This window comes from Cetorhinus maximus, chromosome 13, assembly GCF_964194155.1.
Source record: "Cetorhinus maximus chromosome 13, sCetMax3.hap1.1, whole genome shotgun sequence".
NCBI classification, from domain to species: Eukaryota; Metazoa; Chordata; class Chondrichthyes; order Lamniformes; family Cetorhinidae; genus Cetorhinus; species Cetorhinus maximus.
Genome location: NC_135891.1, coordinates 103,437,776 through 103,509,864, shown reverse-complemented (window position 1 = coordinate 103,509,864; position 72,089 = coordinate 103,437,776). Strand labels below are relative to the sequence as shown.

The following is a 72,089-nucleotide window of genomic DNA, read 5'->3' as shown; positions in this document are numbered from 1 at the left end:
ATTTCTTGATATCACGTGGTGTGACTCGAACTGGCTGAAGACTAGTATCTGTGATACTGGGGTCCTCTGGAGGAGGCCGAGATAGATCATCCACTTGGCACTTCTGGTTGAAGATTGTAGCAAATGCCTTATCTTTTGTACTGATGTTCTAGGCTCCCCAGTCATTGAGGATGGGGATATTTGTAGAGCTTCCTCCTCCAGTGAGTTGGGCTTTGTCTCCACAAGGACTGTGGATGGTCATTCCTACTGATACTGTCATGGACAAGTGCATCTGCAGCAGCTTGGGGAGAGTGAGGTCAAGTATGTTTTTCCCTCCTATTGCTTTCCTCACCACCTGCCACAGACCCAATCGAGCAGCTGTGTCCTTTATGTCCCAGTCAGTAGTGGTGCTACCGAGCCACTCTTGGTGATGGACATTGAAGTCCCCCACCCAGAGTACATTCTGTGACTTTGCCACCCTCAGTACCTCCTCAAGTGATGTTCAACATGGAGGAGTACTGATTCATCAGCTGTGGTGGTGGGGAGGGTTGCAGTACGTGGTAATCTGCAGGAAGTTTCCTTGCCCATGTTTGACCTGATGCCATGAGACTTCATGGGGTCTGGAGTCAATGTTGAGGAGTCCCAGGGCAAATCCTTCCCGACTGTATACCACTGTGCTGTAGACCACCTCTTCTGGGTCTGTCCCACCAGCAGGACCATCAGTGATAGCGATGGTGGTGTCTAGGACATGATCTGTAAGGTATGGTTCTGTGAGTATGACCATGTCAGGCTGTTGCTTGACTAGTCTGTGAGACAGCTCTCCCAATTTTGCCACACGCCAGATGTTAGTAAGGAGGCCTCTGCAGGGTCAAAAGGGCTGAGTTTGCTTTTGTCATTTCCGGTGCCTAGCTCGATGCCTCTTGGTCCTTTGAGACTTTTTAGTGGTTTGATACAACTGAGTGGTTTGCTAGGCCATTTCAGAGGGCGTTTAAGAGTCAACCACATTGCTGAGGCTCTGGAGTCACATGTAGACCAGACCAGGTGAGGATGGCAGATTTCCTTCCCTAAAGAACGCTAGTGAACCAGATGTGTTTTTATGATAAACAACAATGGTTTCATGATCATCATTAGACTTTTAATTCCAGATTTTTAATTGAATTAAAATTTCACCATCTCTGAATTCTTATTCTTAGGCAGTCCCTTGGGGTCAAGTATGACTTGCTTCCACACTAAAAATGATTCTCATGTGACTGGAGAATCCAATGCGCAACCTACAGTCTCTGTCACAGGTGGAGTAGACAGTAGTAGGGGGAACGGGTGGGTGGGGTACCTGGGTTGCCAAGTTCTCCTTTCAGTGTCAATGCTTGGCTGCAGCTAGCCTTTGACCATGAGACTCGAGGTGTTCTTCTCCTTCCCAGATGCTTTCCCTTCACTTCGGGTGGTCTTTGGTCAGGGATTCCCAGATATTGGTGGGGACCTTGCACTGTTTCAAGGAGGTTTTGAGGGTGTCCTTGAAGCCTTTCCTCTGCCATCCTGGGGCTCACTTGCAGTGTCAAAGCTCCGAGTAGTGTGTTTGTTTCAGGAATCTCGTGTCAGGCATGTGGACGATGTGGCCGCCCAGCAGAGCTGATTGAGCGCAGTCAATGCTTCGATGTTGGGGATTTTAGCCTGAGTGAGAACACTGATGTTGGTGTGCCTATCCTGCCAATGGATTTGCGGGATCTTGCGGACTTAGCTCTGGTGCTACTTTTCCAGAGTTTTGATGTGCCTGCTGTACATAGTCCATGTCTCTGAGCCATATAGGAGGGCGGGCATCACTACTCTGTAGACCATGATCTTGGTGCCGGGTTTGAGGTCCTGATCTTCAAACACTGTTCCTCAGTCGGCCGAAGGCAGCGCTGGCACACTGAAGGTGATGTTGACCTCGTCATTGATGTCCGCCCTTGTTGACAATAGGCTTCCAAGGTAGGGAAAGTGGTCCACGTTGTCCAAGGTCTCGTCGTGGATTTTGATAACCCAGGGGGCAGTGCAGTGTGGAGGGGGCAGGCTGGTAGAGAACCTTTGTCCAACAGATCTTTAGTGTAAGGCCTAAGCTCTCGTACGCCTCGGTGAAGGTGTTGACAATGGCTTGGAGCTCGGCCTCGGAGTGTGTGCAGATGCAAGCATTGTCTGCATACTGTAGTTCAAGGACAGAGGATGCAGCGACCTTGGATCTAGCCTGCATGGGGCAGAGGGTGAACATGTTCCTGCTTGTTTTGTAGTTTAGCTCCACTCCAACGGGGAGATTGCTGAGGGTGAGATGGAGCATTGCGGCAAGGAAGATTGAGAAGAGCGTCGGTGTGATGACACAGCCTTGCCTGACCCTGGTTCGAACATGGATTGGGTCTGTGGTGGATCCGTTGGTCAGGATTACTAGTCCAGTGACAATACCACTATGCCGCCTCCCCTTGACCACTTGCTCACTTACATGGGGGAGGACTTGATGCTGACCTTGGGACAAGGAACAGCCAGAAGCATTGGAAATGGTGAGGCTAGCACAGGCCACAGATGGGTGTCTGCCTTCATTACTTCCTTCTCTCTTTCCTCTTACCTTTCAGGTGTGGCACCTCAGTGCTGTATATAGCTAGCAGTCATCCAATGGTTGGTTAGCTGCTATCTCCATAGTAACACTTGTGCCTTCTCCTCTTCTCCAAGTTCTCCTTCTCCTTCGGAAAGTGAATGAAATGTTTTGGAGGGGTTAACCTTTCTAAAGAAGCACCATCCCTTGATCCATCTCTTCCGAACACTTGTTTAGAGATCAGCACCTCAGTTGGGATTGGTAATGCAGGACAGGGGGATACCCAAGGGGATTGACAATCAGGAGCAAGGGGCAATGGAAAGGGAAGCTCAGAAAATATGTTTCTGTTTTGCAAGCCCAGGTACACATTCTGCCAAAGCGAATTGTGGTGCAGATCTCAGAGGCCCAGGCTACTAAAGGAGTCTCCATGGCATGTACTAGAAGTTGTTGGGGACATTGAACTGCCTGCCTGGGAGTTACCACAACATGTTTGAGATCATGGTAGACTACCATTTTAGCATGTGCCCCATCCTATGCAGTGGCTTCTATAGCCTCAGCCAACCATAGAGCATTGGTCACCTCTGTGGACACTGTAGCCAGGACCTGTGCACAGGAGTCTAGCTTTCTGATGGAACCTCAGGCTGGTGCCATTCAATCTCGAGCCTCCTCAGTATCTGCTGGCTTCAAAATGCTGGTTGAGCACATTGATGTGTGTTTCCAAAGGGTCTCTGATCTCCTACAATCTGCTCTGCCACAAACCACCCTGAGGGAGATCCAGAAGGTCTATGAGTGTGGCAGTGGCTCAATGGGAGTGAGACATGCTGCCCTCTCTCAGGATGACAGCAGGCCTGCTTCCACTCCGCCCACTCAACCAGAGTTCACAATGTTGCATGAAATTCAGCGAGCTAGATAGCCCCAGCACCAGCCAGAGATGCACCCCCAGCTAGTCTGTCTAGACCTGAGCTTCTAGAGGTCGATGGCCATTCACATTTCAAGGGCTCTGACCTGAACATCAAGTACTTTCCCCAAGCCTTTTTTCTTTTCCTAGGGGATGTGGGCATCACTGGCTAGGCCAGCAATTATTGCCCATCCCTAATTGCCCTTAAGAAGGTGGTAGTGAGCTGCTTTCTTGAACCACTGCAGTCCATGTGGTATAGGTACACCCACAGTGCTGTTAGGGAGGGAGTTCCAGGATTTTCACCAAGCAATGGTGAGGGAATGGAGATATATTTCCAGGTCAGGATGGTGTATGGCTTGGAGGGGAACTGACAGGTGGTGATGTTCCTATGCATCAGCTGCCCTTGTCCTACTAGATGGTAGAGGTCACGGGTTTGTAAGGTGCTGTCTAAGGAGCCTTGGTGAGTTGCTGCAGTGCATCTTGTAGATGGTACACACTGCTACTACTGTGTGTCAATGGTGGAGGGAGTGGATATTGAAAGTGGTGGATGAGATGCCAATCAAGCGGGCTGCTTTGTTCTGGATGGTGCCAAGCTTCATGAGTATTGTTGCATTCATCCAGGCAAGTGGAGAGTATTCTATCAGACTCCTAACCTGTGCCTTGTAGATGGTGGACATGATTTGGGGAATCAGGAGGTGAGTTATTTTGCACAGAATTCCCAGCCTCTGACCTGCTCTTGTAGCCACAGTATTTATAGAGCTAGTCCAGTTCAGTTTCTGCTCAATGGTAACCCCCAGGATGTTGATAATGGGGAATTTAGAGATGGTTTTGTTATTGAATGTCATGGGGAGATGGTTGAATTCTCTCTTACTGGAGACGGCATTGCACAAATGTTACTTGTAACTTCTTAGTCCAAGCCTGAGTATTGTCCAAGTCCTTCAGGCATGGGCTGCTTCAGTATCTGGGTTGCGAATGGTGCTGAGCATTGTGTAATTTTCAGCGAACATCCCCACTTCTGACCTTATGATGGAGGGAAGGTTATTGATGAAGCAGTTGAAGATGGTTGGGCCTAGGACACTACCCTGAGGAACTCCTGCAGTGATGTCCTGAAGCTGAGATGATTGATCTCCGACAACCACAACCATCTTCCTTTGTGCTAGGTATGTCTCCAACCAGTAAAGAGTTTTCCCCCGATTCCCATTGGCTTCACTTTTGCTATGGTCTTTGATGCCACACTCGGTCAAATGTGGCCTTGATGTCAAGGGCAATCACTCGCACCTTGGGGGTTTAGCTCTTTTGTCCATGTTTGGGCTAAAATAAAAACAAAATACAACAGATGCTGCAGATCTGAAACAAACACAGAAAATGCTGGAAAAACTCAGTAGTCCTGACAGCATCTGTGTAGAGTCTCTCCACAGATGCTGTTGAGCCTGCTGAGTTTTTCCAGCATTTTCTGCGTTTGTTTTGGATTAAGGCTGTAGTGAGGTCAGGAGCTGAGTGGACCGGGTGGAACCCAAACCTAGCATCAGTGAGCAGGTTATTGCTAGGTGTCGCTTGATAGTATTATGATGACCCCATCCACCACTTTGCTGATGATCAAGAGTGGACTGATGGGATGGTAACTGGCCGGGTTGGATTTGTCCTGTTTTTTGTGGACAGGGCATACCTGGGCAATTTTCCACATTGCTGGGTAGATGTCAGTGTTGTAGCTGTACTGGAACAGCTTGGCTAGGGGCGCGGCAAGTTCTGGAGCACAAGTCTTCAGTACTATTGCTGGAATGTTGTCAGGGCCTGTAGTCTTTGCAGTATCCAGTGTCTTCAGCCACTTCTTGATATCACATGGAACAAATTGAATTGGTGAAGACTGGCATTTGTGATGCTGGGGACCTTATGAGGAGACCAAGATGGATCATCCACTTGGAACTTATGGCTGAAGATTGTTGCAAATCCTTCAGCCTTGTCTTTTGCACTGATGTGCTGGGCTCCCCCATCATTGAGGATGGGGTTGTTTGTGGAGCTCAGGACTGCAGAGCTGAGATCTGATCCATTGGTTGTGGGATTGCTTAGCTCTGTCACATGCTGCTTTCACTGTTCGGCATGCAAGTGGCCCTGTGTTGTAGCTTCACCAGGTTGACACCTCATTTTTCGGTATGCCTGATGCTGCTCCTGGCACGCCCTCCTGCACTCTTCATTGAACCTGGGCTGATCCCCTGGCTTGGTGGTAATGGTAGAGTGGGGGCTATGCCGGGCCATGAGGTTACAGATTGTGGTTGTGTACAATTCTGCTGCTGCTGATGGGCCACAGCACCTCATGGATGCCCAATTGTGAGTTGCTAGATCTGTTCAAAATCTATCCCATTTAACACGGTGGTAGTGCCACATGGCACAAGGTCAGCACTTCATAGAATGAGTAGACTAGGTAAAAGAGAGTTAACATGGATTGATGTTGAAGGAAAGCATGGGGGAAAGTGAAGGATGTTTGGCTATTTTACTGGAAATGCTGGTACATGAGCTTCTGCCTAATAGTCCTAACTGCTCACAGCTGCAGGTCTTGTTGCAGTTTCTCCTGCCTCCTTTTCTTCCCAGGAACTGCTGCTGGCTCAATGTCTTGCTTCTGTTGCGAGGTGATGTTATAGAGGACGCAGCAGACAGCCATGATTCAGGAGATGCAATGTGGTCGGTATTGAAGGATACACCCGGTTTCAGGTGGGGTTCATGAGTGCTGGATGGCATCATCGTCCATGTCAATAGGTCTTTACTGCCAAGGATTACTGTGCGGTCCTATCCCTCAGTGTTCCTACTGTTTTAATCACTAAATAAAACACTGGGGCCCTATTTGCTTCACAGGATCTAGATTTGCATAAGATTATTAACTGATTGCTGTAGCCGCCTAAACATAAAATCCTGGGAAAATGGCCCTTAGCAGCACTGTTGGCAGAATTGTGGCAGTGAATCCTTCACTGTGATTTTCAGGGTGTTACCACCTTGTTTCCACTGAACGTAGTCCTCAAACTTCACCTCAGGGGTACTTAATGAAGGGAAGAACATCCAATAATAAACCCAAAACACCTCTGAAAACAAGACACTCGGGACCTGCTCAAGAAAATTTTTGTGCATCCTTGGAATTACTGATAGAAACAGAAGGTGCATTCTTAAAATGTATAACAAATTAACAGCAATACATATGAGTCAAAAAAACATGAAAAAATGAGGAACCAGCAGCAATAATTGTACGAGATGTACAGAGGTGTAAAAAAAATCCTAAAGAAATAAAATGATCAGTGACCCCTGCAAACACTCACCTATTAATGCACTTAATGTTCTGCTATTTCCAGGATTTTGTCACATTTGCAAGCTTCAGAACAGAATGGGAAGAAGTCCACAACACTTCTTCCCATTCTGTTCTGAAGCTTGCAAATGTGACAAAATCCTGGAAATAGCAGAACATTAAGTGCAGTCTTGACTGAAGTGCCATTCTGAGAAATGTAGTTTCAGTAAAGTAGAACAAAACAGCCAGAAGTTCTGTATTTTCTGCAAATCTGTCAACACCAGTTGCCACAAGCAGTTGGCAATGATGCAGTGTGCTTCACTGATTCCAGGAATTGCTCTCCTTTTGTGGAAAACCGTAATGGAAAAGAGAAAGGAATGGGACTGAAATTACAATTGCAATACTATGCGATGGAGATGTGAATAATTCAGGCACTTTACACACCTTGATTTAATTTTGTCAGCCCATGAAGTAACGCTCTTGAGATACCTCCAGGGATGGTTTTGGTTCCATATATGTTCATTAAACACTTGTCTTCCTTTTACTCAACACACTTGAGGAAATTGTATCTTGAAAAATAAACATTCTCTTAAAGCAGCAACAAATATTTGCTGATCAAAATACTCAGACTTCCCAAGGTACTTGGCTAATTGGGAGACAAATCTTACTTTAACCTCTTTCCACCCATACCCTTTCTCATACAGTGACTGTATTTGATCAAAGAAGCAGTCACTTAGACTGTCTAATCCGTGGGCTGTCGGACACTCAATGATCCTATTTACTGTACTTGGCTACATGGTTTAAAATTAGCTCAATCTGGGTTTCCTTAAACAGTGATTCAGTTCATTTGCTTAGGAGGGTCAAGATCTGGTGAATTGAACTGAATGACTGCTTTTATAAAGTGAGGAGTTTATTTGGAATCAGGATACACCAAAAATAGACTGAATTCTGACCTTAGGGCTCCACAATAAACTGACTCAGGTGCTAAGTTCTGCAATAAATACTGACAGCTAAAAACACAGTAGACTGGAGAGACTAACTTATTGTTCATTAACATGGGCAACGCTTAAGGACCCTGTGTCTTCTGGCTGTCTTGGCCAAAAAGCAGCACAACTGGAACAGCTGGCCCACTTGTTATCGTAACACGGAGAGTAGGCTGATGTCATTTTCAGGGCCAAGGGCAGAACGCACACCTAATGGATTTTATTTATTTAAGGTTTATTTAAGGTATAACTCCAAAAGAGATATTGTCAAATATCCCCGATAACTTAACTGGTCCACACTTGACCACAGTTTAAAAAACCATTTGGATCCCTTGGTTTTATTTACTGTTCAAAACAAGAAGAGGAAGAAGGCAGTGAGGTGGTCTGGCATGTCGGAACATGTCATGTGGCATCATGGAATGATAAGACAGTTCCAAACCTGAGATCTTTAATGCGTTCAGATCTCAGCCCTCACCAGTGACACAGGGAATGAACATAGGCCATAGGCACTTCTTCAGAGAGACGGAGGAAGAGCAGTGGGGGGAAGAGTTGCTTCAGGCAGCTTTTTGTGTGGCTCTTTTCAACACCGTATTGGCAAAGCCTGTCCACCTTGTCAAATACAGACTGTGCATAGTATGGGGAAAACTACTTGGAAAAGCGTACACACATTAATACGAACATAGGAATTTGGAGCAGGAGTAAGCCAATCGGCCCCTCGAGCCTTCTCCGTCATTCAATAAGATCATGGCTGATGTCTCAATGCCACTTTCTTGGCTACCGCTTATCCATTTGTCTGCCTTGTTAGTCAAGAATCTATCTATCTCTGCCTTAAAAATATTCAATGGCCCTGCCTCTACTGCTGTCTGGGAAAGAGAGTTCCACAGATACACGAGGCCTCTGAGAGAAAAAAATTCTCCTCATCTCCGTCTTAAATGGGAGACCCCTTATTATTAAACTGTGTCCCCCTAGTTCTAGTCTCTCCCACAAGGGGAAACATCCTCTCAGCATCCACTCTATCAAGACCCCTCAGGGCCTTATATGTTTCAATATGATCACCTCTCATTTTTCTACACTCCAACGGATACAGGCTCAGCCTGGTGACCCTTTCCTCAGAAGATAACCCCACCTCATCCCAGGAATCAGTTGAGTGAACCTTCTCTGAACTGCTTCTAATGTAATTATGCCCTTTCTTAAATAAAGAGACCAAAACTGTACATTGTACTCTAGATGTGGTCTCACCAATGCTCTCTACAACTGTAGCAAAACATTCCTCCTTTTATATTCCATTCCCCTTGCAATAAACAAGAACATTCCATTTGCCTTATAATCACTTACTGTACCTGCAGAGTAGCCTTTTGGGATTCATGCACCAGGATACCCGGAGCCTTCTGCACCTCGGAGCTCTGCAATCTCTTTCCATTTAGATAATACATTCCTTTGCTATTCTTCCAACCAAAGTGGACAAGTTCACAGTTTCCCACATTACACTCCATCTGCCAAATTTTTGTTTACTCACTTAGCCGAGCCATATCCCTTCACAGACTCCTTATGTCCTCTTCCCAACTTACTCTCCTCCCTGTCTTTGCGTCATCAGCAAATTTAGCAACCGTACATTTGGTCCCTTCATCCAAGACATTGATATAGATTGTAAATAGTTGAGGTCCCAGCACTGATCCTTGTGGCACTCCACTCATTACACTGGCCAACCCAAAACTGACCCATTTATGCCTACTCTCTGTTTGCTGTTAGCTATCCAATCCTCTATCCATATTAATATTTTACCCCCTACAGCATGAGCTCTTATTTTGTGTAATAACTTTTGATGTGGCACCTTGTCAAATCTTTCCTGGAAATCTAAGTACAGAACATCCAGATGTTCCCTGTTATCCACGTTGCTTGTTACTTCCTTAAAGAAATCTAATAAAAGAAAGCACGAGTCCCATCATTGCTAGATATAAATACATTGTAGTAGCTGGCAGCCAAAAGGTGGAGCTCCCTCGTGTGACTCATAAATAAATGGATTAATTCTGTGGTGTGCTGGAGTATTACATACAGCCCAAGAAGATCTCGGAATTCATTTTAAAAATTTCTGTGAAGGAAGAGCGTGCTGGATGTGGCTCTACAACAACAACAACTTGCATCTATACAGCTCCTTTAACATAATAAAGGTGTTTTACAGAAACATTATAGAACAAATTTTGACACCAAGCCACGTGAGGAGATAGTAGGCCAGATGACAAAGGGAAAAGTTTATGGAGCGTTTTAAAGGAGGAAGGACAGGTAGAGAAGTGGAGAGGTATAGGGTCGGAATTTCCGAGCTCGAGGCCAAGGCAGCTGAAGGCAAAGTTGCCAATGGTGTAGTGATTAATATCAAGAATGCTCAGAATTGGCGGAACACAGAGATTTGAGGGAGCTTGTAGGGCACAGGACATTGTTCATTAGCTCGCCCTTCTGCCCATTCATCAGCTTGGGCCCCTGGATAATGATTAGGGTGGAGGCCCTGCCTGATATTTTCCCTCTCCAGCCCATGGATATTAAACTGATTGCAGCACGGCTGCTACTTCCCTGGTTGAGATTAGCCAACTAAACAGGCACAGGAGATACAAACCTGGAACTCAGTTGGTCTCCTATTGCTCATCTCCACATTGGCCAATGCATTTACCCATTGAACCACTAGCAATCTCTTAACGTTCTGGGTTTGAGTTCAAACTGGTTAACTTCAGCTGTAGAATTAAGTCACGGGGAAGCGGAAGGGAGTTGTAATTAGATTCCGAGGAGACGAACTGAGAACAAAATCAATCCTTCTCGCGTATACCTGGTCAACACTCAAGCATGGTTAATTGGGCAAGACATATGCCCGAACAGCAAAGTATCTGTGGAACTGTACCCCAAGATGGATCAGCGACTTCTGGGCAGGAAAGGAGAACTGAAGAGAGTGGGGGGGGTGGGGGGAAGCACAACACGGAATGGTGTGCAATCAGTGGTGCATACATAACTTATCATTAATTGAAGGCAGCGCAACAGAGTTCTTGCTAGTTTTATTAAAAACAAATTAAAGTCTGTGGAGGGAAGACAATTTATATTTATACAGCAATGTAAAGTGTTGTTGTAGGGGACCAAATAGAACAGCAAAAACATCTTGAGGCACTCTGAGTCACCATGAGTTGTCATCCTTTCTGATGCAAATATTGTAAATAGAATTCTGCCCTCTATTGGAAGAATATTTGTGAAAAGTTAACTAAAATTAAAAAATGATAATCTCAATTGAAAAACACAATGTACAGGGCACATCCAAATAAACTAAACTATAACCTATTAAATAATACATATTAATATAAAGTAGCACTAAATTGTTCAAGGATGTGGTTATGTAATAAGAATCTAGTTTAAAGAAAACTTTACTGAGGGTTTAGGATGGGAGTTTGGTTCCTGTCATTCTAATGCAGAGCTTCCGATCTCCGAAAGATGAAAGACAAACCTGAAGGACAAATCTATACATATTACCGAAGCATACCGCTGCTTTAATATAAAAGCAAAATACTGCGGATGCTGGAGATCTGAAACAAAAACAAAAAAAGCTGGAAAAACTCAGCAGGCCTGACAGCATCTGTGGAGAAGAATACAGTTAACATTTCGAGTCCGTATGACTCTTCATCAGAACTATTTTTCCTTAGTTCTGATGAAGAGTCATACGGACTCGAAACATTAACTGTATTCCTCTCCGCAGATGCTGTCAGACCCGCTGAGTTTTTCCAGCTATTTTGGTTTTATACCTCTGCTTTACTGACTAGTTCAAAGTGATGCAGTTCAAGGCTTAAAACTTAGTCATTGCCCACCGTCTTGACAATGGAATAATATGTGAAGTGGGGTAATGGGAATAAGATATATACCCAACAGCAAAAAGAAATCCAGTTCAAAATTTGTTTGTGATGAGTGCCTTGCCCCTTGTCTATTCATTTGGGTAACTAACCAACAGGGAAATGAGGTGGGAAGGCCTGGACTGCACTTGTTCTGTGCCTGTAGTCTCTGCATCTCAGGAACAGTTCTGGAAAGGCACGGGGAGTGGAGACCAATGTCAAGGGCCTCTGCCCTGTTCTTTCAAACCTTTGCACCCAGGAAACAGGTGATCCCAGCAAAGGTACCATCTACTGATAAAAAGCGTTGTTGGGCTCTCCTGATTGCTTAGTGGCACTGAGACACACATAGCAAGAAGCTTTCACTTTGGTGCTTGGCCTGTGTTAAACTCATTTGGAACATTGGGAACAATTCAATGGAAATAAGTACTGGCAGAGATAGAAAATGGGTTGCCAACTCTCTCTCACCTGTTTTATACTGTCACATAAAGTCAAGATCTGTAATGGCCCTGGCCCAGACAAATGAAAGAAAAATTCAACTAAATCACCATTTCTGTTCTCTGTCTAATGACTGCCTCAAGTTTGTAGATATCGGTTAAAGACAGGATCAGGATCAACTGTGATGCCCCCACCACTATGTCAAAATAGCAATGTTAAAGTTCACATGAGCAGAATAGCCGCTCTGACAGGAAAGTTTTTGGCACCTGGGAATACACTCGAGTATGAGTTGCCATATTTGGAGGAGGAGAGGTTAAAAAAAAGACTGAAACCAAACAGGGTTGCAATTGATCTAAGACTGGCTTGATCTATTCTGGGGAAATCTGTGGCCCATGCAGGGCACTCCCAGCACACGTGGGAGCGCAGTGGGAGGGTCGGGGATTAGGTTGGGACATGAAGAAACCAATAGCCAGTCTTCCTCAGCAGCTTGGATCTCATTTGAAGCCCAGCTTTTGCCCACCTCAAGCAAAAACATTGGCATTAGAAGGAGCGTGGCTGGGTGAGGGGAGCCTCAGGTTAGGAGTTGCCTCATTCCCAGCTTGGCGGAATATTGGCCTTTGACTTGTCTCGAACTTCTGAAGATTCATAAAGGGAACAAAGGGACACAGTTGGGATGTTTCTGGAGGTAACCTTTGTAACCGTCTCTAGGGCAGCCCATCACTGCTTGTTTTTTGGCCAGATCCCCATCTGACCTGAGATGTGGTGCCATTGGCCTACTTGAAGAAGGTGACCTCTTCCTGACCCCACATACTTTGTGGGGACAGCACTGAAAGTCATAAATAGGCACTAAGGGGCCAGGGCCTGTAGATTTTTTAGTCCCAGTCAACCTCTGGTAAAGGTGCAAAATGATTGCTAATGCTCACAATTTGCACTTTGTCTGTATGTGTGATAGTGGGGGTGGGGGAGATAAATTACAGACATTCAGCTCCAGTTTGGTCCAATTTGCAAGATTTTCTTTTTGTGTGGAACTGAAAGAAATGTAGAGATTTAAATTATTTGTTAATGGCTGAGATAACAACACATTTACAATTGGTAATCACTTTAAATGCTACAGATAGGAGACATAAACATTCAGCGAAGGCACAGTGTTTAGCTTAATATTAACACTGGAAAGTTGATCAATCCCAGTGCTATTAACAACAGAAACACTCAGCAAGCCAGGCTACATGTGTAAAGAGAGAAACTGTGGGATATAATGTTCTAATTTTGAACAAATTTGATTTGGACTCAGGAATTGGAAATAAAAGCTTTTACAGATAATCCCTAATTGAGGAAAGCTGTGACAACAATAACTGTGAAATGGTGCATTTTGGTTGGAAGAATAAGGAGATCACATACACTTGGAAAATAAGAATATAAGTGGGGTGGAAGAGCAAAGGGATCTAGGGGTACTGTTACGATCCCCGTAGAGACCAATAACTTTTAAAAAAAGAGCTGAATTTCTTAGCAACTGATAGAAGTAAACCAAGGGACAAGATTTCACATTTTAAGACTTTTACTGTAACAGACTAAAATCAACATAGATCAAATATTACTTAACAGGCAACTTATACATCAAAGTAAAGAAAATGTACTTTCGCATAAACTAACTAGCAATTGAAATACATCTTACAACCCTTTTCGCTGTGCACTGCCTTTCTGTCAGACGTGTAGCATTACAAGAAATTCAAAGTTACTCCCAGGTCTCCAGCAGACTCATCCTGCCACACTAGGTCGAAACTTCCGTGTCCTTTGAAAATTGTTCCACTCAGCCTGAATCTTCCAGATCCAATCTTCACCAGCAAGGCTCACCTCAACATCTTTTTGTTTGTTAAATCACCATAAATCCCATCTGTTATGTCCCCTTCTCTTCGCTTCTCCACAGAGCAGTAGTTGTTTTATCTCACTCTCTCTCTCTCTCTCTCTGTCTCAAAAAGCAGCTGCCCCAGATGTGAAAATTGTCACTTGGTCTTTCAATAGGCTTCTCTTTGAGTTCTGCCGAAGGGCCATGGAGGCTCGAAACGTTGACTGATTTCTTCTCCGCCGATGCTGCCAGACTTGCTGAGTTTTTCCAGGTAATTCTGTTTTTGTTTTGTTTTGGATTTCCAGCATCCGCAGTAGCTTTTAGCTTTTAGCTTTTTGTTTTTTTCTCTTTGAGTTTCTTTGTCTACAGTAATTAGATCACATTGAGCCTGTCTCTGACCAGAGGTGTTTGGTATGACCTTGCCATCCCCCTTCCGGAACATTGTTTCACCTTAAGATAAAAGAGACATTTTAAAGCATAACCACCTTGTAAAGTCCAGCTTTTGTAACAGTACAGATACACAAATCATTGAAAGCAAAAGCGCAGGTTAATAAGGCCACCACAATAAGCAAAGCGCTGGGTGTTTTATCCCATGGGTTTTTTTTTCCCAGAGGAATAGAAATGAAAAATAAAGAAGTGATGTGATACTTGTATTGAAGCTTGGTTAGCCCACACTTAAGATTACAGTAACCCCATCCTCCACCTTTCTCTCCGGGATATCTGTGTTCCTCTAATTCTGGCTTCTAGTGTATTCCCATCATAATTGCTCCAACAATGGTGGCTGTGCCTTCAGTTGCCTAGGCCTCAAGTGCTGGAATTTCTTTCCTACACATCTCTACCTCTCTACCTTGCTTATCTCATATAAGATACTCCTTAAGACCCTTTGACTAAGCTATTGGTCATCTGACCTAACATCTCCTTATATTGACTCAGTGTCATACTTTGTTTTATAATGCTCCTGTGAAGTAACTTGGAATGTTTCATTACATTAAAAGCGTTATATAAATACAAGTGGTTGTTGTACACAGCTCTGGTCTCCATAACAGTGGTGTCTCAGTTGGTAGCACTTTTGCCTCTGAGTCAGAAGATTGTTGGTTCAAGTCTGACCCCAGGACTTGAGCACAAATATTAAGGCTGACGCTTTGGGCTGAATTTTACCGGTTGAGTCAGGCTCCTGATGCAGGGTATAAAAGCTGGTCTGGAGCCCACATTTATCAGCAGTGGGGACTTGGCAATTTTACCACAGGAGGCCTTGCAATTGGCTCCATGTGCACCTACCATCCAATTAAAAATAGCACTTCTGATGCTGCCAGCCTCATCACAGGACCAGCAGCTCTGAAGCCTCAGCAGCGCCACTGGGAGAGGTGGTCGCTGCTGAGGTATGTCAGAGACCTCATCAATTAGGCAGGCAAGTGAAAATAAACTTAAAGCCTCATGGGGTCGAGGGTGGGAGGGGAAACCCCTCCAGAGAGGTTGTTAGGGCTGTGGGTGCTGCCTTACCTGCCCGCAGCCCCTCCTTCAAAACACTGCACCCCTCCTGGAAATCTGCTGGTAGCCTCCTTAAACTGCAGCACATTGCTCCACCAAAATGTCTACTGCAACGTAAAATGGCCCCTAATTGGACCTTTAATTATGTAAATTGATTGCCCACCTCCTTTGAGTGGGTCGCCTCTCTGCATCCAGTAAAACGCCCCAATGGCAGGACTGCATCAGAGAGAGCCGATCCAACTTGGCTCCCCACAATTTTACTGACTCCTGCACCTCCCACTCTGTCTTCTGGGGGCCGGTAATATTCTGACCGTCAGTGTAGTACTGAGGGAGTTGCTGCATTGTCAGAAGTGCTGTCTTTCAGATGGGACATTAAACCAAGGCCTTGCCTGCCCTCTCAGGTGGACATAAAAGATCCCATGGTACAATTCCAAAGGAGAGCAGAGGAATTATCCCCACTGTTGAGGCAAATGTTTATCCCTCAAACAAGATCACAAAAATAGATAATTTAGTCTTTATCACATTGCTGTCTGTGGGATCTTGTTGGGTGTAAATTGGCTGCTACATTTCCTACACTGTAACAGTGACTACACTTCAAAAGTACTTCATTGGTTGTAAAGTGCTTCGGGAAGTCTGGTGGTTGTGAAAGGCACTGTATAAATGTAAGTCTTGCTTTGTATAACTAAGAAAGGATATAAAGGCACTGAAGAAGGTACAAAAAAAAGATTTTCATGGTACTTGGTAAGTTTTCCTTCCATTTTTGTCTACGAGGGAATTTTCACAGGGGGTGAACAATGAGTGCAGCCAATGGTTGCGTTAATTTTAAAAAATCAACAGATTTTCCTTAATGAGTCTTTAGAGGGCATGGCGATTACGATTTGTGAGTTGAGAGATTATATCTAGTAGGAAAGATTGAACTGACTGGGGCTCTTTTTCTAGAAAAGAGAAGGCTAAATGATGATCTGATAGACTCTTTAAGATTATTAAATGGTTTGATAGGGTAGACGTTAAGGAACATATTTCCACTTGTGCTGTAGAGCAAAACCAGGGGGCCATAATTATAATATAGTCACTGCTAAGTAGGGAATTTGGGAGAAACATCTTTACCCAGAGAGTTGTGAGAATGTGAAGCTAGCTACCAGAAAGATTGGTTGAGTAAAACAGCGTAGATGCAGTTAAAGGGAAGCTAGATAAACAAATGAGAAAATAAGGAATAGAGCATTATGCTAATAAGGTTAGATAAAGAGGGGGTGGGTGGAATTTTATGTGCAGCATAAACACTGGCATGGACTAGTCAGACCTGTTTCTCTGCTTTGCAATCAATGTAATTCTACATAAAGAGTTAACACTTCAGGTTGATGACCTTTCATCAGAATAATGGTAGCGTGTGCTGCTGCTTCTTCAAGTGAATATTGTGGTCCCTTCTCACCCTGCTCTCACTTACAGTAGTAAACTTACAGCACACCATCACTACTTTGGCCATATTCTGTATTGGCTCAGGGCATGAACTTGCAAATCGCATTTATATTCAGTTATTTAGGTTATATATGTTGTAGCTGTCAGGTTGGTCCATGTTGCTTGATCAACTCCCTGATCTGCCAAGGGGTTTTATTGTAGTGAACCTCCCACCTGGTATACAGATTGTGCAGAGGCAGGATCAGCCAATATAGTGCAATATATTGCTCCATCTCCCAGCAGCAAGCAAACAAGCCTTATCTCCCTTTAGAAGGGCATGTTTTAATGCTCAGTTGGCTCAGGATTTATAAATGATGGCACTTACAAGCATTGATTTGTATAAACTAGTTAGTGGTCATATACTACTTGCAATAAAGGAATAAAAACCTTTTTTGAGGGATGTATGCCATGGCATTCCTAGCCTGCTCAAATTCACAAAGGCTCCATCGACAGCACCTTCCAAACCCACGACCACTACCATCTAGAAGGACAAGGGCAGCAGATAGGTGGGAACACCACCACCTGGAAGTTCCCCTCCAAGTCACTCACCATCCTTGGAAATACATCGCCGTTCCTTCACTGTCGCTGGGTCAAAATCCTGGAACCCCTTTCCTAACAGCATGGTGGGTGTACCTACACCACATGGACTGCAGCGGTTCAAGAAGACAGCTCACCACCATCTTCTCAAGGGCAACTAGGGATGGGCAATAAATGCTGGCCCAGACAGCAAAGTCTACATCCCAGAATGAATTTTTAAAAAAGCCACATGGGTATTATCAATTATTTCCTAAACTCAAGGCAACAGCATGAGTTGTCAAAGACCTGGTGCCTTTTACACATTGGTCAGTGCCAAAGCTGATGTGCTGTTAGATATACCCAAAATGGGGCACTTGTCACCTATTTTGTGATGACAGTGGATGAAATAGCTGCTCACATCCATGATGCTCCTTGTTAGGCCCAATGGCGTAGAAATCCTAGTATTACTTCTGACTGCCATGGGGAGGTTAATCCTGACTGAACACTGTCCTTTCAGTCAGGGTGTGACACAGGTCAGTAACTATCCCCCAGGACAGCCTCAGCACGTTGGGTTGCTCTGTTATATACAATAGCTGCTTTTTAGCCAATACACCTAGCATTTGTTGCTGTGGGCATTGGTGACTCTTCTGTGAAGCCATTGTGATTGGTAATAGTGATCCAGCTGTAAAGGATCTTCAACACATTCACTTTATAAAACTGTAATTCTGACTTCAGGTCAAGAGCGATTGGGGGCATTAGAGAATTTATTGCGCTTGATGAAGTACTTGCCATTAAGGCCTATTCATTGGCAATATTGAACAGGCCATTAAAAAAAGGCAGAAAATTGGTCTCTTTTTTACATTCTTTATAAATTTCATTAGTTTTGTTTCTCTTCTGCTTCTTCCCCTTCTTGCTGAATATAAAATATGTTTCTCGGTGAATCAGTATAATTTACCTCCATTGCAAAATGGAAACATTGGACTATTTGTTTGAACTCATTTTAATTGACCTTCCTCTCCCCATTTGGATCCTCATGTTTGACACAACATTCTTCACCTGAGATGATTATGTCGCAGAATGATCATGTGATTATGTCGCAGTGTTATCACATTGATTGTGTATGAGGCCATATGACACATGGCTCTTCTAGCTGAATCCATCTCCATAGTGATCCAGATGATGTCAAAATGCATTGTATGTGAAACGCTTAGAGTGCTTTCTGTTAGATGTGATGAAGCACCATATAAACGCGAGTCTTTTCACTTATTAAATAAGGTGCCTTTTATTAAACACTGAAGAAAAGAATCGCACAGAAAACAAATAAAATTAAGCTGTGCAAAGGAAAAATACTGGTTTAACCGAAGGACATATTCTGGGCTTATCTCTGCTCTTTGTACCTGCATTAACACATGTGACAGACAGACATTCTGCTGAATTAGTTGTTTATTTTATACCTTCCATATGACATATTCTTCATTCTGTTCTTCTGATCACAGCATATTGCTGTTTCCATAAATATCCTGTGTAAAGAGTAAAATATGCTACCAACAGTTTCAGGGGTAAGGGTTAAAATAACTGTTGAGCTGGAGCTTTGAAGATGATCTGCCAAAATATATTTATTTTCATGACCGAACAGATTGTATTCCTAAAGGGAACAAAGCTCTATTTAAGCCTGATTGATGTTCATATTTTAGGTCCACTGGTCTAACACAATTACTCTCATAGATATGACAGATTTGGCATTTACATCCTATATCATTTACTTAAGACTAAACTATTTCTTTCCCAAGGAAGCTTGTCAATTGTAGCAGAGGACTATAAATTAGCAGTATACTTTATGTTGGGATCATGAAAATTACATTATATTACTGAGTTTCATTTTTTTACTATTTAGTAAAAACTGGAACCTAATTACATGTTTTCTTTTTTATCTGGCAAACGAATGTTTTGGATTTGTGTATGCGTGGATTATTGTGACCACTCCTGCAGTCATTTTAAAACAATGTGCAAAGTCCTGGGTGTGTAATTCCCAATCCTATGTCTTCAGATCTGGTCTAGACACTAAATTAAAATAAAGTTTTATTATAATAGTCCTCCCTGACAATAGACAGTTTAAATTTTCATGACACAGTTCCCAAAATGAATACAGCAACAGTGTATTTTAAATTATTTATTCCCTCAATATCTTTTCATTATCTCCTTCCCTAGTACCACATACAAGAACACGGAGACATGGCTGCAAGGGGATCAGGACTGGTAGCTAAATATCCAAGGATATACGTCCTATCGAAAAGATAGGCAGGTTGGCAGAGGGGGTGGGGTTGCCTTGTTAGTAAGAAATGAAATTAAGTCAATAGCAAGAAATGACATAGGGTCAGATGATGTAGAATCTGTGTGGGTAGAGTTGAGGAACCGCAAAGGTAAAAAAACCACAATGGGAGTTATGTACAGGCCTCCAAACAGTAGTTAGGATGTGGGGCACAAGATACACCAGGAGATAGAAAAGGTGTGTAAGAAAGGCAAGGTTACAGTGATCATGGGGGATTTCAATATGCAGGTAGACTGGAAAAATCAGGTTGGTAGTGGATCCCAAGAAAAGGAATTTATGGAATGTCTACGAGATGGCTTTTTGGAGCAGCTTGTGGTGGAGCCCACTAGGGAACAGGCAATTCTAGATTTAGTGATGTGTAATGAGGCAGATTTGATAAGGGAGCTTAAGGTGAAGGAACCCTGAGGAGGAAGTGACCATAATATGATAGAGTTTACCCTGCAATTTGAGAGGAAAAAGCTGGAATCAGATGTAACGGTATTACAGTTGAATAAAGGCAACTACAGAGGCATGAGGGAGGAGCTGGCCAGAATTGACTGGGAGATGAGCCTAGCAGGAAAGACAGTGGAACAGCAATGGCAGGAGTTTCTGGGAGTAATTTGGGAGACACAGCAAAAATTCATCCCTAGGAAGAAGAAGCATACTAAAGGGAGGACGAGGCAACCATGGCTGACAAGGGAAGTCAGGGACAGCATAAAAGCTAAACAGAAAGCATACAATGCGGCGAAGAGCAGTGGGAAACCAGGGGATTGGGAAGCCTACAAAGACCAACAGAGGACAATTAAAAAAGAAATAAGGAGGGAGAAGATTAAATATGAAGGTAAACCAGCCAGTAATATAAAAGAAGATTGCAAGAAATTTTTTTAGATATATAAAGGGTAAGAGAGAGGCAAAAGTGGACATTGGGCCACTGGAAAATGATGCTGGAGAAGTAATAGTGGGGAACAAAGAAATGGCGGAGGAACTGAATAGGTACTTTGCATCAGTCTTCACGGTGGAAGACACAAGTAACATCCTCAAAGTTCAAGAGAGTCGGGGGGGCAGAGGTGAGTATGGTGGCCATTACCAAGGAGAAGGTGCTAGGAAAACTGAAAGGTCTGAAGGTGGATAAATCACCTGGACCAGATGGATTACACCCCAGAGTTCTGAAGGAGATAGCTGAAGAGATAGTGGAGGCGTTAGTGGTGATCTTTCAGGAATCACTGGAGTCAGGGAAGGTCCCAGAGGACTGGAAAATCACTAATGTAACCCCCCTGTTTAAGAAGGGAGTGAGGCAAAAGACGGGAAATTACAGGCCGATTAGCCTGACCTCGGTCGTTGGTAAGATTTTAGGGTCCATTATTAAGGATGAGATTTCAGAATACTTGGAAGTGCATGGTAAAATAGGGCAAAGTCAGCATGGTTTCATCAAGGGGAGGTCATGCCTGACAAATCTGTTAGAATTCTTTGAGGAGCTAACGAGTAGGTTAGACAAAGGAGAGCCAATGGATGTCATCTACTTGAACTTCCAGAAGGCCTTTGACAAGGTGCCACACAGGAGGCTGCTCAGTAAGATAAGAGCCCACGGTGTTAGAGGCAAGGTACTAGCATGGATAGAAGATTGGCTGTCTGGCAGGAGGCAGAGAGTGGTTTAAGGGGGTCCTTCTCAGGATGGCGGCCGGTGACTAGTGGAGTTCCGCAAGGGTCAGTGTTGGGATCACAACTTTTCACTTTATACATTAATGATCTAGATGAAGGAACTGAGGGCATCCTGGCTAAGTTTGCAGATGATACAAGGATAGGTGGAGGGACAGGTAATATTGATGAGGCGGGGAGACTGCAGAAGGATTTGGACAGGTTAGGAGAATGGGCAAAGAAGTGGCAGATGGAATACAACGTGGGGAAGTGTGAGGTCATGCACTTTGGTAGGAAGAATAGAGGCATAGACCATTTTCTAAATGGGGAGAGAATTCAGAAATCTGGAGTGCAAAGGGACTTGGGAGTCCTAGACCAGGATTCTCCTAAAGTTAACTTGCAGGTTGAGTCGGTAGTTAGGAAGGCAAATGCAATGTTGGCATTTATTTCGAGAGGACTAGAATATAAAAGCAGGGATGTGCTGCTGAGGCTTTATAAGGCTCTGGTCAGACCACATTTAGAATATTGTGAGCAATTTTGGGCCCCGTATCTCAGGAAGGATGTTCTGGCCCTGGAAAAGGTCCAGAGGAGGTTCACAAGAACGATCCCAGGAATGAAAGGCTTAACACATGGGGAACATTTGAGGACTCTGGGTCTATACTCGATGGAGTTTAGAAGGATGAGGGGGGATCTGATTGAAATGTACAGAATACTGAAAGGCCTGGATAGAGTGGACATGGGGAAGATGTTTCCATCAGTAGGAAAGACTAGGACCCGAGGGCACAGCCTCAGAGTAAAGCGAAGACCTTTTAGAACAGAGATGAGGAGAAACTTCTTTAGCCAGAGAGTGGTGAATCTATGGAATTCATTGCCACAGAAGACTGTGGAGGCCAGGTCATTGAGTGTATTTAAGACCGAGATAGGTTCTTGATTGGTAAGGGGATCAAAGGTTACGGGGAAAAGGCGGGAGAATGGGGTTGAGAAACTTATAAGCCATGATTGAATGGCGGAGCAGACTCGATGGGCCGAATGGCCTAATTTCTGCTCCTATGTCTTATGGTCTAACATTGTCCAGGAGCACTGGCTGTCCTCTGGTATTCTGCCTTTTCTTCAAGCATTAGACACTAATGCCCAGATTTTCTGATTGACTTTTAATGCTGACAGTAGCCCATTTATTTTAACCTGCTAAAGTTATTCAGATAGCAAATTCTAGTGAGTTAGCAGGTTAATCTACCATGGGGCCATCGCAACTGTGCCTAACCCTTTCCTCACTTGACACCTACAAACACAAAAGATTTTCAGCAGGGAATCAATGCATAATAATCATGAATGGGAACATTGGTTGAATTGCTTTCTGTAGCCAGGAGACACTGAGACCAATTAGACCAAAAGCAGTACCACCAGTGCAGTGAGATAGCTAACTCCACAAAGACCACAACAAAAACAGAAACAGAAATACCTGGTAAAACTCAGCAGGTCTGGCAGCATCGGCGGAGAAGAGCACAGTTGACGTTTCGAGTCCTCATGTTGAAGGGTCATGAGGACTCGAAACGTCAACTGTACTCTTCTCCGCCGATGCTGCCAGACCTGCTGAGTTTTTCCAGGTATTTCTGTTTCTGTTTTTGTTTTGGATTTCCAGCATCCGCAGTTTTTTGTTTTTATCCACATAGACCACAACTGAGCTCGGCCCTTTTATGATCATAATGGCTCAGAGCTGAGGATGATTTACCCACTAAAAGTCATCACAGGAGCCTGAGCTGAAGAGCAATCTATTTGCTATTATTTGCGGAGCAATGTCTATGAGTTAAGAACTTACAGCGACTGGAGTAAAGTTTATAATTTTTGTGAACCTTCCCTGATTAGCTATTCTAATTCTGATGATGGACTACAGATGAAATAAAAGGCCATCAATAATTGTCCCTTGTTCATATGGCCAGGCGTGGAGTGGTTTGCACAGTGTTCAATTGTATTCACAGTTGCTCAGATAATGAAGCTGCCCATGGCCGCACGCAGTAAAACCTGGGCAACATCCAACTGATAAGTGGCAAGTAACATTTGTGCCGCACAAGTGCATGGCATCATCCATCTCCAGTAAGAGAGAACCTAGCCTTCTGTCTTTGTCATTCAGTGTCATTGCCAGTATCAAATCCCCCCCCCACCAATAACAACTTAGATTTATATAGCACCTTTAACATAGTAAAATGTCCCAAAATGTTTCACCGTAGTATCAAACAAAATCTGACACCCGAGCTACATAAGGAGATGTTGGGACAGGTGAGGTAATTTTTATAGGGCCTCCTAATGGAGGAAAAAGCTGTAGGGATGAAGATGTTTAGGGAGCGAATTCCAGAACTTACATCCTTGGCAGCTGAAGGCATGGTTTCCAATGGTGAAGGAAAGAAAATTGGAGATGGACAAGAGGCCAGAACTCAAGAGTACAGAAATCAACTGTAGGGCTGGCGGCAATTACAGAAATAGGGAAGGATAAGGCCGTGGAGTGATTGTCTTTCCTGAGGGAGAGATGAGCAACATTTGTTTGTGCTCGAGTAGTTTCAAGGTTACACAGCTAGGGCAGAATGTTGAGGTCTGCGGATGGACGCGGTCAGTGGCATCGGGAGTGGCCAGGAAACGGCTCACTGCCCGCGATCAGCCCCCAACCGTGATTTCCCACTGGCGGGCCAATGAAGGCCTGCCCAGTATGAAACACGGCTCTTCACTGTTTGGGAAGGGCCGAGCGGGGGCCTATTGGCCGTTGGGTCAAACGGTGACCCGGCGGCCGCTTTAAAAACAGCCCAGGCAGCCCCAGGAAGGCTGCCATGGAAGGAGGTTCTGTTCTGTTCTGCCTCGTTTTTATGGAGTCGAGTGCGGCTGGAGATGCCAGGCGGGAGGGCAGATCGGGTGGGCACTCGGTCCCCCCGCTTTTCGGACGAATGCCTCGAGGTCCTGCTGGAGGAGGTGGCTGCCAGGAGGGACACCCTTGTCCCCATAGGTGGGAAGAGGAGGCCACCGCACCTCACCAAGAGGGCATGGAAGGAGGTGGCAGTGCTGGTGAGCAGCCACGATTGTGCAACCATTCTAGTGTAGTCTCATCATTGATGGGAGCCTCAAAGCTGGAGGCCTCATTGATCATTGAAAGACAATGGCACCATGATGCAGATCTCCATTGTCTCGCCAGGGTGCCTGGCATACACAGTCACGGAGTGGTGACTTTAACTAATGACATGTCCTTGTTCTCCCTTTTAGATCCGCCAGCAGGTGTCCCACCTGCAGACCCCGAAGGGTCACCCCTGACGCCAGAGGACCACCGGGGGGTCACTACCAGCTCCACCACACCCACTCTCTGAAACAGGCGCCAGTGCAAATACCCGCACCTCAGTGGGCATTAGATTGGCGGCTTGAATGTTGGTGCACATTGGTGAGGGCACTTCACACTCAGTTCAGAAACGGGGGAGGCAGAGAGTGCCCAGGGCACTGGCAGTCGAAGGACTGCTAGGGACCAGGACAATGCTCAGTCAAAGGCAGATGATGAGCCTCTGGAGATGTCCATTAGGTGGCAGATGCTGGATGTCCAGCGAGATGTGCGGAAGGATCTGGCAGAGATCCATGAGGGTCTGCGCGCCATGGTCTCCATTGTGGAGGAGTCACGCCAAGCACACTGCCTCCTCCATTGAGAGACTGGCAACTCTCATGGAGAGGCAGCTCCAAGGACAGAATCAGGGGTTCCTGTTGTTGTGCTCAGACCTGCGCACCCTCACAGGTGGTCAGTGCCAGTGTGGGAGATGGATGAGGCACCCAGTATCCCAACAAGGTGCCTGTCCATCCATGGTGAGCAGGGAGGTTCAGAACGACCTCACATTGGCGCACAAGCTGCTTGTCGTCTCTGCAGAGTCTGGATGATGGCAGCAGCTCCTTCGCTCCTCTGCCAGTGACCATCGCATCTGATGAGACTGCGATGACTGGGGAGATGCCAGCCGTGGCACTGGCCGCTCCCTCTCAGGCGGGGCCAGCACAGGCTCCACGGGCCAGAGGATAACTGCCAAGGCCACAAGACAGCAGAGTTAGAAGGCTGCCGCCAATGCCGGTGCCAGCGAGGGGGGTGCACCAAAACATAGCACCCGCAAACATAAGTTTAAGGCACCATGAGCAAAAGGGGGACAGTTCACGGGTGAGTTTCTGTTCATTTATGTTTGGTTTATATGTATGCTGGTGTGAATATCAACACCAGTAAATGTAATGTCATAAAGATTTCAATGTGACGATAACATTAAGTTTGCTTTGGTTCTGATGGCCTGAGTATGCTTCACCTTTTTTCTTTCTGGTGCAGGGTACGCCAGTGTGTAATGCTGGACGTGAGTGGCTGGAGACTTTATTGCACAGGCATTGAGTGGACTTTGGGTGCAAATGAAAGGGTCATTTCAGAATCCGGGATGGAGGCGGCAGCTCTGGCATGAGATGGAAGCTGATCTTTGGTAGCCTAGCTGAAGGAGTGTTGGATCAAGGCGTCCCCGGTGTCCCTGCCTCCCTGGAGGTTACCGAGGTCTGGTTCCACACCCTCAGTGTTCTCCTCACCGTGCTCCTCTTCTGACTCACTACTGGACTCATCATCTGTGGCCTGTGCAGCTGCGTCAAGACCCTCTTCCGCCAGTGGGTCCCCCCTTGCCAGTGCCAGATTGTGGAGAGGGCTGCATGTGACCACCATCAGTGACACCCGCTCTGGGGGGTATTGTAGTGCGCCCCCTGAATGGTCCAGGCATTGGAAGTGCATTTGAGAAGACATATGGTCCTTTCTATCACTGCCCTTGTGAAGGCATGACTCGTATTGTAATGCTTCTCTCCCTCTGTTCTTGGGTGCCGGAGAGGCGTCATGAGCCACCTCTTCAACAGATAGCCCTTGTCACCCAGCAGCCATCCATCCAGTCGGGCTGGAGCACTGAAGAGCCTCGGCACCTGGGAGTGTCCCAGGAATATAAGCATCGTGGGAGCTGCCTGGGTACCTTGCACAGACTTGTAGAATCAGCATCCTGTGGTCACACAATATCTGCACGTTCATGGAGTGGAAGCCCTTCCTGTTGATGAAGGCACCGGGCTCACCTGCTGGCGCCTTGATGGCCACATGTGTACAGTCTATAGCACCCTGGACACGGGGGAACCCAGCAATCACTACGAAGCCTCTGGCTCACTCAGCCTGGCTGGCCTCGTCCATATGGTAAAGAATAAAGGTCAGTACCCGCCTGAACAGAGCTTCTGTCACCAGCTTGACACAACTGTGGACAGCTGATTGGGAGACTCCACACAGATCCCCCACTGACCCCTGGAAAGAGCTGGAGGCATAGAAGTTGAGGGCCACTGTGACCTTCAGGGCCACTGGCATGGGGTGTCCACCCACACAGTCGGAGCTGATCTCAGGCCCAATCATCTGACAGATGGAGGTCACTGTCTCCCTTGAGAGGCAGAGCCTCCTTCGGCATTGCATCTCAGACATATTGAGGTAGCTGCATCGCCGCCTGTAAACCCTGGCAGCAGGGTGGTGGCCCCTTCAGCCTTGGACTTCCTGTTGGCCCTGCACCCCTTGTGCCTGCGCCTCTCCACCCACAGATCACTGCCTAGGAAGCTGCACTGGGACACCTGGCCTCCTCTCCCTTCTGCTCCTCTCTTCCCCCTTAGTGTAAGTGCCACCAGCCCATTACCGGGGTAACGGAAGGCTGCCTGATACCTGGAAGGGTCCACAGGATCTGAATCCTCTGTGGGGCCTTGGAGGCACCAAGGAAACCTAAGATGAAGCCTGGAAACATTAACAATGAAGTCCCGAACAGAGATGAAGCTACCAAGTACAAATAAGTCACAGCAGCAAACTATGTACCAAACTCCCATTATTCACACTGGCAATGCTGCTTACCCCTTTTATCCTGCCCGTGGGTGAGGTTTTTGAAATTGTCGGCTGGCCGACTGCCCGTTTTGCCTGTGCGACGAGCGCAAAATCGCACAGGCAATGAAAAATCTGGCTTTTTAATGGCCTTAAGTGTTCTCTTAACTAATGATGGGCACGGCTCCGGCACCTGCTCAGGCCCACCGACTGAAACACCACGCAAGGTTGCGATGGCATCGGGACGCTCACCCGACATCATCGCGCACTATTTTGTGCCCGATTGGGTTGGGCGCATGATGTAAAATTCTTCCCCTAGTGTTAAATGGATCCAGGCCAAATTGTGAAGTACAAAACAAGACTTATGTTTCTCCTTGACAGTAGGTTTATTCACAGGATGCAGCATTACAGATCTCTGCTTCCTGTCTACTAACCCAGTGTCCCAGTTGACTCTCTTTATACGTGCTCTCAGTCCTGAATCAAACAATGCCCATCACCTGTAAATCTTTAACAACACAATCAAACCATTAACACCTGGAGATGGAAGTTCAGGACTCTCCTCCTTCTTTAGGGGAACCAATACCAGAGGCAGGAAGTTAGAGTTCTGCTGTACTCTAGTGCACTGCTGATAATTGACCTGCCTCCTTGGTTCATATTAGCGGGGGTGGCCTAGTCGCTAAGAGCAAGGTACTTCTTTTTTGGCAGTGTCTTCATGGCTAGGCTACCTTTGGCTGGACAAACAGCAGAAATCTTACCAAGTGTTTAGTGCTGGGAAGAAACTCACTTTTAGCTGGTTCAACTCTACTTTACCTCTGTGCACATTTGTGGAGCTTCACTAAGCTTTGAATTTTAGCAACCTGGCCACACCTCTTTAGATTTAGATTAAATGTAATGTGTCAAACATTCCATATTGAGCAGACAGAATCTATGGAATTGCACACAGTTTACCACACAAAAATAGGCTACGCAACCCAACTGGACTGTGTCGACGTTTACGCCTCCTCCCAGCTGACCTCATCTAATCCTATATGTATATTCCCCTATTCCTTTCTCCCTCATGTATTTATCTTGCTTTCCTTCAAGATTTCTATACTATTCATCTCAACTATTCCATATGATGGCAAGCTCCACATTCTAACCACTCTCTGGGTAACAAAGTTTCTCCTGAACTTCTTATTGGATTTATTATTGACTACCTTATATCCTGAAGATGCTGAAGTTTGAGCATTTTTTGGATGTCAGATATCCCACTGACCAAAAAAAACACCTTCAGCACTTATATCATTCTTATTGATCTAAACATTTTTATTTTCTTTCGAAGCAGAAGCCTACTTGTGCTTATGCACAAGTGTAGCTTGGAGCTGAGGTCCATGGAAGCAAAATTCAGTCTCTAATAGACTGCAAGCTCCAAATGCCAGTTTCCCAATCCCAGTTTAAAAATTAAAATCAAATAGAATGCTGGAAAAACTCAGCAGGTCTGGCAGCATCTGTGGAGAGAGGAACAGAGTTAACGTTTTGAGTCCGTATGACTCTTCTTCAGAAGAAGCATCATCCAGGCTCAAAACATTAACTCTGATTCTCTCTCCACTGCCTGACCTGCTGAGTTTTTCCCGGCACTTTTTGTTCTGGTTTCAGATTTCCAGCATCTGCAGTATTTTGCTTTCATCTTAAAAATTAAAGTTTGGTCGGGGAGCAGCATAGAGGAAATCAGGCCAAACTTACTTTTTCTGATCAATATAAGAGAGCCCACAACATCGATAAGATAAAGAATGACATACCCAGGGGAGTGGTGCGCCAAAACAAGTTGACCGATGAGCAGCAACACAGAAACTAACAAAATTCTGAACTTGCTTCATAACTTTAGACAGATTCCGTTACTCAAATTTTGGAATGTGGAATATTAAGCAGTTTTAAGAATGTAGTGACCTGATTGATTAGTTGGTTGGCGTACAGAGCAGTCCTGTGTTTGTTCAGAGTACAATGGTTACAGTGTGGAATCACAGAGGCCCTGCGCTGAAATATATGGGATCTTAAAGCTAATTAAAGCACTAACTATTGCCTCATGCTTTAATCACTCCTCTATTCCCCCATTCCCATGTGAAACCAATGCACACTGCACATTTTATTCCGCCCCTTACATCAGTAACTCAGGAAGGCTCTTGGAGGATTGAAGTTTAAAGATGTTAAAAGTGTTAGGTGCCTTCAATTCGTGACATTTCTTTCCGAAGAACGTGTGCCAAATAAAAATACTTAAATTGGTGATATTTAAAATTTCTACTGTAAACTGACATCTCTAAGGGTCATTGGTCTTTTTCTATCAAAATCTTCAAAACAGCTTTGGCCTGTTCATTCTGTATAATGAGGCAGAGAATCATTGAATGATTAGAGCACAGGAAGAGGCTATTCATCCCATCGTTTCTGTGCCAGCTCTCTGCAAGAGAAACTCACCTAGGCGCACTCTCCCACCTTTTCCCCATAGCCCTGCAAATATTTTCTTTCCAAGTAATTGTCAAGTTCTCTTTTCAAAATTGCAATTGGATCTGCCTCCACCACACTCTCAGGCAATGCATTCCAGATCTTAACCACTCGCTGCATGAAAAAAGCTTTTCCTCATGTTGTTGCCATCGCTTTTATTTCGCCAATCAAATAAATTGGTGCCATATGGTGCTCAACCCTTCCTCCAATGCGAATAGTTTCTCCCTATTCTCAAAGAGGCCTCATGATTTCGAACATCTCTATCAAATCTCTGCTCAATCTTCTCCAAGGAGAACAACCCAGTTTTTCCAATCTTTCCACTTAGCTGAAGTCCTTCATTCCTGGAACCATTCCTGTGAATCTTTTCTGCACCTTCTTCCAATGCCTTCTCCTCCTTCCTAATCCTTCCAGAACCTGGCCCAGTACTTCAACTGAGGCGGCACCAATGTTTTATACACGCTTATCATTACTTTGAAAAGCAAATACTGTGGATGCTGGAAATCTGATAAATAAAAACAGAAAATGCTGAAACCACTCAGCAGGTTTTGGCAACACCTGTGGAGAGAAACAGGGTTAACGTTTCAGGCCTGTGACCTTTCATCAGACCTGGGAAATGTTAGAAATGTAATAGTTTTTGAGCAAGAGCTGGGTGGGACAAGGACAAAAGGAAGATCTATGATGGAGTGAAAGACAGAGCAGAGAATGAATGACAGATGAGTTCGTCTTCCAGGGCCAAAGGGAATGAAGATAGGGCAAGAAAAGAAACAAAAAAAAAACAAAAGATGTGCCTATAGAGTAAATGGACTGCTGACTAAAAGCAAAAAATAAGAGAAAAACCTAAACGTACAAAGTAAAGGAAACAAAATGGGCACCAAGATTATGGTCTGAAATTGTTGAATTCAATGTTGAGCCCAGAAGGCTGTAAAATGCCAAATTGAAAGATGAGGTACTGTTCCCAATCAAGCTTGCCTTGAGCTTCTCTGAAATAGTGCAGCAGGCCAAGGACAGAAATGTCAGCGTGAGAGGGAGGTAGAGAATTAAAAAGACAGGCCAATGGAAGCTCGTGGTCATGGAGGTGCTCCACAAAGCGGTCACCCAATCAGTGTTTGGTCTCCTCGGTGTAGAGGACACCACATTTTGAGCAGAGAATAGAGTAGGCTAGATTGAAAGAAGTACATGTAAATCACTGCTTGACCTGAAGAACTGTTTGGAGCCTTAGATGGTGAGGAGAGAGGAGGTAAAAGGGCAGGTGTAACATCTCCTGTGTTTGCATGGAAAGGTGCTGTGGGAAGGGACGGGATGTTGGGGCAGGGTGACTGAGGAGAGCACCAGGGTTTCACAGAGGGAACGGTCCCTCTGAAATGCTGAAAGTAGAGGAGAGGCAAAGGTGTGTTTGGTGGTGGCAGCACACCGGATGTGGCGGAAATGGCAGAAATGATCTGTTGAAGACGAAGGCTGGTGGGGTGGAAGGTGCGGGCAAGGGGAACCCTATCACGGTTCTGGCTGGGAGCAGGAGGGGTGAGAGCAAAAGCGCAGGAAATGTGATGGATATGGTCAAGGGTCCTGTCAACCACAGTGGTGGTGGGGTGGGGGAAATCCTCAGTTGTGGAAAATAGAAGAGATTCCAGAAGTGCTGCTGTGGAAGGTTGCACCATCAGGACAGATGTGACAGAGACAAAGATGGAGGAACTAGGAGAATGGAATGGAATCCTTATAGAGTGTAGAGTGGGAGGAAGTGGGCTTATAATGAATATTAGTTGATAGCCTATCTCTAGAAATGGAGACAGAGAAGCCAAGGAAGGGAAGAGTCTTTTTCTGGTACATTGATGACTCTATGGGTGCTGTGTCCTGCTCTCACTCTGAATTGGAAAACCTAATCAACTTTGCTTCCACTTTCCACCCTTCTCTCAATTTCACATGGTCCATCTCCAATACTTCCCTTCGTCACATCAAACCAACTTTAATTTCTTGCTTGCAAATATAGATAGGTCTCAGCAGAAATGCATGCTGGGGTTTGATGCTAATTCTGAGCTCAACTGAACAGAAAAATGTCTGATCAAGGATGTGAACAGCATTTACGCTAGTCTTAACTCGCTTTAATACTGCTTCCTTTGCTCTGAAAGTGATATCATCAATTTAAAAAGTGCCTGAGCTGCAAGATCAGACTAGAATGCAAAGATGATCCCTGACTGTGTAAATGCCAATTATTGTTATTGAATTAACATTTGACAGATTGTATAATGGGTGCCTATACTGCTTCCCCAGAATAGTACCCAGGTTATGAAATCTTATTCTAGTAACTCTTGCCCTCAAAGAGTTCTCCTGAAAATGCATTGGTTTGACCATACTTTCTGACCATAATTTTGGACATCTCACCAATTCCCCCATTACTGATCAGTGTCAGTTTCTCTGCTGTGTAAGGTTGCAAAGCACGTTAAATGGTATATATAAGTGCTTATTAACATCATTATTAATACTCAATGCAATACTTGGTTAATATATACAAAAATAATAGGAAATAACTAGCGTCCAAGTTATTCTTCAAGGCACTGCTGAATAACAGACAGCAATATAATGCAATTATTACGTAATTGCTTCTCACTTTTCTCAAATTTATAAACCTCATGTCTGAATAAACTGACTCTAGGTTAGATTTTTACTAGAAATCTGCAGCCCTACTGATTTATAGCCAGCCCCTTGTCTTTGCCATTGTCTCAATCATAGCCAAACACCTCTGACCACTTCTTTGTATCCTTCCTTCTTCTAACCTTCCTTTCAGCATCCAAGTCCAGCTGAGGAAAAAAACTCCTCCCAAGTTACGGGTAACTGCAATTTAAAGCAGCCAACTGTTTAGCCTTTGGCCCTCCATTTGCAACAACAAAACTTGCATTTATATAGCACCCTTAATGTAATAAAACGTCTCTAGGCAGGGGCATTCCTCCGAGGAAAGTTATAAAGCAAAATTTGATGCTGAGTCACAAAAGGAGATGTTAGTGCAGATTTTAAGGAGCATCTTAAAGGAGGAAAGAAAGACAGAGAGGTTTAGGGAGGGAATTCCAGAATTCAGGAACCTGCCAGCAATGGTGGAGCACTTAAAATCAGGGCTGCTGAAGAGGCCAGAATTAGAGGTGCACTTGTAGTTTGGAGGGTTGAGGGCTAGAGGTGATTACAGAGAAAGGGAGGGCAAGGCCATGGGTTATTTGAAAACAAGGATGATAAATTTAAAACTGAGGCTTTATTTAACTGGAAGCCAATGTTGGTCAGCAAGCACAGGGGTGATAAATGAATGGAACAAGGTATGTGTAAAGATATGGGTAGCAGAGTTTTGGATGGCCTCCAGTTTACAGAGGGTAGAACTAGGGGGGCCAGCCAGAAGTGCACTGGAATAGTCAAGTCTAGAGGTAACAAAGACATGAATGAAGGTTTCAGCAGCAGATGAGCTGAAGCAAGAGGAGGAGTTGGGTGATATTCCAGAGATGGAAATATGTGGCCTCATTGCCTGAATTTAATGGAGAGTCTCTTCATAGCGGCAAAAATGGTAGAAATGGCTGAAAAACCAAATTCCCACCCCAGAACACAGCACTTCCTATTTTCAGGGGAACGGGAAGGGGGGAAGGCCGTTGTCCATGCATGCGTGGTTTATGGAGGCATTTAAATCATCAGCTGCCTCCCCACAATTCTGATTTTTGCATCCCTCCCTTGTGAAACCTGGACTGTGCAGATTAGACCAGGTAAGAGCAGGTCTGGACTTAATGGGCTCATTGAGATAGCCAGGGTCTTTGGAGAGGTAAGATACCCCTTTGGATCTGGTTCCGGGACACCTTTGGGAGAGGTACTGTATCCTTTGGTGAAGGTTGGTGCCCTTTGGGGTAGGTCAGGTACCCTTTGGAATTGTTAAAAGTAGGCATGAGCGTAAAAAGTGCATAAACTAATTACTGTCAAGCTCATTGGAACTGGCAATAGACCTGACAAAATCAATTGTCAAACCTGTCAGAAGCACCTGTCAAAGGGAGCTGCCAGAACTGTGAAGAGGACCTGTCCGAACTATCAAGGGTACCTGTCAAGACCAACTGTCAAAGGGAGCTGTCAAGGAATTTAAAAGTCCTGCCCTCTAAACTTTCAAAAAATATTTATGGAGCATTAAAAGAACATTGCTTGCTATGGGTACAGGGGCATAGGTTGGAATGGAGGGCATGGGGGCCATGTGTGTGGGTACGGGGGCATTGGTTGGCACAGAGGGTATAGGAATTATGGGGGGTGCGTACAGGGCATGAGGTGACATGGATGGGGCATGGAGAGCATATGGAAGATGAGGGGTGAAGGCTGGAGGATGCTTTTTGTTTTATTGTTTTTTTTTCAAACTTTGACAAAGTGTTGGAGCACAGGAGTGTTTGGGTGGAGGAGTGAGCATCTGCAGGGGCCAGGCCGTTTATGCGGGGGGGGGGGGCACCCAATGTTGAAAGGAGGCTGCTGATGGAGGCACCCCCATCCCCACCCTTCCCACCTTAGGCCTGATCAGGGTTACTTTTCAGGCTTTCCCCCCCTCCCATTGAGCTTCTCCTGCCAGCCAGAAAATTGAGCCCAGGCGCAAAGCGACCCTTAAGAAGTCAATAATTGGCCACTTAAGAGCCTCAATTGGGACAAGGGTGGGTGGGCCGGCCTAGGCCTCATCTGTCCTAGCGTAAAATTGCGGAGAGGTCAGGGCAGGTGGGAGCCTGATGGGAAGGCCATCCAAAACTTTACAGCCACACCCCCCTCTGCCCCACCTATAGGGGAACATAAAATTCTGTCCATGGTGGGAATGGGCAGAGAAGCCATTGCAGCTGATGCTACAATACTTCTGCAGCATAATCACTCCCTTCCTTCCATTTATGATGCCCATGTCCCCAGTAAAACCTTTACTCCCTCCTTTCCAGGTTGTTACCTCTGGAATTATTCCCATCTCCAGCCCCTCAAGTCTAAGGGGCAGAAAATGAACATTGGCAATTTAGCCATCCCATTATCAGCTTCTCAGGCCAAACCAAAGGCTTGCAGGACCAATCTTCTCACTCTCCTAAAACAGGGACCCTTCCCAAAACCCTGGAGCTAAATTGTTGGTGGAGGTTGTGTCACTCAAAAGAGGAGAGGTAAGTACTTTGCCCCTATTTCAACACCTCGCATGTTATGTTCTTGTCAGGCATGATGGGGTGAAAAATCAGAGCTACAAATTATTGTTGCTGCATTCTTTCTTATTCCTTCATGGGATGTGGGCATCACTGGCTAAGCCAGCATTTATTGCCCATCCCTAATTGCCCTTGAGAAGGTGGTGATGTGCCGTCTTCTTGAACTGCTGCAGTCCATGTGGTGCAAGTACACCCAAAGTGCTGTTAGAGAGGGAGTTCCAGGATTTTGACCCAGCGACAGTGAAGGAACAGCGATATATTTCCAAGTCAAGATGGTGAGTGGTTTGGAGGGGAACATCCAGGTGGTGGTGTTCCCATCTATCTGCTGCCCTCGTCCTTATAGATGGTAACGGTCGTGGGTTTGGAAGATGCTGTCTAAGAAGCCTTTGACCTGCTCTTGTAGCCACAGTATTTATAGGGCTAGTCCAGTTCAGTTTCTGGTCAATGGTAACCCCCAGGATGTTGATAGTGGGGAATTCAGCAATGGTAATGCCATTGAATGTAAAGGGGCGATGGTTAGATTCTCTCTTGTTGGAGATGGTCTTTGCTTGGCACTTGTGTTGTGCGAATGTTACTTGCCACTTGTCAGCCCAAGCCTGGATATTGTCCAAGTCTTGCTGCATTTAGACATGGACAGCTTCAGTATCTGAGGAGTTGCGAATGGTGAACATTATGCAATCATCAGTGAACATCCCCACTTCTGACCTTATGCTGGAAGGAAGGTCATTGATGAAGCAGCTGAAGATGGTTGAGCCATGGACATTACCCTGAGGAACTCCTGCAGTGATGTCCTGGAACTGAGATGATTGACCTCCAACAACCACACCCATCTCCCTTTATGCTAGGTACGACTCCAACCAGCGAAGAAGTTTCCCCCAATTCCCATTGACTCCAGTTTTGCTAGGGCTCCTTGATGCCACACTTGGTCAAATGCGGCCTTGATGTCAAGGGCAGTCACCTCACCTTGGGAGTTCAGCTCTTTTGTCCATGTTTGAACCAAGGCTGTAATGAGGTCAGAAGCTGAGTGGCCCTGGCGGAACCCAGACTGAACATCAGTGAGCAGGTTATTGCTAAGGCAGTGCCAGTTGATAGCACTGTTGAGACCCCTTCCATCACTTTACTGATGATGGGGCGGTAATTGCCTGGGTTGAATTAGTCCTGCTTTTTGTATACAGGACATACCTGGTCAATTTTCTACATTGCCAGGTAAATGCCAGTGTTGTAGCTGGACTGGAACAGCTTGGCTAGGGGCATGGCAAGTTCTTCAGCACAAGCCTTCAGTGCCATTGCCAGAATATTATCAGGACCCATAGCCTTTGCAGTATCCAGTGCATTCAATTGTCTCTTGATATCATGTGGAGTGAATCGAATTGGCTGAAGACTGGCATCTGTGATGATGGGTATCTTGGGAGGAGGTCAGGATGGATCATCCACTCGGCATTTCTGGCTGAAGATTGTAGCAAATGCTTCAGCCTTTTCTTTTGCACTGATGTGCTGAGTTCCCCCATCATTAAGGATGGGGATATTTGTGGAGCCTCCTTCTCCAATTGTCCACCACTATTCACAACTGGATGTGGCAGGACCACAGAGCTTAAATCTGATCCATCGGTTATGGGATCACTTAGCTCTGTCGATCGCGTGCTGCTTACGCTGGTACATGGTAATCAGCAGGAGGTTTCCTTGCCCATGTTTGCCCTGTTGCCATGAGACTTCATGGGGGCCAGAGTGGATGTTGAGGACTCCCAGAGCACCTCCCTCCCGACAGTATAGCACTGTGCCTCCACCTCTGCTGGGTCTGTCCTGCAGGGGATGGTGATGGTGGTGTCTGGGACATTTTCTGTGAGGTATAATCCTGTGAGTCAGCTCTCATGATTTTGGCACAAGCCCCCAGATGTTAGTAAGGAGGACTTTGCAGGGTCAACAGCTGAGTTTGCCATTGTGGCTTCCAGAGCCTAAGTCAATGCTGAGTGGTCTATCCAGTTTCACTCCTTATAGACTTTGTAGGGGTTTGATACAACTGAGTGGCCTTCTAGGCCACTTCAGAGGGCAGTTAGCACATTGCTTTGGACCTAGAGTCATATGTAGGACAGCAGATTTCTTTCGCTAACAGGCATTAGTGAACCAAATGGGTTCTTAACAACAAATTGACAATGGTCTCCTGGTCATCATTAGACTTTTAATTCCAGATTTTTATTGAATTTAAATTCCACCATCTGCTGTGGCAGGATTCATTTCCAGGCCCCCAGAGCATTTCCCTGGGTCTCTGGATTACTGGTGCAGCGACAATACCGCTGCGTCATCGCCACACAGGCGCGTATATATAGAGAACTTCCTGTCAATGTAATAAACCAGTGAGCGCTTTTAGTTGTCTCCCTATATTCTTATTTCAAAGGGAAAGGCATACATTGTAGCAGAGATTCACACCTCATTCCAAATTCAGAGGGTGTAACTGTGCTGGCGTGATTATAGCACTGTACAAAAATACAAGAGTCATGTACATTAGCATAAATGCTTTACTTGTTCATAGTATTTGACAGTAGTTAACAGTTATTCAGTGCAAGTTTTTCATTTAAACGACATTGGGGAAATTAATTAGCAACAAATGGGGGGGAAATTGAAACTTTATAACTAATTCCATATGAGAAAAGCAAGTATTGATTACATTGCATGTCTGTATTGAAGTTTGGATTTGAATTTTCACATTTTCAGAGTCCAAGAGCTTCTGAAAAAGATCACGTCCTGAATTTATTGAAGCAAAGCTCACCTGATGCAATTGTAATGACACAATTACATCTGAACTTCTTAATGGAAACAAGCCTATATTACTATGGTGATCGCCTTACAGAAAAGAATAACAGCAGTTGATTATTGGAAGGATGTGGGATTTCTTGAGAAAGAGCTGGCTTGACTGAAATGTTACTGAGAAGACTTTGTCAGCATTACACTTTGATCTAAAACACAAGGCAACGCATTGTGCGGTGATCAAGGCACTGCTGTGAGTTGGGTGCATGTGCCCTAGATGCGGAGGTGTGTGTCATATTCTGCACCCAATGTCCACACCATGTGTTTTGAGCCAGTGCGTGCACTGGACACAAAGTTCATTAAATTTAAAGGAGGGCACAGTCCCGTAATGTGCTTGCAGTGCCTGAGCAGCGCCTGTTTGAAACGTGTGTTTCAATGGAAACCCTTTCACCAATGTTTTACATTGTGGGGTTTTCTCAAAAAAAAAGTCACTACTGTAACTTGTTTTTCCTTATTTAATAACAGCACTTTCGAGCTTAGTTCACTGTTGTCTTTTTGATTTTGTGGTTAGGAACAAAAGGCTTTTAACCCGCAAACTTAAAGCTGCATTCCATCTACTAGCTCAGCCTTTTAACCCAGAAATACTTCATAATGTGTGATATATAGGTGCTCCAATGTCGCAAGGTTTCAGAGAGAAGGAGCAAAGGCAGCCTTGCCAGCCATTTATAATCAGTACTTTCTTAGCTTATTTAAGATGTGACCTTCACGACCTGTCACTACAGGCCCAGACATTTCTATTTTGACATCAAAGAAGATATCTGCATGTGGTATACAATGCCAAGAGCTGGTCTGGTAATCTTAGTGTGAACGGTGATCACACTTTTTACATGCAATATCCTAATTACGGATTCACAAGTTATATTAATTACCTGATGGTCATTTCCTATGTTTCGGACCTGGAATGCACACCAAGGTCACTCAGCACTCATTTAAAACATTAAAAGCCTCTTTCAACCATTTTGAAGATTCTTCTCTCAAGAGTGCCATTAATAATCGTAAAAGGGTTTTTTCTGCAATGCTGATTCAGTTTGTTTGTTGTAATTACTACTGGTCTTAGCTGCGGCTCAGTTTTTATTTACTGTACTAGTATAATCTCTAGTTTAAGCTGTCATGAGTGAATAAAAATAATACACAGAGAATAGTACCAGCTCTGAGCTCTGGGGAGGTCTTTAATCTCAGTTATGCTTCATTCCCTTTGTGGAATCCTGCCCCAGAACTTTCAGAGTATTTTCTTTATACTGAGCCAATAGGTGATAGTTTGTGTGGCTTCTCCAGGCCATCATCATTCATACATGTTATGAGAGCATATTTTTGTGGCTGTGGCTCTTTTGCTTTAAGTACTTACAAACTGCATGTTATATTTTGAAAAAATCTCACTGGGTTGACAGGAGAAAATAAGAAAATCACGAAACGTGACTGCAACCTGCCGCATCCTTGAATGCCGCCATTTATACAGTGCATGCTGGGTTTGCTTATCTCTGTCCCTCTGTGGAGAGGTGGGACATTTGATTATATTTAAATCTGGCTCCCACAGTCCAATTAGGAGTTTAATTTAAACTGAACTGCTGCCACGCAGTTTCCCAGGTTTTGGAAAAGCTAGCAGTGCAGGAGCAGCCAGAAGAAGCTTATCGTGTCACTGCTTGTGGGCCAGAAGGAGAAACTCCTGATCTTTGCCTCACTCCCTCTCTCCTGATTTACCACTCTCTTAAACCCTCCCCCACCCCATCCCACTATGCCCTGAACTTTCTCAATCGCTGGGGACCATCCACAACAGCCCTTCTACCATTGACTTTCTCACCTGACAGCAAGCCAGCCTGCTCCCCCGTTCTCTCCCCTCCTCCCATAAATATTGGCCATTGTCACTAAGGGGCCTGGACTATATTCCACTTGTGTGAATCCAAGGACACGCAATATGCAAATAGCTCTGTTGGCTGTATGCTTGGCGGTATAAGATGGTGAGAAACACATTATTACGCTAACAGAAATCTTCTCTGCAACCAACAAGTGTGCACAAGTATCTGAAAGGTTACCCAAGTACTTTACATGTTGCCTTAATGAAGCAGCACCAAGCAGGAAGTGAAATCTTGATGACACTTGTCCTAAAGCCACATACTAAAACCAATCTTCCCGGCATGATTTTTAATGAGTCCAGACTCTCAGCACATCCCTCAAATGTTGAAACTTGCTTGCATTTACCACATGCACTGCTTGTACCTCTTCCACTGATAGCACAGCGTAACCCATCCTTGCTCTGGAAGATTTCTTTCTCATCCGTGATGCACTCCTCTCCATCACCGAGGGCACCTAATTCCACCTCCGTAATGGCACTTGTCTCCACCCCGCCTCAGCTCATTTGCTGTGGAAACCCTCATCCTTGCCTTTGTTACCCTCAGGCATGACCATTCTAATGATCTGGTTGGCCTCCCACCTCACACCCACATAGCTCACCCAAGGCTGAGCTGACCATATGCTAACTCACACCAAGTAGTATTCACCAATTATCCCTGTGTTCACTGACCTACATTGGATCCCAATCCCACAGCTCAATCTTAAAATTCTCATTTTGGTGTTCAAATTCCTCCATAGTGTCACCCCATACTATCTCTGTAATCTCCTCCAGCCCTACAACCCTCAGATCTCGTCATTCCTCCAATCCTAGTCTCTTGCAATTCCAGTGCTCACTATTGGCAGCCATGTCTTCAGACGCCTAGCTCCTAAACTCTTGAACTTCCACCCTAAGGTTCTCTTCCTGTCTACCTCTCTCTCTCCTCTTTTAAACCTATCACTTTGACTAAGCTTTTGATAACATGTCCTAATATCTCTTCATGTGGCTCTGTGTCAAATTTTGTTTAATAAGGCTCCTGTGAAGCAGCTTGGGATCTCTCAAAGGTGCTATACAAATGCTAATTGTTGCTATTACTCCTCCAATCTAGGGAAACAGAAGACTACATTAACTCCACTTCAACCAAAGTACTTCTAACACTGCTCCTATCTGAAGTGGCCCCTCAACGCTAAAGAAACAAACCCATTTTTTTGGGTAAGACCTCCAGAGTTCATTCTCAAAGGAGAGTCCTACTCTTGGCCATCTTGGCTTCCATTTTCAATTGGCAGCAAAGCTTTAATCTTACTTCGCTACGCAGCTCTGCTTAAATTATGAGCAGCAGCCCTTTAAGGCCTGCTGAACTGTTGGATACCTAGCTAATGCACATGTTCCCTGTGAATTAGTCAATCTGGGCAGGGAATTTTTGACAATTATTCAAATAGGCTGACCTTACAAAATCTCACACAGCCATCTCTCCGTGTCACACTGTGCACGTGATGTATTTTGGTATCATTGATACTTTGGAAAGACTGGATAGTCGATCTTTACTTCCCATAACTGTGGAACATTTGGGCTTTCATTTGCTATTTACAACAATTCACATATATATCACTTGGCTTCAGAAATCACCGGGGTCAAGTTTATAAGGCAGTTCTGCTTATTGCAATTGCCTTCATCTGCACCCTGCTGTGATGCCACCTAACATTTTTTTAAAAAGGGAACGGATTTGATGCAACTTGTGGTTTAAGTGAACCAACTGTAACCATTTTGTTTTGACAGAACAGTGAAAATGGTGGAGTAATTGACAGATGAACATCCCCTTACCGTCCCAGCCCCCATTAAACATCAGGCATAGGATGACAAAGGGAAGGCCACAAGTCACATGATTAAGCACAACTGTTCACAGAATGACATGTCTGCTTTCATTTACAGTAATTAATTAGCAACAGGGTAGGATAAAGGCAGCAGACACATGGGAACACCACCACCTGGAAGGTCCCCTCCAAGCCACTCACCATCTTGACTTGGAAATACTTCGCTGTTCCTTCACTGTCGCTGGGTCAAAATCCTGGAACTCCCTCTCTGACAGCACTGTGGGTGTACCTACACCACATGGGCTACAGCGGTTCAAGGCAGCAGCTCACCACCACCTTCTCAAGGGCAATTAGGGCAATAAATGCTGGCCTAGCCAGTGACGCCCACATCCTGTAAATGAATTTAAAAAGTCTTTACCAAAGTGGCCAAAGTTTAGCCTGGCAGAATCATGTTGGATAAGAAAAGAAAGCCTGAGAAGCACAGTAAAGCCCACTTATAATATTCTTATATGAAAATATTTTCAAGTTCCATTTTCCCCCTAATTACCTGCATGATAAGGCTCTGATACCATGCTAGACCTCCACATAATGACTGTTCATAACTTACCTTGATTGCCAGTGGTCACCCACCCTATCACAACCTGAACCAAAAGTGAAGCGTGGGGCTGGCATAACACCCTTCTAACATTTATAATTAAGCTGGAATGCACAAAGGCATTTGACAAACTCTACCACTTCTCTCAAAATGGTAGATGTTGAAAGAGTTGCTCCTAAGGGCACCTCCACATTTGCTCTAAAACTAAGGTTTTTTTAAAAAAAAAATAAAAACAGAAAAACTCAGCAGGTCTGGCAGCATCTGTGGAGAGAGAAACAGAGTTAATGTTTCGAATCCAATATGACTCTTCTTCAGAGCTAAGTTTTCATCAGCCATGTATCATTGTTCCATTTCCAATAGACTGGCTAAGGATGGACTATCCCTTTAACAGTGCCGCAGACGTTTTGTTTGCTGTGTGTAAAGTTTCATTCATTCAGTCAGCATAGTGGGAGTCTGTAGCAGCCCTGGGACTGACTTCAAAGGGAAAAAAAAAATCATTTTTAAGTCAGGCTGCTTTATTTGTGCCAGTTACTAGTCTGGGTCCATTCTTCACAAGGAGTGAAACAGGGGACAAATTAGCACTGTCACTGGGGGAGTGTGGGAAGGGGGCTACATTTGTCAGTCGGTTGGTGACTCCTCCCACTCAGTCATTCATTCATTAAAGTTTAAAGCTCTGGTGTGGTGGTGGGCACCACGCTTTCAGGAGGATGTGAACACTTCCAAGATGGCACAGAAAAGGTTTACGAGAATGGTTCCAGGGATGAGAGACTTCAGTTACGTGGATGGATACACTGGGGATAAAGGGTCTGTTCTCAAAAAAAAAAGGTTGAGAAGGGATTTAATAGCGGTGTTCAAAAGGATGAGGGGTCTGGACAAAGAAACTGTTCCCATTGGCAGAAGGGTTGAGAACCCGAGGACACTGATTTAAGGTGATTTGGCAAAAGAAACAACAGCAACTGAGGAAGAATATTTTTTTTTAAAAACGCAGGGAGTGGGTCAGGATCTGGAATAAAAACAGAAAATGCTGGAAAAACTCTGGAGGTCTGGCAGAGTCTGTGGAGAGAGAAACAGAGGTAATGTTTCGAGTCTGTATGACCCTTCTTCAGGATCTTGAAGGCACCGCCTGAGAATGTGGTGGAGGCAGATTCAATTGTGGCTTTTGAAAGGGAATTGGATAAACACACGAGGAGAAAAAAGTTGCTGGGCAAAGGAGGAAGGGCTGGGCAGTAAGACTAGCAGAATTGCTCTTACAGAGGGCCAGCATGAACACAACAGGCTGAATGGCCTCCTTCTCTGCTCTAACTATTCCAGGATTCAATGATTTAAGAGTTAAGATTTTAAGCATAAATCCATTTGAATGCTCATTCCTAACAGATATTATTTTAAAAAGCAGAAACACTTGCACTTAGAGACGTCTTTTCCCATTTCTGAAACCTGCTTGAGAAGTATTTTATATTCAATGAATTAATTTGAATTCCAGTGATCATTGTTACATGGGCAGGTCTTGTAGCTATTTTTCACAGAACAAGATCCTAAAAAATAACCATTTAGTGTATTTTTAGCTGTGAGGAATATTGGGTGGGACCATGAATTAACATCTAATCTAAAAGAAAACGCCTCTGACAATGGAATACTTCCTCAGTTCTGAGCTGAAATGTCAGGTCAGATTATGTGCCCTAGTTCTGGTGTGAGAATTGAAGCTACAAACTCTGACTCACTGGCAATGGTGCCACTGTTGAACCAGGCTGATACAAGTACAATATGTTTCAAAGAAAGAACTTGCATTCATATGACACCTCCCCCATCCCAAAGAGCTCTTTAACTAATGAATTACTTTCTCGAAAATAGTCACTGTTGTTTTGTAGGCAAATGCTGCAGCCAATATGTGCACAGTCAGATCCCACAACAGCAGTGAGATTAAAGGGTAGCCATTTGGCATTTGTAGAACTAGTTGAGGGATGAATTTTTTTTTTAGTTCATTCACGGGATATGGGCTTTGCTGGCTGGGCCAGCATTTATTGCCCATCCCTAGTTGCCCTTGAGAAGGTGGTGGTGAACTGTCTTCTTGAACCGCTGCAGTCACTGTGGTGTAGGTACACCCACAGTGCTGTTAGGAAGCGAGTTCCAGGATTTTGACCCAGCAACAGTGAAGGAACAACGATATATTTCCAAGTCAGGGTGGTAAGTGAGTTGGAGGGAACTCCCAGGCGGTGGTGTTCCCATCTATCTTCCAAATGGTAGTGGTCGTGAATACTAAGAGACCCTTCTGTTCTTGTTTGAAAAAAAAAGACACAGGGTCCGTTACATACATTTGCGTAGGCGGGTGGGGTTCTGTTTGGCACCGTATCCAAAAGACGAGAACTCTGCTGTACTAAATGTAACAGTGACAGTTCTAAGGCATCAACTTAGATTAGGACTTGAACCCATAATTTTCAAATTCAAAGACAGGAGTGCCATTGCTGAGCTATCACTTAAAGGTTTTAATAAGAAAATGGCATGTGTGTGGGAAAAAAAATATCAGGCAACTGTCTGGAAATTTTTATGAAATAAGGTTTCACTTTTAGGATCCAATATAATGTTACAATATCACACAATTACATTTTGCCAATAAAAATTTAAGAACTAACATGACTCCTTGCAGCTCCCTCATTTTCATTGGACAAATGTGCAGTCCCACAGAGAGCAGAAAGACTCCTAAGTTTGATCCCTGATTGGTATTACATTATCTAATCTCAGCTAGGACAGTAGAACATGCTCCCTTAGGAAATAGAAGGGAAGGTAAAATAAGCGAATGTTTCTAATCCTAATTGCTATGCAGTAAACTACCTCCCCTGCCACACCCCCATCCCACACTTTGAATAATAAATGCTTGTTCCTAGACTTATCCAAGCTATCTAGGTTATTTTTATACTTACTCAATTTTAAAATATTCTCATTTTCAGCTCTTCCACTTGCTCAGTTAAAAAAACATTCTGATGAAGCCAAAAATAAGAATTGTCTACTATAGGTGTCACTGTGTTCAGATCAGTTGAGAATCATTTTGTTTCTTACTCCGTCATTGAGATTGTGTTGCCTTTTAGCAAAAATTACTCAGACTGAAAGAAAAGCAGAGTTTTTGAGTTAAAGACAGTACAAGCACTGGTAGCTTCCCATTGCTTGTCCAACCAGGATGACCCTAGCCAATGTGCCCAGCATCAAGGCCTGGTCACTCAAAACCAGCTCTGCTGGGCAGGACATATTCTTTTATGCCTCACACCAGGTTCCTGAAGTAACTACTGTACTCGGAACTTGGTCATGGCAGGAAACGGCCAGGAGGACAGTGGAAACATTTTAGTGATGTCCTCAAACATCCTTGAAGAGGTCAAACACCCCCATTGCTCATGAGTGTCCCTGGCTTGTGACCAACCAAAATGCAGAAGGCTCATTCAGGAAGGAACCAATCAGAGAGACTTTGTTGGAAACAGAGGTGAAGTCATGGGATCGGAGAGTGCGTACAAACCTCCCAACAACTCATCTCCCAGACCCTCCAAGCAACACTTGCCCCGCTTGTGGCAGAGTCTGCAGGTCGCGCATTGGATTTATCAGCCAAATCAGAACCCATCGGATCGGAGTGGAAGCAAGTCATCCTCGATCCCAAGAGGCCATGCTTAAGAAGAAGAGAAGAGGAGACTTAAAGCAAGAGATTGCCGAGTTACCTAGAGAGGAGTGGGAAGAAACCCAGCTCCCAGAGACAAATTTACCATATTAGTTACTATAATTAACAGTTGACATCCACCAGCTTAATTATCCATTCCCTTCACCATTGTACACACTGCAACTATTGCGGGTCAATCTACATTGCAGCAACTTGCCAAGACTTCATTAGCAGCACTTCCCTAACCCACGACTAGAAATATTGCTGTTGTACATAGCTGCAGACAGTGCAAAGATCACACTTCGAACATGGTGTTAAAAAATTTCAAAGGAAGGAATAGTGGCTCACCCGAAGGCCTAGCGAACAATGGGGAAAGCAGGTTCAATTCCTAGTCAGTGTGCTAAGTCAGCTGACATCACATGGCACTGTTAGGGATGCTATAATTGGCCTCAGCACCTCTGGATTAGAGAAGGAAAAATTAGCCAAGCCCCCACTCATGATTATTAGCCAATGAACTCTCCTGGCAAGCATGTGGGCATCAGGCGAGGGAAGGATCAGGCTTGGCTGTGATGCTCCTGCATGTGAATAGCTTGCTGGCACTCATTGTCGAGGTTTACACATTAACAACGGTCATTTGGGAAAGTGTGCTAAAAGATGAGGAACGCTTCTGAAGCCCCAGAAAGGAGTCAACACCTTCATAAGGGAAAAATAGAGAAAATTAGCAGAGGAAAATTCACAAAAGTTAATAGTAACAATTATTGTATCACCATTGACTTTTTAAGGATGATAAAATAGCTCTTTTTTTCCCCTCTTACAATTAGTTAAATACTTAAATGCTGGTCGTAGGCCTAGAGACTGCATTCTATGCCTGTGTATGATTGTGCATACATCTACTGAACTTTGGCTTCCCTATCCCATAAATAAAGGACATAGCTCCTCCCTGTCTGTATTACTGTTACAATACACTCAGTGCTGATTTGACTGATGCAGTAAAAATACATATCAAAATACTTTTCCATTACAGGAAAACAGTCAACAGAAAATGCGCCCTTCTCCCTTTAATAGTTGCACTTCATACTATAGACTGCTGACCCGCTTAGAGCCCATGGGCATTAGGAAAACACAGGCTGATGTGCCTGCTGTCAGCTTGAGGCCATCAGTCCTCCGTATTGACACTCCTCATTAGTTACGACGTTTGCAGCCACTATAATTATTTCCCTGCCATTTCTGTCCCATGCACCAGAGCCCCATTCAGGGCTGCTAAAGCTTCCTGTTGCAATGACTTGCACCACGGGGAGAGAGAGAAAAAATTGACCAGGGCAAAAATAGCGGAATCATTATCTGGTTTAATCATTTAAGGTAGGATTCAATTTTCTTAACTGTGGATATTTTCCCAGTGGATATCCTGTGTTAACTCATTTGAATTTGCTTATGAATGTCCATACTACGCAATGCAGCCCATCTGATGAAAGTGGGTTGGGGGTGGGGTGGGCACGGGGCATTCTCCCCAGAGGTTCAATCTCATCAAAGTAGTTTTCCTCAAGCACTTGTTAATCACATCAATCTATAAACAGGCCCATTGCAGCTGTAAATCACATCTAACATTTCCGCTTAACATTGGAAACTTTTTTTTTCCCCCCCCAAAATGATAACTGTGTCTAATAGGTGGATATCCATTTACCGAATCGGGCAACAGAAGAGATTCTGTGAATCACACAACTGTTTTATTGTTAAACTATAGTTCAGTACAAATACCAGTTTCCACTCTTCCCTTCTGGATCCCCTCCTTATCCAGAAGCAAACCCCCCCACCAAGCTGGGGAAAAGCCCAGCTCTTAAGTGCAGGCTTCAATGAGCATCACTTGCTCTCAATTCACTCTGAAGCTTGTCCTGGTTTACTCTAATATTGTCAAACTGTGTCTTGCTAGTGTTTAGCTTGAACTGTTGACAAAGTTTAACCACAATTTTTATTCACGCAATGGTTTGATAAGGGAGGTACTGTCCCGGTTAAGTGTCAACCGATATCTCAGAACATTTGAAAAGTTCCGTAATATATCTACTCAGGAGCTATCAACATCAAATACTAGGTAAAGTGTGGGACCAGCTACATTATTATATTCAATATTAAAAAGCAAGTACCTGGGCAAATGAGGTCTTGTCGAATCGTTGGGGTTCCACAGTATTGGAAGTCTGGGAACATACTAATTTCTCAACTATGAGGGTAGAACTTTCTGGTTATGGAAAGAAAGACATTTTTTATAAATTATGTTTGAAGTAATTCAAATAACTACTGTATTTTCGTACCTCTAATTTGAACAGTGGAATGTCTTGAGATGATCCATGGCTCATGTAGCTATTCCATCCCCACTTGCCGTACTTGTCTTGGGGGAATACTTTTGCTCCCAGTCTTACGACTAGGAGACAGAATTCATACCAGGTTCTTCATTTCTTGGTTTCTCACATTCCTTCTATCGCAATTTTCGCTTAGCAGAGAGAGAGAGAGAGAGGACCTACAGTCAAACTGAAGAATACAATTCTTAATTAGGGTTGGCCAAACAAGCACAGTGAAGTTAAGATAGCTAAGCATTAATTCACACCAAACATAAGGCTCAAAGAAAATAAGTAAATTAAGTACATAAAATCGCTGCATGCAATTTAGAAAACTCTCAAACAAAAAAATCACTATTGCTTTGAAATGTTATTTTCAAAAAAGTTCCTTTCTTTCTTTCTGTATCTTTCTCTTTCCATTTTCCATTCTCAGTTTATTCTATGTATTGTCTTGTCTTTGTCCCAGTTGTCTTTCCATTAGTCCTGCACATCCGTGCAAATGCAGGGAACCTGTTGTTAAATCAAATGCCCCAGTTATCTGACAACTGTTTGAATTCAGAGGCTTTTATATTAGTTCTGTTCATGTGATAAGCATGTGAAGAAAAAACCTTAACAATTTTAATTAATTTGGAATCTCATGACCAGGAAGGATGTTCGTCTTAAGACCTGTCTCATGACCCAAAAGAAGCCAAATAAATCCATCAATAGGGGCATTCTCCACCACCTCAGAACAGTAAAATCTCTGAAGTTTTAGTGACCCACAAACTACCTTATGATCTGCCTTTTTCCTTTCATTATCCAATGAAATTAATATCCCGAATGCAATGGGCAGCTCTTTGTAGAAATTGTTTGTTTCTCTGTGTAATATTCCTGGTATTTGTATTATAAAAGTACACTTGAAAGTTAAGCAGTCGAGAAACATCTTGGAGGTCATCATTCTAATTTATTTTCTGTTGAATACAGCTAAAAACCCTCGGCAAAATATAGCTTAAAAGAACCTCCCTTTACTCATCAAGTTGAAAATAAATATAATTTCTGTTATGCTATTTATGCATCGTGTTTGCTCAATGGTACAAATTATATAACTGCAAATTACAAGCATTCTGCATGACAAATGGCCATTATAAATATTTCAAACATTTCCTGAAGAAATCAGACACATTGCCTCATTCCATTTGTGATAAATAAGATTAAAAGCACAGCACGGAATCCATTTAACACAACATTACAGCTTTGAAGACTCCATTTCTGTATCTGAAGTAGTAGAAAGACTAGTCTTTATTTAATAATCTCATGCTCTGTCATGTGTCTCTGGTTCATTCAGATTGTGTCCTGTGTAATATTCAACGTGCAGATCAGCTAAATGATAGAATGATATGTAATATGATGAGAAAATATTCTACAGATAGAAAATGGTATAGGCAGCATTTTGGAAAAATCATTTGTCTGGTATAGTTAATGTTAATTAATCCTTAGCCTGCTATTTGTTCTCCAGCCCGTATCCAATTAGATTTTTAAAATATATCTATTAGATTAAAAATTATAACAGTTTTTAAGAACCTTACTCAAGTTGAAAATTTACATTCACTTCGATTTTATGGATGAATGTCAGGAATTGATCAAGAATACCTCGGGTGTAGGCATCTTTTTATCTGAAAGCTCTCACCTCTTGGATGCAAAGCAGCAAATTTACTTCACAATGCTGATGCAAATTTCCTGCTCTTCCCTGGAGGAAGAAAGCACTCAGTGCTTTGATGGGTCAGGTAATTTAATATTGCCCTGGCTACATCTGATTCTTGACAATACAGAGACTAAATTGGCTAATGGAATTGAGGAGATGAGGAGGATTGGGGTGGGGGAGTATGAGCGTAAATCCCAGCCGGTAACCAAGCTGCCTGGGCAAATCTATGTGCTCTTTGAATCCATATGGGTTCATTCTTTAGTGTTAACTTTTAGAACACCTGAAGCTGCCAAAAGCTAAATCCTGAAACAAATCTGAACTCTCACCTTCAATAATTTTTGAAAATGCAAGTAAATCAAATTCATATTGACTAGTTTTAAAACTTTTATCCAATTATTATAATAAACAGATATTCCACTGGCTAGTTGAATCCTCCTTTAACTTGTCTTTCCTGCATTAACAGAGTTAACTGTGTCAGTCTACCAGTCAATTATATAACATAAGCTTGTCTAGAATTAACTAGGCAAGTTTACAATATTTGCATTGAAATGTACCATTGATTAAAGGATCAAAAAGGTGAACTAGGTTCTGTACTGTTGACAGGATTCATGCCAGTTGGTGAAGTCAAAACTAAGACACAAGAGCCTTTCCTTGCTGGCAGAGTTTATTGACTTTGTCCAGTGTCAACACTCCTCACCCACACCCAGTGTCCCAGCTATCCCCTATTTATATGTGTTCAAATGCCCATCACCTGTAACTGATATTAACAAACATTAACAATGTAACTGACAAGACATTGACATGTACCAAGGTCATATCACACTCATGAAACCTAACTGAGCCTTTGTAGTTTGGTTTATTTACACATGTTTTCAGATGCAGACAGCCAATTCTCAAAGCTTCTGCTCAGAAATTCTGAGGGATATTTCTGCCTCAACGAGTAACAGTTTGATGGTCCACATCCTGCTGGGGATTCACCTCAAAGACCACAATTCCACAAGAATTCCTGCCCCCGTGAAGTCTCCTGTGTGCAATACAGAATTGTATGTAGCTGTTAATAGTGACAACAATGGGCTCTTGTTCAATCCTTAAGGACTCTGAAAGATGTTTTTTTAAAAAAAAAGAACTTTTCCTATAAATTCTTGGATTTTTCAGTTTGGTGGATCAGTAAATATTGATTCACTTTTCCCCTAAGGGAATCAGGACAGAAGGATTATTGAAATTAACCTGCGATGTTTTGGTAGGAAGGTGATACTACATATATCATAGTACATACCTTTCCTAAATCAGGTAGGAATCTCAATCTATGAAAATCAGGGCCCTATTCAATCAACAGGAATCCAGTGCAGTTTTAAACAGGGCCTGAGCAGGGATGTTGTCTTGGGTTTTCTGCTAAGCAGGCAGAGGACCACCTGTCAGGTCACTCTAAAACTCACCCTTCTGAGGATAGGAGGCCACAGGTGATCCTCAGGGCCTCCAAAGGAAAGTCAGGGCCTTCCCGCACTGAGACCTCCTCCTCCCAAAGCCCCCTCGCCTGGAAACAATGAGGCAGCTGACAGTCACTGATCTTCATTGCTGCCAGCAGCTCGGAGTCCTCTTCATGCTCATTCTGGATGGGACGTCCGCTATTGAAATGAGGCGCTGCAGTTAAAACCACCATGGCTTCCTGCTGCCGCTGCTGGGTGGGAAATTAACTCACCCGTGTGGTTCCATCCCAGAAACCTGTTCAGAGCTAAAGTCCGCCCTAGTGCATCACTAATACAGGTAGAAGCATAACTTGACAACATTATGCTCCACAGAATCAGGATAGATTGTGCATGGTTTCAAAACAGAAATAGCTGCACTGGGCTGTGTAATTTATTTTGAGATTAGTGGGGACTTCAGACAACTGGGCAGCATAATGGGTTACCACGCTGTCATTTCATGTCTTGAACCTGGGTTCAAGTCCAGGCCAGACCATTGGAATAAAAGCCTTTTCTCTCCTACGAGCGGTAATAAGTCTGATGCGAAGTTAGTAAAACAGACTGTGTCCTGTTCTTAGTCAATGCAGGGCCTGCCCACAACTTTAGACGGAATCTCACTTAGTGATAAGTTTGGTGCTGCGAGTGTCAAATAGTGGGTCTCAGTTGATGTTGATTGCAAACCACATTGTTAAAGCTCTGTTGGAAAATCTTCCAATTTGACGCTGACATCTTTCACGCAGAAAACCCACTAAGAAAACTCACTTAACAAAATAAACTTGGAGAATGGAACTTTTCCTTAAGGTTTGAAGCTAAAATTTTGAGGCAAAACAAACACTACAGGGCATGAAATTGGGCTCCTTCATCCTGCTGGTGTCAATGCCCATGAAAGCCCTGAAGCCAGGCTCGAGCGTGAGGGTAGCAGAAACACCAGCATGGACCGGTTGGGCCGAATGGCCTGTTTCTATGCTGTGTATGGGGTGGGTGGTGACGTAGTGGTTTTGTCACTGGACTAGTAATTCAGAGAACCAGGGTAATACTCTGGGGACCTGGGTTTGAAGCCCACCACGGCAGATGGTGGAATTTGAACTCAGTAAGAAAAAATCTGGAATTAAAAGTCTAATGATGGCCATGAAACCATTATCGATCATTATAAAAACCCACCTAATGCCCTTTAGGGAAGGAAATCTTCTGTCCTTACCTGGTCTGGCCTACATGTGATTCCAGACCCACAGCAATGTGGCTGACTCTTAAATGCCCTAGCAAGCCACTCAGTTCTCAAGATCAGTTAGGGGTGGCCAATAAATGCTGTCCTAGCCAGAGACACCCCCATCTCATGAATAAGTTTTTTAAAAATCGTATGTAAAAAATAAAACGGTGGCAGCCCTGCTCCTGACCCCTTCAGAGGTGACCCACGTGGTATGCCACAAACACTGTACACTTACCACAGACACCACCCTGCTCCCGGCCCCCTATCTCGGGTTGAAGCAGGTGGCTCACAATTAACCCTGATTCCACCCCCCCCCTCCCCGCTGATTCTGAGCTGAGCTCCAGACACCATACCCCCACCATCAGGAGACAGCTTGCTTCCACCTTTGTAACATCGCCTGTCTCTTCCCCTGGTCTGCAGCTGAAACCCTCACCTGTGTTGTTACTACTCGAGACAACTATTACAATGGTCTCCTGGCTGGCCTATCATCTTCCACCATCCATAAACTTCAGCTCATCTAAAACCCTGCTGCCTGTATTCTGCTCTGCACCAAGTTCCATTCACCCAGCAGCCTGTTCACTGACTTATATTCCTTCTACCCCATTGCCTTCCATTTTAAATCCTTATGTTCAAATCCCTCATAGCTTCAGTTGACAATTTTTGTCTGGCTTCACTTCTGCGCAGTGTCTTGGGGAATATTTCAATGTTAAAGTAACTATAAATACAAGTTGTTTTTGTGCATACAGCTGGTAATAAGGGGAGCAATTGGAACAAGTAGGAATTTGAATCAATATCCATTCTTTTCTTTTATTACAGACAACAACCAGCAGTAATAATAGGAAATTCTACCTGCCATCTGATTAGAAAAAAAAATATCACTTTTCAGTTTTGGCAAAAGAGAAGGAAAGCAAATTGTAGTAACATCTGTAAGGTTATCACTCCAAGTTTCATTGGTAAGCCTTTCCTTTGCATTTTTCCCTTTCTTAACAGTCACTCTTCTATCTAAGGCGTGCCAAGTGTTCTCATGAAGGAAAAGTGAATTTAGGAGCTTTCAGGTAAATCTTGCCAAAGGGCAAGGAAACTTTCTTCTAGCAACTCGGTGTAAGTGTCTTGGTTTCTCGAATCCCCTGCATTTGAACTCAGATATAATCTAAACAATTATCCACTAATCTAGAGAAACTTCCAACAGCAAAAGTAATTAGCCTCTATTTGACCTGAGGATGTGTTTCACCTTTAGACCACTTTCCCACAGGATGTATCTGAGCTGTGGCCTTAAATAGAGAGGCTGCATTAGCATGTAATATTCTCAACCTTGTCCCACGACTGCCTGTCATGGATTCACATAAGTAAATGAACAATTGCAAGATTACTGTTCTTCTCATGTGAAGCCACAGTATTCTCACTTTCTCTCACTCTACTGATCTGTCAAATTCCATAAATTCACAATGAGCTAACCAATGATCTGTGTACAATTAACCTAATTTGGATTAGCAATGTGAGTGTCAGAAACCAAAATGAATTATAATATCCTTTTTATTCCTTTACTAGTTTAAGTCCAAGGCACAATTTACAGATAAAAAGTGGAAGGTTTAATACCAGGACTTAAACACTTTGTGACCCACCTACACTTCCATTGCCCCAACATGCCTTCACTATATTGCCGGGTTGTATCACCAAGGTTGAAGCCCAATGTCTTTCCAATTGTTTGATATTGATTGGGAGCTTGGACTATCAGCTTTGCTGCACTTCCAAGACTTCAGCTTCTGCCAGGGCCCAGCTCTTAGCACCATCAGCCTGTACCCAGCTTTATGGGCTACAATGGCACTAACCATGGGCCTGCTGTGACCATATTCTTGCCCTTCACCACACCTTCCCCTGTAACTTCTTAAAGGGGCAAATCCCTCTTTATACTCTTTTGAGTCTACCAGTAAAACTAATTAAACAATTTAACTAATTAACAGCCCCTTAAAAGAGGCAAGTCTGTCTTTTATATGTGCTTAAGGTACTTAATCATCTGTTTATCCCAACAATCCAATTAATATCAGATTCCCTTTTGGTATTTTAGCACCCCGCGCCCCACCCCATAGTGATGATTTGCTTCCCCCACGTGTCTGTTCCAAGTTCCATTGGCCTTCTCAGGCCCCTCTTTCCATCCTCCTTTGCAAAATGTGTTTTTTTAAAATGGTAAAATGACATGGCTTGCCAGAGTGGATGACAAACACGTACAGGTCTGAACAGTCAGGTAAAACAAAGTAGGGGAAGGGAGTTGGTAACAGGAAGAATACCAAAGGCAGGCCAGAAAAAAATGGGAACAACTGGGAGCTGAATCATAAAGTTGAGGAGTGCGAGTGAGGTAGCACAGGCACAGAAAAGGTACCAAAATAAATTTTGGTGATTACTGAACTTGTGCATATAACAATAATACCTTGCATATATAAAGTTCCATTAACTTAGAAAAATATCCCAGAGTGCTTCATAGGAGCATTGTTAAATAAAATTTGACACTGAGCCACTGGAGATATTAGGGACAGATGAATAAACGCTTGGCTCAAGAAGAAGATTTTAAGGAGAAACTTAAAGGAGGAGAGAGAGGAAGAGAGTCAGAGAAATTTAAGGAGGGAATTCTAGAGTTTAAGGTCCAGGCAGCTAAAGCATAGCCAGCAATGGCGGAGAAACTAAAATACAGGATGTGCCAGAAGCCAGGATTGGAAGAACCCAGAACTCTCAGAGGGTTGCAGAGCTGAAGGAGCTTACAGAGATGGGTATGGATGAAGCCATGGAGAGATTTGAAAACAAAGGTGAGAATTTTAAAATTGAGGTCTTGCCCAACTGGGATCAACGAGCACAGGAGGACAGAAGGCGAGTTAGGATTTGGGCAGCAGAGAGATTTGCGTAATGTTAAATTTGTAGAGTGTGGAAGATGAAAGGCTGGCCATGAGGGTGCAGGAATAGTGAAGTCTAGAGGTAACTTCCCAAACTCTTCCTTTCTACATTTCTTTTCACCTTTAACAACCTTCTCAAAATCCATTTTTCAAACAAGCATTTATTCATAAAATAAAAACAGAAAAGGCTGGAAATATTCAGCAGGTCTGGCAGCATCTGTGGAGATAGAAACAGAGTTAAATATTTCAGGTCGTGAACTTTCATCAGGACAAGCTTTTGGGTCATCTCTCCTAACTCTTACACCATGACTCAACCATTTGTTCTTTTATCTATTTTGTGTTATCTTCCTGTTTCAAGCATAAAGGCAGCAGTCTTCTTTATGTGTGTCTGTGAGAGGTCTTTGTTCAACTAACCTTAAGATGCCTGCCCCAAGAGGCAGAGTGCCTCATGGCGGAGTCACATGACTATGGCAAGCCAGTTAGTCAGTACAGCATTGCATTTCTAAAACCCAAACGTCCCCTTTTTTATATAAAAAATATACAAACATCCCCTTCTTCATAGCAAACAAAATACACATTTGCATGCACGATCCTGTGACTGTGAGTCGCCCAAGTTACCCACTATATCTCCACTTTTCTCATGCATTGACAACCATTTGGTCTGCTATTGCGGCCCTGCACATGCAGTGCACACATAGTCTTTACATTGTGCAAGTCTCTTAATGGAATGCATGCGCGTTGACATTGGCTGTTCATCTGGCTGATGTTCCCTGTCTAGAGAGTGTTGCTCCTGCACGCCTTTTGCCTTGGTGACTGCTGGTGTTCCATTGCTGTTCTTGGGGACTTGTGGACCTCTGGGATTGATGGTAGTTCTGTACTCAGTACAGCTGGTGAGATCCCTTTTTCCTGACCAGCCGATTGCTGTGAAGGAAGAGTTTCGCTAATTGGTCAGACATGCCTGCAGTTGCGCCAGTTAACGTTTCGAGTCTGAATGACCCTTCAACAGAACTCAGCAGAGTTCTGTTGAAGGGCCATTCGGACTCAAAACATTAACTGTGCTCCTCTCCGCAGATGCTGCCAGACCTGCTGAGTTTTTCCAGGTATTTTTGTTTTTGTTTTGTTTTATCCATGGTCTGTCTGGGATGTCATGTGTCATCAGTGGCTTTCTAGCATGTTTAGCTTGGTACTCATTACACGCGCTGGCCAAAGTGGTCTTTAGTTTTATTGTTCATCTTTGGCCAGTAGAGAACATCTCTTGCCTTTCTCAGGCTCGATTTAATTCCTTGGCGGCTTGCATGGCTGTGCTTCAGCACCTCTCTGCTCATCTCCTTAGGGATGGTGACTCTATTTCCTTTCTACAAGATGCCACCTTGGGCTGTCAATTCATCTTGGTATGCTCAATATGCTCTTGTGACCATAAGTGCGTCCTTGATGCTCTCAGGCTATCCTTTCAGTTCGGTGCCTCAATACCACAGCACCTCCTTAGCTGTGAGCTTGCATAATGGTGCACACTCTGCTGACAAATTAGGCAAGCATTTTGCTAAATAGTTCACGAATCCAACAAATCGTCGCACTGCTTTCATATCTGTTGGCTGCTTCATCGCTGCTACAGTTCTCACCTTGTCAGGATCCAGGCAAAAACCTTTGCTGTCAGTACATGACCTATCTACTTGACTTCAGGCATCTTCAGCTGCAATTTTTTCATGTTCAACTTCAGATTCATCTGGCGAGCTCTGTCTAGCAGTCGTATTACATTCTGATTGTGCTCACCTATGGCTTCTTCCACTGTGTCTCCACATCCACAGACTAGCAGGCCATCCACTATAGCTTCCACTCTGGGGAGATCACTGACTATCTAATGCTGTCTGCGTTGATACTCTTCTGGAGCTGTGGACATGCCAAACCATCTGTATCTCCCAAACAACATCCAGAATGTCATTAGAAAGCTACTGCTTTCATCCAGCTTCACTTGCCAGTAACTATCCTGCATATCTAGGGTAATGAAGACCTTTGCCTTGGCAAGTTGCAGCAAAATTCCTTTGATGGTTGGCATGGGGTAGTGAGATCTCTTCAGTGCTTTATTTAGATCTTTTGGGTCTAAGCATACTCACAGCTTTCCAGGTTGTTTCACTGCTACCATGCTGCTAATCCAGTCTGTGCGTGTTGTCACTTTTTGATCACTCCCCTCTTTTCCAGATCTTCAGTCTTGTCTTTTAGGTTTGACTTGAGGACAGTGGGAACTCTTGTCAGCAGATGCTGAATTGGTCTTACATTCTCATCTACTTCTAGACGATATTCACCTTGTAGGCACCCCAACCCTGTAAACACATCTTTGCACTCCTCTAGGATCTGTTCTGCCGTCAATGGTTTTGTGTGTTGTGACACGTTGTGAATTTCTGTTGGTATGATTAGGGTTATCAGTCCAAGCTTTAGACTTTCTTCAGCTGAGATGAACGACTGTTGCATCCCATCTATGATCTGGAACTCGAGATCTTACTTCTTGCCGTTGCGTTGGGCTGTTAGTCTAATTTGTCCTATGAGTATTGTGCCATCATATAGCCTCAACCTTACTTTCGAGGGCTTCATTTTCGGATCGCCATGATGAGCCACTTTGCACAGATCATGATGTTGCATGATGCGCCGGTGTCTATCTGACACTTCTTGTTCACTTGATACTCTCCCTCTGCAATCGTCATTCTAACAGTCACAAACCATTTGTTTCCTATAGACTTGACTGAACCAACCTGCTGGATGATGCAGAGTTCTTCATCAGACTCATCTGCTGATATCTCTCCAGTGGCCATCTGTATAGACTTGTTTTGCTTTTTTCTGGCCAAGCATTCGTACGCAAAATGATTTTGCTTCTTGTAGTTTAACACTGCTTTCCCCATGCTAGGCAGTGATTCTTTTCTTGCGCATGCTGTCCTTCATAGTATTGGCATCCTGCCTTTTGTCTGCAATTGCTCAGCTCTTTTGGCTTGGATTGTCTCTCAGCCTGGTCTGCTCTAGCTGTTATTTTACAACTTCTGCATTTCAACACACGTCTGTCGCTTTCTTTAGTGTCAGTTCCTCATCTTTCAGCAGACTTGCTCTCACCGAGAGGTGTCTCACGCCTAAGCCCAATCTGTCTTTCATCAGATCATCTTTTAGCTGTCCAAATTCACATGTTTCTGCTAGCTGCACTACTGCCATCACGTATCGTTCAATGGTCTCATTTTCACTCTGAACTCTAGCGTTGAATACATATTGTTCATATGTAACATTCTCTCAGGGTTCAAAATGTGCACTCAAGGCTTTCAAAATCTCTGTTATCTTTTTTCTTTGCTCGTCTGTTAGATTTAGGTTGGTAGACACTTTGTAGCAGTTCCTCCCCAGCAGTGTTAACAGTGTGGCTACTCTTATCGGTTCAGGCTTGTTCATTAAGTCTGTTGCAATCTCCTAGTTTTGCCACTGCGAATAGGAATAACTGCCATGCATCATTTTTCAATGATACTGGAGGTGGGATCGGAAAATTTACTGAAGCCATTGCGTACTCACTCAGTTTTTTTTACTTGCAGCTTCTGTCTGTGTTTCCTTTGTCCTTTTTTCGGTAGCTTTTTTAATGCAGATTTGTACTTTTCTGGGTGCCTTTCTGAGCTGTCTCACTTGCAGCCTTTGTCTGTTTTCCTTTGTTCTTATAGCCTTCCTGTTCCCAGGTTCTCAACTTCTTCTTTGCTCCTTTGCAGGATTTAAAAATCTATTTTCTCCCTTCTGTACACCATGTTTCAAGAATAAGGACAGCAATCTTCTTTAGTATGTGTCTGTGAGAGGCCTATATTGAACTAACCTTAAGATACCTGCCCCCAGAGCAGAGTGCCTCGTGGCAGAGTCACATGACTATGGCAAGCCAGTTAGTCAGTACAGCATTGCATTTCCAAACCCCAAACACTTGCCCCTCTTGTAAAGCTTATTTGAATGTTTTCTACATTAAAGGCACTACATAAACGAAGGTAGTTGCAATAATTGAGGACAGGACAGGACAGGACAAAAGGGATCTTCTCAGCCTGTCGCTAGTGCATCTATACTACAAAGATGCTACAATCAATAGAAACTCAGTGGCATCATCCCACACCAAAGATGTCTTTGATATAACAGGGCTGCTGTTCTCCACATCTGGCTGTAAACAGCAATGAATTCAAAATCAAACCTACAGATATTTAGCTGATGAACGCATTTGTAATCTGTTCTGCCAGGCTTCCAAGACCAGTAACAGTTTCCATTTAAGCTGCCTGAAATTCACTTCGAGAAGTGAACCACAGAAGGGATTTTGGAAATTAAAAGGTTAAAATGGACCAACCTGGCCTAAGGCATTATCATGCTCTTTCTCACATGAAGGCACCACATCGCATGACCGCTTTTAAACCCTGATAACTCCATGTAAGTAGATTAAAACTGTCACATGGTCCATTCCCTCAGGCATGAGATACTTCTTCTCAAGACGACTGAATGTCTCACTTCATGAGCAAGTAATAAATTGAAGACACAAACATGAGGCTATTTATGACAGAATATATAATATATATTGATGTAACATTGCTCCTTTATTTTTACTCATCTTATCTGGGCTGGAATAGGGGCCAGTACAATTGCCCTCAATGTTTCTTGGCTGCAGGGGTGAAAGTTTTTGAGTGCATGCCTGGACACTGGGGAAGGAAAGAGCCAGTTTTGATTGTGAGGCCCTCATGGTAAAATAGTCAACTTACATTTATTGTTCAGACACACACGTGAAGCTGATTCATAAAGATTCAAGATGGCAAATGATATGCAGGCCCACTGCCATCTTTATTCCAAAGATGTTTCACCATTCCCATACCTATAGGCTTTCCCACTTTTTTTTTTGGGAAGATGTATCCAAACCAGAGCAAGAAAATTAGTAAAACCCATAAATTACAAGGGTTTTGGCTACTGCTATTTTCTGTTTGATCAGCCAGAATCCGAATTGAACAGCTTTTCCCTTAAGCTAGAATTAAGACCTGCCTTTATGTAGCACCTTACCTCATTTCTCCAAAATGAATTCAATTTTAATGCTGTGACTTATTCTGTGGCAGCTCTTTTTTACACTCAACAAGATCCCATAGACAAGACGAAACTAAATGATTAGTCCATCTCCATTTATAAGTGTCTCCTCCACCTTTAACGTACATCCTCAACTCCAACGGCCAATGCAAGGAACTCATGGACCTCTTCGTCACCAAGACTGAGATTATCCAATCAGCTTCCTTTCCTTCCCCAAGCCCACTGGGCCAAATATCCTTCCAGGTTTCCTCCTGCCCAAGTCCTGGATTCGCATCTTTCTCTAGTTTCTCTCCTCTCGTGCCCTTTACTGTCTCTCTGAAAAAAGTAGTTTTGGACATAATGGTCTGGATTTTAACTTTCCTGACTGACCACTCCTCCCACCCTACCTGTCCCCGGGAGCTGGGGGGAGGGTTGAAATGGTAAGGTGTGGGGAATCCCCCACACACTGTGGAGTGACAGTATGAGTGTGGCATCATTGATTGTTGCCACACTCATTAAGCCAACCTGACTGACAGGCTTGGCTTCCAGCCCAACAGGCAGCCTTGCAAAAGACTGCAGAACAGGTTGATCCTTGTGTAGGGTGGGGGAGGATGATCTTGAGGGGGGGTGGGGGGGTGGAGTGGGAAGGGAGTTTGGGGGGGCTGTGGGAGAGGATTTGATTCAGGTAGGGGGAATGGGGTTGACTCTGGGGAGGAAGGTATTGATTTCATGGTGGGCAAGGGGGTCAATAGGGGTGGAGGGGTAGAGGTAGTAGCAATCTTGGTAAGGGATTTGGTGCTCATGATCCTTGGCATGAAGTCAGGTGTGTAGAGCGGTTGGAGGCTTCGGTGGGGGTATGGAGGTTGGAGAAGGGTATTGGAACTTTGGAAAGTGGGTCAGCAGTCTGGGAAGGAAATTGGATTCTGCCTGGTCAGCAGAATGTCAGAGGTCAAATCCTGTGAAGGGAACCAGAGGCCTAGCGGAGGAGGTCTGTGATCTGGGAATGGGGGTGGGGTTGGGGAGGGTGTCAGGATGGAGGACTGGGGTGAAGATTGGAGGGGCCCAATTGTAGAGGTTCCCCAGGCAGGCACACTGGAACCAGCAGGTGTAAAGGCCTCACCTCCCAAATCTGGCAGCCACTGCCTGGCTGTAGCTACTGGACTTCCCAAGGCTCAGGGAACCCAGCTAACCATAGTTAAAGTTGAAAAGCTGAATAACAATAAAGCTCGCTGCCTCATCATCATATTTAAAGTGCTGACCCACCTCCTTGGAGTCAGTCACCAACCAACCATCTTCCTCGGTAGGTGGGTGGTTTGGAGGTGGGTTTGAGTTGAGATTCTGCTTTTTAAGGCTTTAATGTCCCAGGAAGGTCTTGTGGTGCAGTGGTAGCATCTCTACCTCTAGACCAGAAGCTATGGGTTCAAGTCCCACTTCAGGACTTGATGGCCATGGAAGGCATTTCCATAACTTGGCCGTACAGATTGATTATCAGCCTGTAAATCCTTCTGATATGCCTGCAGGCAGGCTGTAAGAGCAGGAGAGTTTACTGGTCAACCAGACTGCAGAAGGCAATGGTAAACCACTGCAGTACTTTGTCAGGCATGATCATTGACTAATCCAATATAAGTTCATGGTCACCAACCAGAAGGAGGATGAGGGATCGCCCAAACTTACCTGTTTTGGAGGGGGGGTTAATATTCCCCCTATGTCTCATTCAGCAAGGCAGCAGGACAGCTCCCTTTACTGCACTGGAGTGTCAGTGTAGATTACATAGTTGAATTCATCGTAATTTAACATTACAACAGTGAGTACACTTCAAAATTACTTCACTGGCTGTAAAGCACTTTGAAAAGCCCAGTGGCTATGAAAGGTGCTATATAAATGCAAGTCTTTTTTTTAAAAAAAAATGGCACACAGAGAACTCAAACGTTCATCATCTGGCTACACATGAGCTATAGAGTTTTATCTGCTCCATAGTTGCCTGAGTTATGTTCTGGTCAATTAGCCTGAGTGTTATAAGCATTTCATTTCTCATTTACAGTAATCTCAGTTACACGGAGTGCACACATGGTTAACACACCTTGCGCAAAGCCAGAGAACACAGTGCATTGAGGTCACAGCAGCCATTTCCTCGTGCATCTAGGTTACAAAACCTAAGCAATTTCTCTCTTACTGTAGCACCGTGTTGGAGATGGGAAGGGAAGAGAAAGCCAGTGAAAAGGATGTTCCAGATACAAATTTTCCATGCTAGTATGTGCAGAAGCAGGTGTTTTGTACTGAGATTACTATAACAATACATGAACCAACATGAGTCAGTAAAACTTGTTCGTAATCTGAGATCATAGAGTCCGCAGAATCTTTCAGTACATTTAATAGGAAAGCACTTACATTTAAACTCCTGCTGTGAGTAGACTTGCATCATGTCCACAATTTTGTACATATATAACCCTGACTCATGCTCCCACTTGCTCAGAGTGTCTCCTAGAGCTTGCGGCTGTTCAAGTTTCTCATTATTTTACAGCCCTTTGATGGCTGAACTGTAAATTAAATGAGGTGGTGATGCTGCTACTTCTAAAGGCCCTGAGATAAGTACCTATAGAGGTAGGTTTTGGTGCATCTCTTAGTAGACAGTGACATTTCTAACAGGAAATGGAATATTGCAGCTGGAGGCACAGGCTGTCGTTTTTAATTATTGCACTCCCAGGTTGCTGGCAAGGCTGTTATTTATTGCCGATATCTGGTCATCCTTGAGAAGATTCTTCTTGACTCTTTCTCTGTATGGTGTTCCCACAAGGTAAGCATTCCAGGAATTTTACCAAGCAGGCATGAAGGAATGACAACATGCGGGCTGAATGGCCTCTTTCTGTGCTGTAACTCTTTCTACACGTGGAATTTCATGCTTTCCCCCAAGTTTGGAGGTGAAGGGGCATTTAATTGGGTGGGAGGGTGCTAAGTGCAGACCCCGCCACCTCCCCGCTTCTGCCCCGATTAATTCCCACCCCACCATCAATTGAGGCCCTTAAATGGGCAATTAATGGCCATTTATGTGCCTCATCCTGTCTCTGCTGGTGATAAACCAGTTGCCACATGGGAAGCCCATAGAGCAAACCCTGATAGGGTTGCTTGTGGACACTCAGGAGGAGTCAAAGGCACGTAGTGTCCTCAAGAAGTGGGGGGGGAACCCATCTATCCTTTATTCAAACCCCCTCTCCCCACCACTGTGACCCCCGCCATCTGACGTCCCCATCCTGCCTCCTGAGGCCTGGGTGCCTTCCTGACTCTAGCTCTCTCTCTATTTATGCTTTACTGGCACCAGCACCAGTCCCGTTGGTGCTGCCTGCACAGCTGCCAGCATCTGATTGTCCAGCAGCTCTCAGTGAGGCGGGACTACTGCTCAGGGACCCTTGATCCCAGGAAAGGTCCATGGCTGGTCACTAGGCACTTAATGCCCTTGGCCTGGCTCAAAGAAGGCAACAGGGGGCTCTCACCAGCTGTCCAGCCGGCAGGCAAGGCCGAGGTCATCTGCATTAAGTACAGCCCAACGTTTCTGTTATGTCCAATCCAGGTTGGTGTGTCACTTGAAGGTGATGGTGTCCCAGTACAACTGCTGCCTTTGTCCTTCTAGATGTGGAGGGTGCAGGTTTGGGAGGTGCTGCTGAAGAATATTATCTTTCCTGGTGAGTTGTACTGTTCATTATGATGCACACAAGGAGGTCTTCACCCCTGTTTACCTGGATGGATACACCTGTCACTAGTCTCTCGACAGAGAGCAGGAAGTTTAGTCATACTCTGATAAACTGTGTGGTGTTAACTGGTTAAACTGCAGCTACCCCCCAACCTCCCCCCACCCTCCCCCAACCTCCAAGCCCCCAACTACTTCCCTGAGTCTCTCTAAGTGTTTGCACTGCCAACCTGCTCTCACGATTACTGAACTTGGAGTGGGATATGTTCATGGTGGGACACAGTATGTATTCCATAAGACCATAAGACATAGGAGCAGAAATTAGGCCATTCAGCCCATCGAGTCTGCCCCGCCATTCAATCATGGCTGATAAGTTTCTCAACCTCATTCTCCCGCCTTCTCCCCGTAACCTTTGATCCCCTTACCAATCAAGAACCTATCTATCTCGGTCTTAAATACACTCAATGACCTGGCCTCCACAGCCTTCTGTGGCAATGAATTCCATAGATTCACCACTCTCTGGCTAAAGAAGTTTCTCCTCATCTCTGTTCTAAAAGGTCTTCGCTTTACTCTGAGGCTGTGCCCTCGGGTCCTAGTCTCTCCTACTAATGGAAACATCTTCCCCACGTCCACTCTATCCAGGCCTTTCAGTATTCTGTACATTTCAATCAGATCTCCCCTCATCCTTCTAAACTCCATCGAGTATAGACCCAGAGTCCTCAAACGTTCCTCATATGTTAAGCCTTTCATTCCTGGGATCGTTCTCGTGAACCTCCTCTGGACTCTCTCCAGGCCCAGCACATCCTTCCTGAGATACGGGGCCCAAAATTGCTCACAATATTCTAAATGTGGTCTGACCAGAGCCTTATAAAGCCTCAGCAGCACATCCCTGCTTTTATATTCTAGTCCTCTCGAAATAAATGCCAACATTGCATTTGCCTTCCTAACTACCGACTCAACCTGCAAGTTAACCTTAAGAGAATCCTGGTCTAGGACTCCCAAGTCCCTTTGCACTCCAGATTTCTGAATTCTCTCCCCATTTAGAAAATGGTCTATGCCTCTATTCTTCCTATCAAAGTGCATGACCTCACACTTCCCCACGTTGTATTCCATCTGCCACTTCTTTGCCCATTCTCCTAACCTGTCCAAATCCTTCTGCAGTCTCCCCGCCTCATCAATATTACCTGTCCCTCCACCTATCCTTGTATCATCTGCAAACTTAGCCAGGATTCCTTCAGTTCCTTCATCTAGATCATTAATGTATAAGGTGAAAAGTCGTGGTCCCAACACTGACCTCTGCGGAACTCCACTAGTCACCGGCCGCCATCCTGAGAAGGACCCCCTTATCCCCACTCTTTGCCTCCTGCCAGACAGCTAATCTTCTATCCATGCTAGTACCTTGCCTCTAACACCATGGGCTCTTATCTTACTAAGCAGCCTCCTGTGCGGCACCTTGTCAAAGGCCTTCTGGAAGTGCAAGTAGATAACATCCATTGGCTCTCCTTTGTCTAACCTACTCATTACCTCGTCAAAGAATTCTAACAGATTTGTCAGGCATGACCTCCCCCTTGATGAAACCATGCTGACTTTGCCCTATTTTACCATGCACTTCCAAGTATTCTGAAATCTCATCCTTAATAATGGACTCTAAAATCTTACCAACGACCAAGGTCAGGCTAATCGGCCTGTAATTTCCTGTCTTTTGCCTCACTCCCTTCTTAAACAGGGGGGTTACATTAGTGATTTTCCAGTCCTCTGGGACCCTCCCTGACTCCAGTGATTCCTGAAAGATCACCACTAACGCATCCACTATCTCTTCAGCTATCTCCTTCAGAACTCTGGGGTGTAATCCATCTGGTCCAGGTGATTTATCCACCTTCAGACCTTTCAGTTTTCCTAGCACCTTCTCCTTGGTAATGGCCACCATACTCACCTCTGCCCCCCGACTCTCTTGAACTTTGGGTATGTTACTCATGTCTTCCACCGTGAAGACTGATGCAAAGTACCTATTCAGTTCCTCCGCCATTTCTTTGTTCCCCACTATTACTTCTCCAGCATCATTTTCCAGTGGCCCAATGTCCACTTTTGCCTCTCTCTTACCCTTTATATATCTAAAAAAACTCTTGCAATCTTCTTTTATATTACTGGCTAGTTTACCCTCGTATTTAATCTTCTCCCTCCTTATTTCTATTTTAGTTGTCCCTGTTGGTCTTTGTAGGCTTCCCAATCCCCTGGTTTCCCACTGCTCTGCCGCATTGTATGCTTTCTCTTTAGCTTTTATGCTGTCCCTGACTTCCCTTGTCAGCCATGGTTGCCTCGTCCTCTCTTTATTATGCTTCTTCTTCCTAGGGATGAATTTTTGCTGTGTCTCCCAAATCACTCCCAGAAACTCCTGCCATTGCTGTTCCACTGTCTTTCCTGCTAGGCTCATCTCCCAGTCAATTCTGGCCAGCTCCTCCCTCATGCCTCTGTAGTTGCCTTTATTCAACTGTAATACCGTTACATCTGATTCCAGCTTTTTCCTCTCAAATTGCAGGGTAAATTCTATCATATTATGGTCACTTCCTCCTTCACCTTAAGCTCCCTTATCAAATCTGCCTCATTATACATCACCAAATCTAGAATTGCCTGTTCCCTAGTGGGCTCCACCACAAGCTGCTCCAAAAAGCCATCTCGTAGACATTCCAGAAATTCCTTTTCTTGGGATCCACTACCAACCTGATTTTCCCAGTCTACCTGCATATTGAAATCCCCCATGATCACTGTAACCTTCCCTTTCTTACACGCCTTTTCTATCTCCTGGTGTATCTTGTGCCCCACATCCTGACTACTGTTCGGAGGCCTGTACATAACTCCCATTATGGTTTTTTTACCTTTGCAGTTCCTCAACTCTACCCACACAGATTCTACATCATCTGACCCTACGTCATTTCTTGCTAGATTTATACTCACCGCTCCGGTGCTCCTCCCTCCGAGTCTGCTCCCAGGATTTACTCACCAATCAGCTGCTTTTTCTTTAAAATCCACTTTCTTCCCTCGCAGGTCTGGTGCACTCCTGAAGGCTCTGCCTCTTCCTCTCTCTTTCTTTTGTTTTTTAGGTTTGAGGAGGAGGGAGGGATGGAAACACTACAGTGATGGAATTCCGCATTGTGCATAGGGGTATGGGTTTCCATGGACCAGAATTTTTACCTCATCGGGTGGGCGAATGTGACCCGATTGAGTGTAAAATGATGCGTGATGATGTTGGGCGCGCGTCCCGGTGTCATCGTGCAATATTTTGGTCGGCAGGTGGGCGTGGGAGTTGGCAGTGCGCCCGCCGACAATTAAAAGGCCTATTAAGGCCTTTAAAGTTATAATTGAATTAAAATTTTCACTGCCTGTCCAACCTTATGGTTGGCGGGGCAGGTGAAAAAGCCAAGCGGCCCTCGCATTTTTTAGGAAACCTCACCCACGGGCAGGATGAGGTTTCCAACAGCAAATAAAAATAAAATAAAACTTTAAACATTTCATTAATAACATGTCCCTGCTCATGTAACAGAGACATGAGCAGGTTTTTAAACATTTTAAAAATCTTTCTTTTTAATTTTCAAAACCCTTCATCTCCCTGAGGCAGCTCCGTGCCCCACAGGTACAGGCAGCCCTGAGCACAGCAGCGCGGGTTTCATGCTGGAGGGGGGGGCCTTAATGGGCCCACCAGTGTGAAATCGCAGTCCCAGCCCAATCGCGGGCAGCGGGCGGCTTCCTGCCTGCTCCCGCTCACCCCCGCCAAGCCTGCCCAATGAGGGCAAAATCCTGGCCCATGTGTGTGAGACACCAGACTGACCAAACAAATCTTCATTTGTCCTTTTACAAAAATGAACCCTTTTTATATTATTCAAGCTCTCATTTCTAGGCAAATAACTCTTATATCCTTATAACCCTTCATTCTGGCCTCATTTCTTTACATGGATTCCTTTACAAGTGCAGGAGGTTGATGTGGTTTCCACTGAACTTCCTCAGTCAGGACAGTCAAACGGTCAGAGACAAAGTGGCAAAGCCTGACTTTAAAACAGTCACACGCATATGATTGTTTCTCATTTGTTTACCAGAGAAGCCAGCTCACACTTAGAACATCAGATAACATCACAGAACATATTTTCAATGTGTTTCTCTGCACAACAGTCATTATTCTCCAAAAGAAGCTCATGTGCGGCAGAAAGCACTTCGAGATGCTTAGATATTATGAGGTGCCATATCTATAGAACACTTTTACCTATACTGGATTCTGAAGCTGTGAGCTGCTATCAAAATTCCACTTTACTGCTTCCTTTTCCCCTCCTAAGTACAATGTGTAAAGGGTGAATGTCAGTTTATAAAGGGGAGACAATGCAGTAACCAGGACAGTAATCCATCCAAACTTGATAAAAGACCCTCCTGCTAGTTGGTACGGAGTGAGAAACTGATAGTGGCTCTGGTAACATTCATGATGGTCCATCTCTCGTATTATCCTGGCAGAGGCTGAACGGGGATAGAAGAAAATAAATGCCAAAAATGAAGTAAGTAAATTTGACAAAAGTAAACAGCCTCCGACCCTTCTCAGACATGTAAACGTTTTCTAAACTCAATTTAAACATGATAACATGTTTGTAACTCTGAATTAATTCTAAGTTATATTAGGATAACTCCAGCCAGCATGTGTAGTTTGAATGTACCTCACAATATATTTTTTTCAACAATATTAAAAAAAGCAGAATTCCTAATCCAACAGAATAGAAAATCGCCGTAGCTCGTGTTGGCCAATGGCATGAGGTGAAGGGAAGTAAAAAAATATAAACTGCTGGAGCAGGTCTGTCAGCAACCTAAGAAAGAGGCAGATTTAGATTTGAAGTGGAACGTTGTCATCATAGGTGGCATTATCAGTGCTCAACGCTCTTGTTTTCAAATGGCTCCATGGCCTCGCCCCTCCCTGTATCTATAGCATCCTCCAGCCCTATAGATTTCCGTGATATCTACACTCCTCCAATTCTGGCCTCTTCCACACCCCGATTTTTATTGCTTCACCATCGGTGGCTCTGCATTCAGTTGCCCGCGCCCTAAATTCTGGATTGTCTCCCTGATCGGCTCCACCTGTCTACCTCCCTATCCCCCTTTAAGATGTTTTCAAAAACCTATTTCTTTGACCATGTGTTTGGTCACCTCTTCATGTAGCTGGGCATTACATTTTTGTTTGATGATGCTCCTGTGAAGCTCCTTGGGACATTTTACTGTGTTAAATGTGCTAAGTACAAGTTATTATAAGATCTGACTACAACGGAGAAGGAAGGAGAGACACATGCTTGGATGAAGGGGCCGAAAGTATGATAACTAAATTTGCCGATGACACCAAGAAAGGTAGGAAAGTAAATTGTTAAAAGGAGGTAGAGATTCTGCAAAGGGAACTGAAAGTTCTCATGTGTGGAGGTTTGGGTGAGGACAAGTTTGAGCATGGATTATGATGCCTTTTGCAGCTGAATAGCTTGCCAGCTCTCACTGTCAAGGGCCATACAGGTGTAAGTGCTCTGACATTGTGCAAGATCAATGGCACTGGGTTACGACAACATGGATCCTACGCAGTTTGAAGTTACTAATAGTGGCTGCTGTTTTGCATGGGTTTTGGTTTCCCAAATTGTTGGTTGAAGCAACTCTAGGCAATTTTACATTTGGAATTGCAATGAATTGCACAGGACTCATGTTTTGGGAGCCAAGAGACACTTTACAATGTCCATTTGGGTGAGATACCAGGACCCCTGGAGAGGAAAGGAGAAAGATTGTTCTCCTTCAACATGTTCAGGAATATATTTCTATGCATTTGCCTGTTTTCCATTATAATTCATTAATGTTTTGTATTTTTTTGTAGGTATGGTACTCTGTAAATCAGGTAATTAAATTCTCACTGCAACAGATACAAGGCTTTTCTTTAAAAGAGAAGGCTGCATGCTTTACCTTTTAACTTGAGTGAATTCTTCCGATGTTTCAGGTGTGAAGTTAGTTTGCTGTGGATATTTTTGAGATTTGTTTGCGTTATTATACATTGTTGCTCCAACACAACAATAAGAACTGACTTTTGATTTTCATTCTGCAGGGATTCTCCTCTACAGTTTGTTCCAATCCTGAACATCATGTTGTACATCCATCAAGCTCACCCAGCAGTCCAAAGGTTAGATGTCAAATTTCATCACTGCTCAATTCTGAGTTAACTGATCACAAGCTGATTGGAATGTTCCAATATTTAGTCTAGAACAACAGCCAATCGGACAGAATTTGCAGTCCTGATTTCTGTCCGGTGACCTCTGCTGGAAAGTGTATGTGTGTGCATTTGTGCAAGTGTGTGTGTGTGTCTGCGCAAATAATGTGTGCGCAAGAGAGTGTGTGTGTGTTAATTGCAGCCGGCCACATGATTGCAGGAAAACAAATGAACGATTTTATTTGGCCTATCCTAGTTCTTCAATCCAGAATAAAACATACTCTTAGACCCTCCCCCCAATCACATCATCTAAATGAACCTAAAGGTTTTGCCTCCACAACACTGCCCAGAAGGGCTTTTCAAATGTTTCTCCTTTGCAAGGAGAATCTTTCCTTGACCTCTGACCCAAATTGTCTTTGTCTGTTTTAATCCTTGCCTATTGGTTTAATATTGACTTATCCTGAAGTAGTCATCTTATCTACCAGTAAATCGTCCCTGGTTAATCAAATTAAAGTTCTTCCTTCATAAATTATTTTCAGAGTTGGGAGGCTTCAGAAACTTAGGCTACAAAGCCATTTAGCAGCTAGCACCTGTGACCACACTGTATGTTACCCATAACCTAGCAAGATTGGACATAAAATGTTGACATAAACGCAGGCTCAAAATTTGTGAAAACAGGAATTAAGGTTTTTGAATAGGAAGAATGCGAGGTTTTTTAATATTATGTAGCTAGTGTATAATCATTTTCTATATTTATACAAGGTCTCCTCACAGTTACATCTTTTCAAGGCTAAAGTTATTCAGACTGGTTGTTAATCTTTCGAATTCTATAACATTCTACGTGCTCTGTTTATTGCTGCTGTGCTGTGATATGACATGTTAAGTCTTGAATCTATCACTCCCAGATCTCCTTCAGCTTCACCTTTAACTATTTCCACACTATGCACAGTATACTTATCAAACATGCTTTGTTTCCATTATGTAATACTTTGCACTTGCCTGTGTTAATTGTTCTCTGCTGCTGATTTTCTCCATTTGTAGATGTAAAGGAGGTTATCCTGTACATTCCTGGTTGACTCCTATGATGTGACTGCTTCCTTCTCTGGTTTAGGATCATCTGCAAGCCTGACTGGTCTGCACTTGGGTTCTGAATTTAGTGTTAACATTAGTTGAGGAATAGTAGGCCCCAGGACTGATCCCCCCAGTTCTAACAGAGGGTCACTGGGCCTCGAGCATTAACTCTGTTTCTCTCTCCAAAAATGTGGAATGGCTGGCTGAGTACTTCCAATGTTTTTGGTTTTTATGTCAGATTTCCAGCATCTGCAGTAGTTTGGAGTTGATTGCAAAGCTGAGTGGGATGTCCCTGAGGATGCCATAAGGTGCTACATCAATGTAAGCCCTTCCTTTCTTATCATGGCAAGATGCCACAAACAGCAATGAGATGAATGATCAAACAATCTGTATATGGTGGTCTGAACCAAAAACAAAAATTGCTGAAAAAACTCAGCAGGTCTGACAGCACCTGTGGAGAGAAGGGCAGAGTTAATGTTTCGAGCCCTATTTGACTGTATATGGTGGTGTTGGTCACTGGAATAATGTTGGCCAGGGCATTGGGAGAGGTACCTGTAAATAGTATCATGAGGTACTAAGATCTTTAAGATCTGCCCTTTATTTCTTTATCTGTCTGGAATGTCTCTTAAAATCATAGAATCATAGAAGGTTTACAGGACAAAAAGAGGCCGCTTGCCCATCATAGCTGTGCTGGCTGAGAAACGAGCCATCAGCTTAATCCCACTTTCCAGCATTCGGTCGGTAGCCCTGCAGATTGATTACAGCACTTGAGGTGCAGGTCCAGACAACTTTTAAGTTCCTTGAGGGTTTCTGTCTCTACTATCCTTTTCTGTCTCTACTACCCTTCCAGACAGTGAGGTCTGGACCCCCACAACCCTCTGGGTGAAAAAGCCTTTCCTCAGTCCCCTCTAACCTTTCTACCAATCATTTAAATCGATACCCCCTAGTCACTGACCTCGCTGCTGAAGTCACTTCCTCAGAAAAGTCTGAGGTTTAGGCAGCACCTGCCCCTTCTCAAGCCGTGGTGACTGTTATTTACTAGAATAACTACATTGGAGAATAAAACTGGATGTCTGACCCACCTCACTCCTACGAGGAGAGTTAGGTTAACATGGAGGCTGCTGTAAGATGGTGAAAAGAGAGGTGGTGGC

General features: G+C 44.1%; 1 long non-coding RNA gene across 1 annotated transcript; it reads right to left on the bottom strand.

Moving 5' to 3' along the window:
• Positions 1–29,701: 29,701 nt before the first annotated feature.
• Positions 29,702–45,322, bottom strand: LOC144688903 (uncharacterized). Its single transcript, XR_013578504.1, has 2 exons — positions 45,255–45,322; positions 29,702–30,062 (listed from the first exon to the last, which is right to left on the bottom strand). It is a non-coding gene; the product is annotated as an uncharacterized LOC144688903 (long non-coding RNA).
• Positions 45,323–72,089: the final 26,767 nt, after the last annotated feature.